Here is a 71,347-nt window from a genome sequence, read left to right on the forward strand (position 1 = left end):
AATGCAGTCTCTGTATTATAAGAAAGATTCTGTCCATGACTATATAAGAAAAGTCCAGCCAAAAGCCACTCCATCATCTCCTCCACCTAGGATTTTCTCAACTTCTCTCAGTCATTCTTCACTTGCACAGCTTTCATCACACCTGCATATTTCCTCTTATCCGTCTCTCTCCTCCCTCGACTCCCGGAGGATCAGCATTTGCAAGGTTTCCATCGTCCCACAGAAGGGTTAAAATCACAGTCTCTGCTCATCTCGAACTCCCACACCGGGCACTCTTCCCTTGTCGCCCCCCTTCTCTTCCTCGGCCAGGCCGGTGCTATCAAGTTTCAAGATAGCACTGGCACCTCTCTCTTTCTCTCTCTCCCTCTTGAGAAAGGGGGGCTGCCCACTGCCTCTCCGAGTTCTTCCACCCTTCATCTCTGCGGGGAACCCACTCCCATCCAAGCCATCGCCTCCCGTCGCCGCCCAAGGCTCCGGCCCACCTCCCTCGGCCTCGTGGCCTCCCCTCCCCCACCCAGCCCGAAGCCGGGCAGGGGAGGTCTGACCTTCTCCACCGACCGGAACCAAGAGAACGTTCCCCTGGGAGCTCCTCGCTTTTAACCCCTGTGTTCTCAGAGGCGTATCCATATCCTCAATGGTCAAACCAGGTGCCAATATCCACATCTGGGCACCTATTGGTTTGACCACCACCACCTCCCAAAAACTCACTTCCTCTCAAACCATGACAATCATACAGCTACCTAAGAAATCTGACAGGCTTCATAAAATCAGCCTCAAGCTAATTAGTAATGTTTTTCAAATGACTGTTGATATTATTGCTGTACCTCATCCAGAGACCATCACCCTGTGTGTTCATGAGACATGGCAAAGTGTCATAGCCACAAATCCGCAACTTTCTGAAATATTAATGTATTTCTGTCCTTTTATCTCCTCTGTACTCCTCTATTCCCAGTTTGTAATCCTGTTTTGTCTTATGGATTTAGTTAATGTTAACTTAATTTATGTAACTAAAGAGAAAGAAAACACATGGCAAAACTTCCTACATTCATGACTTGACATTATACATTCATGATAATGAAGTGGCACATACAACTATGAAGAAAGTGCTGGATTCTGCAGTCTTACTGTATCTCATGATACTTGACTTCGTTTCCCTTTAGTCTTGAACTGCTGAAATTAATTAATGAAAGGGCAATTTGGGAGGTGAAATACTTGATTAAGAATAACAGAACAATCATACAAAAGTAGAACAATCCCATAGAACCCCAAAAACCCCCAACAGTATTTTATATACAAAAACAGACCACACACACATACTAACATGTGCATTGTTGTTAACCTTTATGGTATAGTTAGTAAGTAGGGATGTAGTAAGGGAAAAATCTAATAATGTTCTTCTTTCAGGTTTAAACTTTGTTAAAGTATTAAACACACTTATCACTTAGCAAGTAATATTGATGTTTTTGTGGTAGGCTTGAGTCTAATATTCTGACCCAGACTGGCCTCATTGTGTTAGACACTACAGGCAAACAGTAAGAAACCTGTCCTACCACATAGATCGTGTAACCTAAATAATAAATACAACTAAATGCTAATGGGAGGCGAGGGAGTAGGCAGATGGTTGTCTTTATTTTACAAAAGGGGAACCAAGTCAGCAATTAGTTCAGAGAGATACCACAGATCCACAAGGGGCCCTGCAACAGAAAGATAATCCCAAACCAGGCTTCCTGTATCAAAGTCCAGAGCATTCACCAGGTCAGAATTCTTCCAGCAGCAAGAGCTGTGGGAGCAAAAGAGAAAGTATACCTAGGCATTAGTTGGAGAGGTTGACAGAATTGTGAGTCATTAGGTAGAAAGAGGAAATGGGAAGCTGGAGGATAGGATTATGGAGAAGCTAAAAGCAAAGCTTTTAATCTATGAACCTTCCCTTTACAGATAGTTGAGGTATGAGTACCGAAATATGATGTTTATTTTAGGTTTATTCCCAGTAGGAGACTTCATAAAAATGTGTGGATCATTTTTTTTTTTTCAGTTTTATTTCATCAGCTGTTGGAAAGTCTGTGCTGTCTCTTAGTTTCTGAAGATCAAAGTGTAGGCAGTGAAAAAATAATATAATCTGCCACTTTGGAATAATTTGCTACAGCAGGCATTCCTGGTGCAAATCAGAGTACAAATCAGATGGTGAATCAGTGATCTCAAAAGAGGATTACTTTGGATTAGTTGTCCAGTGAAGCAGGCACTTTGTACAATGCACCAGACAGCTCCAACATCAGCCAATTCATTGCTTTTTGTTTAGGTTTTTTTTTTTTTTTTAAAGGAACATTAGTTTACCAGTGGATTCTCATACACTAATTAACAGTATGTTGACAGTGGTTTTGTCTAGAAGACAGGTTATGTGACAATACCACAAAGCAAACTTAATCACCAGATCTTCAGGAGAGGGAGGAGGCTTGGTAGGAAGCAGCTCAAGCTGCATTTTCGTTGACAGCAGGTGCAGGTTTGAACACTGGTCTAAGGTTCTGTCTTGAGTGTCCATTTCAGCTTAGAGCTTGATTTGTGACACAGGGAGGCGACAATTCTGTCTGGCCATGGTTCAGTTCTTCTGCTACTCTAGTTTAAGAATGTGATGTTTTAGTGATGCTTGAATTATAGAATTATAGAATGGCCTCGGTTGGAAGGGACCTTAAAGATCATCTGGTTCCAAACCCCTGCCAAGGGCAGGGACACCTTACTCTAGATCAGGTTGCTCAGAGCTCCATTCAACCTGCCCTTGAACATTCCAAGGGATAGGGCATCCCCAGCTTCTCTGGGCAACCTGTGTGCCCCACCACCTCATAGTGCCCCACCATCCTCATAGTAAATAATTTCATTCTAATCTCATCTAAACCTACTCTGTCTCAGTTTGAAGCCATTCCCTCTTGTCCTGTCACTCCAGACCCTTGCACATAGTCTTTCTCCGTCTTTCTTGTGGGCTCCCTTCAGGCACTGTAAGGCCCCAATTAGCTCACCCCAAAGCCTTCTCTGTTCCAGGCTGAACAATCCAAATTCTCTCAGCTTTTCCTCCTAGCAGAGCTGCTCCATCCCCCTGATCACCTTGGTGCCTCCTCTGGCCTGGCTCCAGCAGGTCCCTGTCCTTCCTGAGCTGGGACCCCAGAGCTGGATGCAGCCCTGCAGGTGGGGTCTCAGCAGAGGGGGCAGAGAGGTAGAATCCTCTCCCTGCCCTGCTGCCCACCGGGCTTTGGATGAGCCCAGCACACAGGGGGCTCTGGGCTCCCAATGGCCAGGGCATGGCCAGCCTCCCACCCACCAGCACCCCCAAGTCCTCCCAGGGCTGCTCTTGAAGAAAATCTGCCATTTTACTGTTAATACACATGGCTAAATTATTCTGCTTTTCAATTTCATAGGACTGGTATATGTAACAAGGTGAATATATACACCACTTATGCATTTACAAACACAATGCCCCATTTCTGCAGGTTAATGTTTAACTCCATCATGCTGTAGCTGTGAGTTCATTATTGTACATAATCAACCATTTTGCTGCCTCCCTGTTTATCTGGGTTCTGGTCATTTATTAATAAAGATAAAGCCATTATTGGCTGCATTTCCCATGTGACCAAGTTGGCTTGTTGGCTTAAGAAGCACCATCTATCCAGAACAGTCTCTGGGGTGGCTGTAAAGGGCTTGGAAGAGAAGTGAAGGACAAGGACTCACTTCGACATCATGCACTAAAAGGAGGGAAATTGTTCATATTCTGGGTGTGAAATGGTATCTGTATGCATGGAAAGCAGTCTTTGATGAAAAGCTCAAATTTTCTGGACAATATAAAACCCCTGTGGAAGAAAAGCAGAAGTAGCCAACTCTTAGTGTGATGGCAGAAAAAAACCCCACATGCTAAAGCTTGAGATCCAGGCAGCTTTTCTTAGGGTTTTATGAAAGCAAGCCCAGATCCAGCAGCACTATTTTCTCCTGTATTCAGACAGTAACAGCTCCAGACCATAGTCCTAGCTCTGCCCCCACCCCTTGACACACTGGGGAGAAGTGTGAGCTAAAATTTCAGGAGTCACTGGTGAGCAGTGACTTTGCACCACTGTGTCTGTGTTCAGATCAAGCCTGAACAAGTGCTGGGAAGCTTGGTGTCTGCTCCAGACAAAGGTCAGCACATTGCTTTTGATTTGGTGCCAGACTGGTTGTTCTGCTAGAGGTTTCCTTCCCTGTATCATCACCTTACTCTCTCTTCTGGACTCTGCAGCAGGCTGGAAGTAAGCCAGAAGAAGAAAATATTGCAATTACTCTTGAATCTTCTATTGAAATGGATGAAAATGTTGTTTCCCTGGTGCCCACTGTCCTAGGTGAGACACCAGTTTCAGCAAAGAACAAAGTACTATAAAAAGTGACAGGGAGACTTAGACCTCTAAACTGCTGGGATGGAATGAGGTCAAGTTTGGCACAGTGCATTACATCAGCTGGAGGAATCCTCCTTTAAAAAACAGCCCTTGCCAGCCATGCCAGATACATGTTCTAGCCTGCCTGAGTAAAACCACCATTGAAAGCCTCTTTGTCCACCAGGGCTGTGACAAGGATGTTCAGGTGTGTTTCTGCAAGAAGCAGTATAAATGCCTACTGTCTTTTATGTATATTTGTAATACAGCTCTGTGTGCTCTCAGTCATCTACAGCGTACTGCTCCTGGAGCACACCAATAATCCTCTGCCATAAAGCAAACATCGGAACCTGTCCTTTATATAAAGAAATACTTCAAACATATGGAAATTCAGGCTTGCAAGAATTGTTAGGACTATGAGACAGGACACAAGTTTCTTGGTTGGTTTAGGAGTGTTCTAAGTCCACCTGTGTGGACCATTGTTATTTAACAGGAATGGCAAGCTTTAGAAGGATAACAAATAAGACTGAATGAGTTTTCCTCATGTGGCAGACTGGAAACCTGTCTATGAGTTCATGACAGAGACAGAATCAACACCAGATTCTTATCAAATATATTTGTTTGTCTTCAAATTCTTTCAAAACATGACAAAATGCTAAAGGCTCTTTAATCTTGGCATGTGCAACTATTTCTTATGAAATAAAAAGTTTTCTTATGAAATACAAAGTTTTCTTATGAAATCTTCCTGTCCCTACACATCATTCCAAGTTGCCTAAGTGCCAGTATAAACCTGACCCTGACCTTAAGCTTAACCAAGTATCTAAGCAAATGTTTCATTTTTATCTATAAACAGTTCTACTGAAGTCACAGGTCTGAAATTCTGCATGAGATTTTCCAAGTCACGTGTTAATTCATGATACAGAAAGCAAAAATCCAATCTACATACACATATTATATGTACATATATGTACATACATATGGATCTACCTGTACAAAAGACAATTATGTATACAGCAGCCTACTAGCAATCAGATGAATTTTTGAGCATTACCCAGATGTTTTCGACTCCAGGCTCCCCTGACTTCCTTCGATGTGTATGCCAAAAGGTACAAATAGGTCATTGGAATTGGAAGGCAATTCATTGAAATCCATTGTTCCCACAATATGGTGAATGGCAAACCTGTGCTGAATACACACAAATGCCTAATAAGGAGACAGCCATAGTATGACTGTCTGTGTGACATCTGATTTTTTTCCGGTGTACAAATGTAAGTGACCTGTTGTTGACAGACGTGAATATTATATGCATGTAAAGAAACAACACAGTCTCTGCCTTAGCTTTTGACTTGGAGACTGAAGGATTCCTTGGTATCATGCATTTTTCATTTTGTAGAAGTTTGTTTTCTTTTCATTTAGGACACATTCCCCCCAAAATGTGCCTAATGACATTATGTGAAAGGACAGGAAGGCATATTGCCTTCTAATTTATTGCTAGCTGCACTAACACTATCCATATTAAACATAAATCTTCTACTGTTGTGAACTGTACTTGGAGAAATCAGCAGCAAATTATACAAGCTATGACTATTCTGCCTCTTTTCATTCTCAGAGCATTAACTTGCTTGTTATGTTTCCACATTGGAAGAGGCAAGTGAATTTAGAGTGATAGCTGCTCAGCAGTCAGTGCTATGCACAGAAATTGGATTTGAATGTAAGCATATCTGCTGCTCCAAGTTCTCTCCTGGGACTAAAATGGCAGACAGATTATATTTGGCTGTGATAAGAAATTGTTCCTGTAAAAATAATAATAACAATAAAATCATTAAAGCCTGAGGTAGATTCTGTTTCCTGAGCTCCTGGATGTGTTTGGACACGTATGAAACACTCATAAATGCCAATACATGGAAATTTTCAGACATCACAGCTTTAGATACAGTTTCCAGCTCACCCTCTGTACTGTCTTGTCTTATCCTAGGTATGTTCAGCTCTGTGCAAGCAGGACAATGTCCTACTCCGTTTGCTCCAGTGCTGTCGCTAATCCTGGTACAGCTTGGGGTGGGTTCATCAGGAAAGGGAGGGACAGGACCGAGCTGCTCGACCTGCTTGGAATGGAAGGGAAGGGAAACTGCACCGACTGAAATGTACCACCAGAGAGAGCTTTTGTCTCGCTGACTTTATCAGGGACACTGCACATGGCTGCACTGCAGCTCTCGGCTCGCAATGGAAGGTTTTGTAACTAAATGTTGAATTATTAGGTGGAGAGTAAGAATCGAAATTCACAGCATTGATACCATTTTAACTGCACACTTGATCCTTTTAAGCAATCAGTACAGCTGATAGAACTGCTGTCAGCCAGGAGAAAGCTGCTACAAGATGAATGTCTCCTATCGACGAGGCCCTGGTCTGACACTGGTTCCTCTGATTTTGGCTGGTACAATCTAGAGAGCGTGGGGTACTCTGAGAGTGATGGGAGTGCCCCTCAAATTGAGTGGGGACCTGTGCTGTACATCTCTCCTTTGCCATGAAATCATAGATTCATAGCATTACAGAATCACATAGGTAGGAAAACAGCTCCAAGACCATCAAATCCAACATTTGACCAATCAAGATCAGGCATAATCCTGCTCTTGGAATATCACTTTTGATTTCCATAGCTGACACATTACGCAGTTGCAAAATATTTGTCACATGTATGCGATCACACATTTATTGAGCTTTGAAATACTCTTTCTGATTGCTGTGGAATTCTTAGGTGGAGAAAAACAGCTTCCATGAAACGGATCCAACTTCACTCAAAGTTTTGTTTCGTGTTTCAGTTGCTGTGTGGTAGAGCTTAGAATGTATTTTATCTGGCATTGTTTGTGGCAAAATACCAGCATTGGCTTAGAACAAAATCAGGTAGGGCAAAGCTCTGAAGCTGTTTCTGGGAAGTGTCAGGACATGTTTTCAGGTTTCCTGGCTTCTTTCCTGAGCATTCAGTGTTGCAAGGAGGATACCAGGCAAAACAGATGATAACTGGGATCCAGCATCTCCACCAGCCTTGTGAGGAAGGTTTGAGAGGAAGCACCCCTCTCTCTGCTCTCCCCACCTCCACTTCTCCACTTTTATTGCAGAAGTGTGTTTGCAGTTTTAAAGGTGAACAATACCATCATCATGTGAGCCTCCTGAGACCTGTGTGAAAGCACATGGAAACTTTCACTGAGGCAACCACGTCCTTCGTTCTCACAGGAAGATGATTGTTATCATTCAGATCCTTCACTTTACTGGGCCACACCGCTCCTTCCCACATTAAAACTCCAGGAACTGCTGGCAAACAGGCATGTTCAGGCCTGTAAAGAAGCAGTTCTCACTGCAGGTAGAATAATTGCAGCTGGCTCTGCTCGACCTAGGAATTTCTCAGTGTCTTAAATGCTCTTCATTGCAATGTCTCAGTGTACTCTCTCTTTCTCTCTCTCTCTCTCTCTCTCTCTCTCTCTCTCTCTCTCTCTATATATATATATATATATATATATATATATATATATATATAATTTTATTTTATTTTATTTGGAAAGAGATCAAACAGCATGTTAAATAGCCACCAAAGCAACATATACCTTCTAAGTGAGCCAGACACATGACCAAGCGCCACACAATCTAATTGTATGTAGACATGAATAGCAAGAAGCCCTGGAGAAAAAGACCATACCACAGGTCACGTGGATTATTCTGGCATGTTATGTCAAGCCAACTTAATTATAGATTGCCTTTAATGCCCATGTTCCAGGCTTTTATTGTGTGTGTGTGTGTGTGTGTGTGTGTGATTCAACAAATAAGAACACTTACAGCCTAAAACTTTCATGAAGTCCTAGAAAAGCTAAGCTATGCTATTCATGTTAACTTGGGATTCATACAGACAAGGTTCCAAACTTTGGTGGTTCTGGCTAGGAATGTATCTTAGTACAGAAGCAGGCTCTAGTTTATTTGTGTGCTCAAAAAAAACATTGTGGCAGTAGATGTATTCCAATGTAGCTTTCAAAAAATTATTCTAACAAAAATGGACCTTTTAAATTTATTCCACCTTAATTTTCACTCCAGAGTGAGGTCTTTATTTGTGATCATTGCACTAGCTGCTTGCTGAGAATCATGAGGTATTCCAGGACTAATGAGGACAGTCGCATTGCTGCACTACCATCGATTGACCAGGTATATAGTCAGAGCTGATCATATTAAAAATTTATCAGCTCCAAGTGAGATTTTAGAGTTGCTAGAGTTTGAGACTGTGCTTGAAAGGAAAGGCAAAAAGTTGTCATAAACAATACAGGATTTGACCCTGCAAGACTTTGTGACCTTTGGTAATATGTGAAACTCTCCTCTTAGCCACCTTCATCATTCAGAGTTAACGATAATAAAATAAAGCTTTGGACAGGCTGGACTGATGGGCTGAGCCCAGTGGTCTGAGGCTCCACAAGGCCAAGTGCTGGGTCCTGCCCTTGGGTCATAGCAGTGCTACAGGCTGGGGCAGAATGGCTGGAAACCTGCCACAGGGAAAGGGACCTGGGGGTGCTGGCTGACAGCAGCTGAACATGAGCCAGCTGTGCCCAGGTGGCCAAGAAGGCCAATGGCTCCTGTGCTGGATCAGCAGTAGTGTGGCAGCGGGACCAGGGCAGTGATTGTCCCCTGTGCTGGGCACTGCTGAGGTCACACCTCAATCCTGTGTTCAGTTTTGGGCTTCTCACTGCAAGAAGGACATTGAGGAGCTGGAGTGTGTCCAGAGAAGGGCAATGGAGCTGGGGGAGGGTCTGGAGCACAAGTCTGATGAGAAGCATCTGAGGGATCTGGGGGTGTTTGATCTGGAGGAAAGGAGGCTCAGGGGGAACACTATCACTCTCTAAAACTGCCTGAAAGGAGGGTACAGCCAGGTGGGGTCAGGCTCTTCTCCCAGGTAACAAGTGACAGGACAAGAGGAAATGGCCTTAGGCTGCACCAGGGGAAGTCTAGATTGTACATTAGGAAAATTTCTTTCTTTAAAGGCATCAAAACAGACTGCCCAGGGAATTGGTGCAGTCACCATCTCTGGAGATATTTAAAAGTTGTATAAATGTGGCTCTGAGAGTCATGATTTAGTAATGTGCTTGGCAGTGCTGGGTTAATGGTTGGACTTGATGATCTCAAAGGTGTAGGAAAGACATTTTTGTGCTGTTCTTGTGAGCCAGTGAAGGCTTCCTGAATATAAGGAAAGCCTGGTATCTTTCTCAAGGAAGATAGCCAAGGCTATCACTATGACAATGTGAAGAAAGAAAGTTAAAAGATATGGATTTTAGTTGGCTCACAGAGTGATGTGACTCCTTTTCACCTATTGAGAGTTTTGTTTCTTCTTCACGACCAATGGGCAGTGTATGTGTTTCTTAAGCAAATGTAAATATCCTGTAAAACTATAAAGGCAACATGTTGCTTTAATAAATAGCCTTATACAGCCTTCTGATCTGAGTCTTGGTGCTTGCGCCGTGTCGTGCTCTATAGCCACACAAAGGTCTTCTCCATCTAAAATGATTCTGTAATTCTGATTTTAAATCTTTAAACTGAGTGCCTGGCTGTGTCTGTGGATGCAGTTTGGCTCTTTTGCAGCTGCTCTATAGCCGATTCCTGCCCAGGAAGAGTAAGGTATGATACTGGAGCTGGGCATTGCCTGGAGCAGGGGCCCTCCCTCTGCCCAGCAGGGTGAGTTCCCAGGACCAGCCCTGCCATGGCCTGTGAAGCAGCGTCAACTCAACCACTTCTCAGACCACAGTGTGAATCAGCTCAGGGAATGGATTTGGGTGAAAATAAGCCAGCAAAACACAGTGCACAGGGACCTGTATCCTGCCCACCTGTGAAAGCAGAGGAGGCTGCATAAGGAAGGGAATGTGGAGAAACTTGGGAAGGCACAAAGCCAGTGAGAGCACCCTGACCCTCTGGTTACAATGTGCCTCAGTATGAATGAGATTATGGCTCTTTTCCACAAAGGGTGGGCAAGGGTGTGGGTGTGAGCTGGCAGCACAAACCTCCTCAGCCTACCTTATGCCAACCAGCTGCACCAATACACCCACTCATCGTTGTCCTGCCTGGCCTTCATCCCTGCCCAGCTGTGGGTGCTCCTCGTGAGCCAGGCAGAGCCAGCAAAGGCTTCAGCTGGGTTTGTGCCTCTTTAAGGACAAGCTCCTGGAAAGGTCTGGAAAAGTCCAGGGCTGGCTCAGTGGTTGCAGAGGAGAGCCAGAGCACTCTGGTGCTGAGGGAGGGGAGATGGGGCAGTGGGGATGCCTTTGCTTGGCTCAGCTGGCTGGGAAAACACTGCACCAGCACAAGGCAGCCCACTTCAAAAGGTGCTGCACCTGGAGGCTCCTGGTTGTCCAGAGAGCAGGTATCAGTGGAGTTCCATCTCTGCTGACTGAAGGCCTCTGGACTTGGACAAAAACAGTAGAATGGCCTGCTCCCATGAGACTGTCAGCATCCCACCTGCTCCACTCCTCCAGGGAAAGGCTGAGGTACTGCTGAGTAGGAAGAGCCAGCAGGTCTAAGGTAGCCCTACTCTTGGAGACTGCAGGGCACTGTTTTGTAGCTGAGTGCATCTGGGTTGTGCAGCTGCCTTTATGGCTGGGCAGCTTCGGCAGCACAAGCAGGAGGAAAAGCCAGGGTCCAGCACTTGCCTTTCTGTCAAGTTATGAGTGGGCCTGGGGTCTTCAAAGAGAATGCTTTGGAGCACACAAGGCACAATGATTAGCACAACTATTATGATGACTAAAATGTATAGACCCATTTTTAAAAGCTTTTTCACCCATGATGTTAAATTCCATCCATCAAACAGGCCATCTAACCAAGTTCCTTCATCAACTCTAATCTTTGACACACCTTCCTTGAGTTGTTGTATGCTTTTGTAAATAGACTCTGAGTGATCAAATAGATGAATACAATGCATTCCTTCAAAATCTTTGCATCCATGTCCATGTGCTAATAAGAGAAAATCAATTGCAGCCCCGTTTTGCAAAGTTGCATGTCTAACACTGCTGACATCTGCTAGCATACCACTCAACGTAAGGGAGGTAGAATTAGCTCCTCGCTCAGCCAACACCCTAGTCTATCTAACTGTTTTAGTGCCACTGCTGAACTAAGTTGTGGTAAAAAAAGAGATGCTGGGAACCTTTTTCTAAAACTCCAAGGTTCAAAATCATCTTTGTAGTCTGGCTTATATTGATTGATATTTTACCTCTGTGTTTCATAGACATTTTATCATTGGGTGTAGCCAAATAAGTTTCCCGATGCTACATGGTCCACAAATGCAAATGAAAAACATTCATGGTAATTGAAAAGAGATATCATTAAATGTAGACTGAACTAAAGAAGTATGATTACACCAAAAGGTCTGATTTTATATGTAGCGTGATAAGGAGAAACATCTTTAACTAAAGCTTGATTTTCCCCTGTATAATTAAATTTGGCACAAAAGGCCATTTTTACAGAGCCAAGGATCTCCAGTTCTTGAGGTTCCAGAGATGCCTTGGGAAGGTGAAGAACCCACCAATCCTATGCATCTACTGGGGACCAAAGATCCCATGTGGATGATCCTGTTAATGAACCTTGCATGGCCTTGCATGTACCTGAATTGGCCAAGCATCCACTAGCACGCCAACCAGACACTCTCTACCACTTCCTGAAAGGTGTTTGTAGCAGGTGGGGGTTGCTCTCTTTTACCGGGCAGCAACTGACAGAACCAGAGGACACAGTCTCAGGCTACGTCAAGGGAAATATAGGTTGTATATTAGGAAAAAGTTTTTTACAGAAAGGGTGATAAAGTACTGGAAATGTCTGCCCGGGGAGGTGGTGGAGTCACCACCCCTGGATGTGTAAGAAAAGACTGGATGTGGCACTCGGTGCCATGGTTTAGTTGGGGTGTTGGGGCATGGGTTGGACTCAATCATCTTTAAGGTCTCTTCCAACCTAGTGATTCTGTGATTCTATGAATCTGCCAGGCCTAACCATACTTACATTTTGAGCACTGCCTACCATACCATAGGGGCTTCACCCACTTGGCCTGCTTGATGGCAGCACACGTCTCACAGTGTGAGATGTGTTTCTCATAACCTGAGAAATACTGTCCATGGTTAAATCCACCCCTCGGCCTCATGCCCACTTATAGGTGGCATCTCTGCCCTGGTGACCTGAGGCATTGTCCTAGGGTGACGCTATGATCCTTGTATCCCCTGTCATTGTTCTGTTTATGCTGGATATTATGTTCTGTACCTTCAAGACTGGCTTTGAAGAGTGAAGCTTTGTTTTGTTTTGTTATCAGTCTGCTCACTCCCCCAACAGCCGGCAGGACACAGACGGGGCAGTACATGGTGCAGCTTTGGCTTTTTGCTCCTGCTTTTGCTTTGCTCTTGCTCCTGCTTTGCTCTTGCTTTTGCTTCTACTTGTTAGTTTAACTAGGCAGTCCAAATTTTCCCTGGACTGCTTTTCTCTCCCTTTCTTGGAACCACTCTAACCTGCTCCGGACTGGGACCCGGGAAACACCAAGAGTTTGCACCTTGTGGCCTGCAGCAGCCATCCCCAGCACTGGATGGATTGATAACAGAGCGACCACTCCCAAGAGAGACTTTGTGAATTTGTCTTTTTTTTTCAGAGTGGTGAAAGAGTGTTGTCATCCAATTTTGTTCATTTTGTGTGCTGGGGGGGGGTGCTTTGCCTGTTAAATAAGCAGGTTCTTTCCACTTCTCTCTGAGGAATCCTTCCCGAGCCGGCTGTGGGGAGGGACTGTGTGGGTTTGCTTTCTGGAGGGGCCCCCTTTTGGAGGTTTTCTCCCAAATTTACCCTAAACCAGGACAGGCATCATGGGCCCATCAAGCTAGTAACAACTCCCCCTTATGTTGCCTATCTAAGTCTATCTTTGACACCTCTATCTTTGCAGCCTGGTTGACCTGCTTATTGTTTTGGTGTTTTTCATCAGCTCTACTCTTGGGGACATGGGCAACTACATGGCAAACTCTCACAGATAGCTTCTCTACCCAAGTGGCAATGTCTTTGTGCAGATTACGGAGGCTTTCATATGGCAGGGACTAGGTGGTAATCTCAACCTCTGAATCCTCTGTGTGTTGTGAGGGCCCTCCTTTCTTACCCTTATTATCTGGGTGCTTTGATTTCATCTTAGACTTCCTTGATTCCACAGGGGCGACTGCTACTGGCTGTGACTGCCCTTGTGGTTCAGCTGGAACCTGGACGGTTGTAATGTCTGTGGGTTCAGTGGCTGCACCATCAGGCTCCCCCTCTTCGAGGCAGGGGGAGAGTTTTCCACCAGCTGGGGAGATGTACTCCTTCAGCATCTGGCCCATCTCACATATTTCCTTTGCCTGAACTCCCACCCAGTCTGGGTGGCTCATTTCTGAGGTGGGCTGCGGAGAAGTGTCAGGCACTATGGCAGCCTCCCTAGTTTCTGGGGCAGTGTCAGGCTTTGGGTCAGCATCCCTACTCTCTGGGGCAGGTATCAGGGTGGTTATCCAAGTCAATCTTCCCTTATGTCTGAATGCTAAACAGAACAGGCATATCAGCAACACCAACCACTGTATAATATCATTAGCATTTAGAGAAGCTTTGAACCCTTCAAAAAATGGTGGGGTAGACCCAAACAGCTGGCTGAGCGGTTGGGAGAAAATTTCCCCTGGTGTAATTTCCTCACAGTGGGTACCATTATTAAAGCAACTCCAAAAACATACAGTTAGCGTGTGGTAGCTTTAAATCCATGTGCCCACTGTCCAGAGGAAATTAAAAATCCATAAATTCCTCACATATTAACCCATAAAACAAACCGGATAGCAGCCACGGTAGCCTTAGTTATAGAACCCATGTTTAGATAAGGGCCTGCAAATGGCAAAATGTAGCCACAACCACGTGCCACCCAAACCAGGGTAAGCTAAACCACATGGTGACACCCAACAAGGTTGCTATACCCAGCACACAAAAAAATTAGGTCACTCAAGAACTGTTATTCTTATTTCACCCTTTTTCTCTCGATGCCCGTGGGCTGCATGGTTGGGTGCCAAAATCTGTCTTGGTTTACAAGACAGGTGTCTGCTAGGCAAGGCAGAAAAACCTCCCTTGGAATGGAAAATGTAAACCCCCTCCCTCCAAATTATTATAATTTTGAAATCAAGGGGCTCTCAGGCAAAGATATGGAAAAGGAATAATTTACTAATATGTGTAACAGGGCAAGTGAACAGCCACAGCTGCAGCACTGACAGCAAACAGCCCGGAGCCCAGTCCCGGCAGCGGCACTTTTCCCTTCGGTGCAGTTTTGCTTGCAGCCGGCAGGGGCGCTGGCGCAGGTTCCCATCTTGGATTAGCATCTTCTCTAACTGGCTTGGCTAAGAGTGGCTCTTTAGCTGGATCAAAATATTTTTCTTTTATTGCTTTGCATCTCACTGCTGCCCAGTTCGTTACAGAGTACTGTTGATCTTTTTCGGTGGATCTCCTGACTTGGGCAGAGGCAGGGGGTGTTCTGAATCGGGGGAAGATACGTCTCTTTCCCAGTCTGAGTCTGCTGGGCTTGAGATTGATGAATCTGATTCTTCCTCAGAAACAAAACAATCATCGTCTCCCCCTCTGTCCATAACAGTCCAGTGGTTGCCTTCTTCAATATCATATTTACTCGCTTCATCCTGGCTCTCTCTCCTCTCGAGTTTCTGTACAGAGACCACACTCTCTGCAGGGAATTTGTACCTGCAGTCCACTGCAACATGAAGCAAAATTCCCAGTCATACAGGAGCCACTGGGCACGCTGCCCCACCTGAGATGGCACTCGTGGCCAGGAGGGCACTGTATTGCATCCCCAGGGAGAAGGGACATGGGGCAGGACGGGCTCCAGAGCTGAGATCTCAATGGGTCAGCCTTGGCCATTAACTCTGACCGACTTTCGTTCCCCTCCCTGGAACCCCACTCTAAATCCCAGCCTCCCCACTTTGGCATCTCTCCTCCACACAAACAGTTCCTTCTCTGGAGGGGGGAAAAATGAGGTAGGATATGGTGTCTTCCCTCCAGGAAAGGCTGAGCAAGAGTATGACATACTTCCCATTTCCTCTCCCAGGATTTCTGCTTACGTAAAGGTTTTCCACGGGGATTTGAAGAACTTGAGTCTAGGTACCCAGCTAGGAAAACTGCTTCAAGGCAGCATCACCAGAGCAGCCACCGGCACCCTGCCCTTCACACCCAGGACCTTCTTTGCTCTGAACCCAGGCTCTGGCAAGGATTTACATCTGGAAGATTCCCATCAGGAAGCTTTCCTTTCCACAGGCTGCTGTGGGAAAGCTGCTGGCACCTTGCAAAGATGCTGATGTGGGGTGGGGGAAGTCACTTTGTGGAGAGGGAGCTGCAGACAGCAGACCAAACTCCCTGAGAGGTCAGGGGCACCAAGCAGGGGCAGTCACTTTTCCCAGCACCAGCAGAGGGTCTTACCCTGCAGGAAACAATGGATGAAGAAGATCCTCTCTGGCAGCAGCTGCTCCAGCACAGACTCCCCCTCCTTGCTCCCATGGCTGGAAGAGTGCGGGGTTTGCATTAACTCCTTCTGGAGGGATTAGACTGTTATAGGCAGTAACCAATGAGGCCAAATTGATAATGGAGAAGGCCAAATTAAATTAAAAGAAAAATACTTTATTTTGCGAATCTAAATACAATCTCCGACAGCCACAATCAAAAGGGACAGCGTCGAGCCCGGGTCTCAGCACTGGGTGAACTTCGTTCCGACCTCTATCGCATCGGAACCCCCAATGTTCACAAAATCCAACTGGTGAGCCTAGGTTATATACTATTTTTCTTGCCTGGAGCAAAGTTCCTCTTATTCTTTTCTTTCCTTCAAATATTCAAGCAGTCTCTTTTCTCTGTCCGGTGTTGGAAGAAGCCTGTCTCCGGGTGGACAAAACCATCTCCGGGAAAAGATGAATGTTAAATTTCAAGTTATGGGAACTAGGCATTGGGATGCAAGTTCTGGGTTATCTTGATCTTGAGTTGTTATTAGCCATTGATGGCTTGGGTGTTCCAAAATCACCCAATGCTTCCGCAGTGGCTAGTCCCTTCACTTGCTAATTTGGAACTCTATTCAGTGACCACTGATTTCACAATGCAGTGAGGCAATCTTTTCTCCAGCTCCTGCATGTGATTTCTAAACCTTGGTACTATTTCTGACAGGCATCTTACAAATATGATTTCATTTCATGAATTTACTCTAATATTTATCACAAGACCAACGCTGAGTTTTGTGCAGCAGGGTTTGCTGAGCCAGGGGCTGGCTCTGGGGCGCTGCTCTGCCTGCTGCCCCCACACCAGGGCCAGCAGAGCCAGGACCAACCGTGCAATGCATGGGAGCGGAATCCCCCGGAATCCTCCAGCTGGGAGAGCAGCTGGAGCCAGGCAGCCAACAACCCCCCAGCACTGCTTCCTATTCTGCCCGCCAGCCCTGGCATCCAGCATAGCACAGGGAGCTTGTGGTGGCCCCACTGGCCAAGAAGCAACACAGGGGCCAGTCCATGCACAGAGCCTCAGGCTTTTCTTGCTGGATTTTGGGGAAGCTGAAGCTCCCTCATGCACTTATTTGTGACTACACTCTTCCCGAGCAGCCACCAGTTCATGGAATATCCTGAGTTGGAGGGACTCACAAGGGTCATTGAACCCAAATGCAGCTCAGAAATGGCATGCCCAAAACCCAGACCAATCATGCTTGACCATGTTATAGGTAAAATGCCAATTAAGCCAAATCAATAATTTGCGAAAGCCAAATTATTATAATAATAAAAAAGACAGAATTTATTTCACATTTGGATTACAATTTGTGTCAGCCATGAATCAAAAGGGCAGAGCCAAGCCCGGGACTTAGCTCTGGGTGAACGCAGACCTGACCCCCTCACGCATCAGGTTGGTGAGTTCACAAATTCTGCGTGGCTCAGTCCAGGTTTTATACTCTTTTTCTCGCCCCTTTTTCTTTTGTCCTTTTCTCAGTCTGATGAGCTTTCGATGTTTCTCCAGTGTAGGATAAGTCTCTCAGATGAACAAACAGTCCAGGCTCCGGAGCTTCGGGAATATTCATGTTGTCCTCTTGTTTCTCATTCAGCAAGTGCAGAAACCTGTCTCTCTCGGACAAAAGCCGCGCCGCAATACACAAACCGCATCCGGGAATACATATGTGTTGAATAGCGTTTACAGGAATCAAGTTTTTACATGCTAGTGAGATTCCCAGAACTGGCTATTCATGCTATGTTGATTATCATAAAATATGCTATCTCTAGTTATCGGTAGCCACGATGGGCCGCTGATGTCCCGTTCCATGATTTAGTTAAGAGCTCCAGGGCTGCGGAGTCTTTCCCCTTCATTTGTTAATTTAGTGTGTGTCTGTAGATACTGCATTTAAAATGAAGCATGAGGTAATCCGTTTCCCAATTCCTGCAGATGTTGCTTTGTAAGCTCAGTAGTCCCACCATGAAGCTTGGAGAATGGAGTTCCACTTCTGTATCGGGACATGAGCCACTCTTTTAATTTCGGCTGCCACGCCTCTAATTGTTTCCCCATAGTCATCTATCTTGATGCAGCATTCAGACTCATTAAATTTTCCACAAACGCCTCCTTCTTCTGCTAGTAGGTAGTCCAAAGCTATCCTGTTCTGGTATACAAAGGCCCTCATCTGCGTATGTTGTTTGGACAATAATTCCAGGGCATCTGCTGTGTGGTTGGAGACTATTTCTACTACTGCTTGCAACCTGATTAACCTGTTTAACAGATATATAGGAGTTCAATATCCCGAGCTTCCATCCTGCACCCAAGTGACTGATCCATAATATTCTATGATCCTCTCGGCAGGCCATTCATCTCCTCCCCATCTCTGGTCCCCTCCTGTAACAGGGAATTTATTCCTTATATCCCTCTTATTTCTATTCAGAGTTTCAAATAAAGGAACCCCTAATGAATTACTCTCTGACCTGGGCAAGGTAAAGAACACTGGCCTGATTATACCTAATGTGCAAGATCCCTTCCACCTTTGAGGTAGCTCACTATAGGCCTTCCTCCCATATATCCAGTAAAGCCCATCTGGGCTTTCCACTTTATTCTTGTATACCCTGGATCGTTCCAATATTCTCTTAATTCAGTCAGTGATTGGTAAGGGTTAATTCCAGAGCCTTTATTTCAACAAAGTTCGATTCGCTCATTCCATTTGCAGTTGTTTTCTCTGATCTGACTCCAATACCCAGCTGGTGGTTCTGGCTGCCAAATTTTACTTTTGTCATTGGAGTTAACTGCTAGGGTGGAGACACAAGGGGTATACCCCACCACTTCAGTGTACTCCCAACCCTCCTGGCTAATACAAAAGGTTCCGATTACTCGTTCATCCAACAACCAGCCCTCAGGCCGTTGAATAGTTTTCGATATCCGAGTGTATTCCCGTTTTAAGATTTGTTCTGGAATTAAGCTCTCACCTTTCCATGGCCATGTTTCAGCAGATTTTAGCCCCCCACAAATTCAACAGTTAGTTACTCCTAGTTTGGTAGCTATTTCTTGCATCAAGTCAATGAATAAATTTTTGTCTGAAGCAGGAAAGCCCATATTACTATATTGCTTCTCTAATTGATCGTATTGCTCACTCAGAGTTTTTAGCCTTTCTTGCTCTACTCTTTTCTTTCTTAATTCTGATTCTTGCCACTTAAGCTCTAAAGCCACCTGCCGCATTTTATTTTCAGGATCCAACCCTTCTTTATTTTTCGAAAAACAGAAAACCCTATCGTACTGTAAATATCTTCTATTATCATTTTCCCTTAAGAGATCTAAGATAACTGGTTCATTATGTGATATCTTACTTTCATCTTTCAAATTCCTGCCCACCCAAAAAGTTTTATCCCCTATTGTACACATTTCCAACTTGTTATTATCATAGCAAAGCTTGTAAACTTGCAGGTACACCACAAATACCGATTCCTTCTTACCCCCAACCTACACTGTACGGTTACATAGATTACATGTAGGAACTGACATTTTTCCAACATCGCTCCTTTGTTGTCGGTGGGCGAGAGGACCTGACAGTTTGTACTTGGTGATCACCATATCTGTGTCACAATTAATTTTCTGTTCTGTTTTACACATCCCATATTGAGGGCCATTTATGAGACAGTACCTGCTTATTTCCTCCTTTTTCACAGCCATACGGTGTTGCTAATGTGGGAGCTTCTGTCTGCCTCCTCGAGGCAGCTTGTAAACATGTTTCGCATTTAGAACCTTCCCCTTTTGTTGTGGTGTGTCATTTTTATTGCAGATTATGTAAAGTTGGTATGTTCTGTTCACCCCTGTTCACTCCTGTTATATGGTTCTGCCCTGGTTCTCCCCTCCCCATCAGTTCATGCCAATCCCCTTATCTCCACCCCAATTGTCCTTATTTGTGCTAATTCATTACTGTAACCCCTCCCCAGACCACTATCCATCACTCGGCGGCCCCTCCCGCTGCTCCAGAATCTTCTGCTGTTCCCGTCGAGTGATTGGATTAGGAGCCGAGGTCCCGCCCCCAGTTCAAATGCATTTGTTACCCCAACTGTCACTCCTTTGTAGCCCCCCACCCCCCTGTTTCCCGATTGGAGCTGGGTCCAGTTACACCCCTGTTCTCCTCCCCCTTTATAACCCCGTGTAACCGGCTGCCCGGGGTCCCCGGTTGGGTGGTTCCCCTGGTGTTCAATAAAACTGGATTTTCGCCCCAAGATGGAGACCCTCTTTTCTTCACTTTGCCACAGCTGCCTCTAAATATTCCAGCTAGGCGCTCTCTGGACACCGCAGTGCATCCGGAGAGTGCCCCCCGGTGCTGGCTGTGTCGGAGCTAGCCGCTGTTGATCCTGCTCCCCCAGCCAGGAGCAGAGGGACACAGTGCAGCACCCTTTGATATTGAGGCTGTTCCCCTGCGGGCATACCTGCCGCAAAACATATGATTATGCTCAGGCTGAGGAGGGTTACCCGGATTCGTATTCCTCTGCCTGGACTAGCGCCCACTGGATTGCCACCAGCGGCGTGGCAGACCATCTTCTCGGCAGCAGGTATAGTTTCCTGGGGCCCCCTGCCTGTACCGATTCTAAAACCTCTGTTTGCAGGCATCCCACTCAAGTATTTTAATTGTAGTTGACCAGCAAAATACTTCAACTTGTTTTCAGCACTCAATAGCTAAAATCTGGGTTTTCAAATTTAATTTGCCCCTTATCCTGTTTTGATACCAATGATATCGCTCCTCAGAATCCAATTCAATACCCCCCGCCCATGTGGTGATCACCAAGAAGCAACGCTCAGTTTCTGCTCAGTCCTAAGACACCTTTTACACAATCCTTTTGGACAATCCCCATTTATACAATGTGTAACCCACACCCCGTTACAATATTCGCATTTGAAGTGTACAAAAGGATAACATGCGCATCTGGCGAGACCGCAACTTATATTGTCCCCCTATGTCATTTACTTGGTCGGCGTAACCTTAATGTGACGTCCCCAGGGGAAGAGACAACCTTCCACTCGGGAGTTTCCTCCTGAAGCTTGACCTTCTTCACCCGTGAAGTGTGGGCCCACCCTTTCTCTGCCATGTGGATTGCAGTATCTGTTGTTAAAAGGACAAGAAATGGACCTTCCCAGTGAGAAGAGAGAGAGATTTCTCTCCATGACTTTACCAGGACCTTGTCCCCCGGCTGTATCTTACATATTGCGAAACCCAGAGGCGTGTTTTGCATAATGATTCCCTGTTTTCTTAATTCCTGGAGGTTTTTACTTATTGCTAGAAGGTAGAGTTGAACTTGTTCATCATCCTCCTTTGGGTGTCCTACAGGCATACCATGTTCATAAGGCATTCCATACATTAGCTCAAAGGGAGATAGCCCAGTCTCAGCATGAGGCATCGTTCTGATATTTAGCAGCGCTAACGGAAGGCATTTTAGCCATGACATTTTAGTTTCCAACATTAGTTTGGATAACTGTGCTTTTAAAGTTTGATTCATTCTTTCCACTTGCCCTGAGCTCTGGGGGTGCCATGGTGTGTGATATTCTCACTGTATCCCCAAAGCTTCTGCCAATTGTTTAATAATTCTTGAGGTAAAATGTGTCTCTTGATCTGAATCAGTATAATTTACTAGACCGTATCGAATATGATTTCCTCAAGCAGGTTCTCGGAAACCGTCTGGGCTGAGACCTCACCTTATCAAGCAATGGCCAGGCGTCTTTAGAGAGCATGTGCCACCAGGATCCCTCCTAATCCGAGCTGGAGCACAGACCCAGGAGATTAACCAGGTCTGACTAAATATATCTGCGGTACAAGCAGCTCCTTCCTCCCCACCCACTGCAGGCAGATCCCCGCTCCAGGCAGGCTCTCCTTACCCCACCCAGGAAGTAATTATGGGGAGCTGTGTACACATATCTAACAGCTCCCAGTGAGCCTCCCACCAGAAGGGTTTGAAAGCAATGCATGGCAGCCTCACACCCTCTCAGTTTGTTTTGCCAGCTCCTAAACCTCCTCATCCCACCTCTGATGCCCACTATGGCCTGGAGATTTTAGTTGCCCCTTGCTCCCAAGGAACAAACACAATGCCTGAAGGAGGCATTCCTCCCACCTCTGCCCAGCTACCTCAGGTCCCAGGACAGAGCACATAAGCTCCATCCTGACCACACTATATTCAGCAGCAGCCTGACATCCCCAGGCAACAGAAGCACTTCATGAGGCAGAAACTGTCATTCTTTACATTGCTTTCCAGATACAAGGTTTCCCCAGGATCCCCAGGGTGCCACTCAGGAAAACTTGCTGGGCTGTTCCCTCACCAGAGCGGCATCAACAGAAATGAATAATCACCTGCGCAGCTGCAGGAGCCCCCTGTGCCACTGGCAGCAGCACTCAGGTCTTTTCTACAATGCCAGGAGCAAGCCCAGATGTTAAGTGCCAGATGTGGTAACAAGTCTCAAATGACAGGAACTCTGACCAAAACACTCCCTGGGCAGCTCTGTGGGACCCATCAGCTCTGCAGGCAGACCCCAGCTGTGCAGTGCCATAGAGGGGATGGAGATCTCAGCATCTCATAGGCCAGAGGAGGAATAAATACCCCAAGACCCCCACTCCCACCCTGCCCAAGACAGGAACCCCTTAACTCCTGGGGGCTGAGGCCATGGCTCCAGAGACAGCACAGACCCAGCTGCATGGCTTGAAATGTGTACACAGCTCCCCATACTCACATTTTGTGGATAATTCTGATGAAGACACTACAGTCCTGGAGTGGGACAGATCATTGAGGGTATCAGCATAAACCTTTGTGCTGCTCACCTAGAAATGGGGTGGGACAGTCAGAAGGCAGAAACCAAGACAAAACTGTGCTGTGCCACTCACCACCTCCAGTCCTGGCAGGGGACAGCAAGACTGGTCTGGGGGAGAAAGTAAATCTATCCCTTCAAACTACCCCTGCCCAGGGAATGGATGAACATGATCCCCACAGTTCCACATCTGGGAGTCTGCCACGGGTCCCATTTATCACACTGCTGGAGCGTCTCTTCTCTGGAGAGGCTGAGAGACCTGGGGGTGTTCAGCCTGGAGAAAAGAAGGCTCCAGGGAGACCTCAGAGCCCCTGGCAATGCCTAAAGGGGCTCCAAAAGAGCTAAAGAGGGACTTTGGACAAAGGCCAGGAGTGACAGGACAAGAGGGAATGGCTTCCCATTAACAGAGAGCAGGGTTGGATGGGATATTGGGAAGAAATTCTTCCCTGTGACGGTTGTCCACAGAAGCCGTGGCAGCCCTATCCCTTGAAATGTTCAAGGCTAGGCTGGATGTGGTTTGGAGGAAGCTGGTCTAGTGGGAGGTCTCCCTGCCTCCCTTCCCATGGCAGGTCATTCCAGTTGAATGAGCTTAAAAGTCCCTTCTAACCCAAACCATTCTATGAGTTTTCACTTGGACACACCAGTGCTTTGTGAGACAGATAAAACAACCCCTTTGCAGAACAGCTGCTGCCTGCTTCAGGCTCAGCTCCATCTCCCAGGCAGTTTCCATGACCAGACCAAGCCATTCCAGCATTTCTGGTTGCTCAACAGGAAGGGTGAGCAAGGCTTCTCCTGCAAACACCCACCTGCCCAGGAACAGTAGGAACTTGGCTACCCTAGGAGCTGCCCCTTGTTGTGGTGTGTTGTTTGGTTTTATGTATTGTTCATGTTCACCATGGTATGTTCTGTATTCCCCCTGCTGTTTTGGTTCTACCCTGGTTCTCCCTTCCTGCCCAGAGACCTGTCAATCCCCCTCTCTCCTCCCCTGTTATTGTCCATTTTTTGGAAAGTCACTCCCTTGTTCCCTCCCTGGCTCCCTGTCCATCGGGGACCTCGGCAGCCTCTCCCTTTCTTCTGGAACCGTCTGTCCTTGCCATCAAGTGATTGGTTCAGGAGTCGGGGTCCCTCCTCCCGGTTGACCACATTGGTCTGTCCCCACGTCAGTCTCTCCCTTTTCCACACCCCCTTCCTTCCCAATTGGCTCTCCGCTCCAGGTCTCCTCCCCCTTTATAAACCCCTGCACTCCTTGTCTCTGGGTTTCGCTCGGCTGGCTCTCCTGAAGTTAATAAAATCTGGGCTGGGCCCCTGGACGGAGTTGCTCTCTTTATTTTCTTGCTGCCGCTGCCGATTGCCGTTCCAGCTAGGCAACCTCTGGATACCTTTGCGTTTCTGGAGAGTACCCGCTGGTGCTGGCTGTGTCAGTGCTGGCTGTGTCGGAGCTAGCTGCTGCCGATCCTGCTCCTCTGGCTAGGTGCAGAGGGACACAGCGCAGCACCCCAGCCACAATCCCTCCCATGACAAGCCCCAGCATCGTGCCTCAAAGCTCCCAGCACTGGCAGCAGACCCTATGCAGTGAACTCTGCCACAGGAGGGGGAACTTTTCCTAATCAAGGAGAGCAGCAACTCCTGTGCCCTGAAGAGACATCATGGTCAGCCTATCAGAACCCTGCCTAGACCTAAAAACAACAAAAAAGGTAAAGTATAGTAACTATGTTGCTAAATTACTTAGGCCCAGCATCAGGCATTTGTACCCACCAAGGAAGGATGTGTCCCTGCATCTGGCCAGCTGTGCAGGAGCAGCCAGCATCCTGCTGGTTCCCCACAGGCTCAGAGTGGGGAGCAATGCTGAGCAGCAGCCAGGTCCACTCCCACAGATTAGGATCCTGACAAGGGATCAGTGGAAAACTGCTGCTTGAGCTCCTCATTCTCCTGCTGTGCCTTTCTCCCTTCCTTGCCTCCAAATGTCACTAACATTTCTTGCGCATCAAGGCAGTGACTAAGCCATTGAAGCGCTGCCGGTTCCTCTTCCCACTGCTGCTAGTGAAAGAACCACCTGCTGGGGGCACAGGGAGCTCGTAGGGCATGGCTGCATTGGGTGGGAGCAGGGATGAGCTGCCCTGATGAGATCTGGCATCACTGCCAGGTCCCCTTCACAGCGACCTTTGCCTCCATGCTGGCTGCCCCCAGTGCCACTTGGTAGCCTTCCAGGGGAGGGGACTGCTGGGAGCCAAAAAGTGACCCAGATAAGGAGGGGGCTCCTCACCCTGTATTGCACCCATACCATGACTACAGGGCTCCCACTGCTGTCAGCCCAAGTGGGAAGCATGGGATCCTCAGCAGGACAGGTCCTCCCTCCAATTTGGCTAAAACCCAGCTCCTTGTCCCACGGCTGGGTCAATCAGCAACTACTGTCCCTCCCCCCAGTGGCACAGCCAAGACCTCTCCCTAAAAATCCACCCAAAGGCACTGGGCAAAGCACTCGAGCAGCACTGGACACAGACCATCGGAGAAAACCGTGTCCCACCAGCGTCGAGCTGGGTTTCACCAGAACCAGTCTGCAAACACACTGGTGCCTGGTGTGAGATCTGGACGGGCAGGGCTACCCGCTCCTGCCGCGGTCACGGCGTGGCTTATCACTGGTGACACTGGCCACCCTGAGCGTCTGAGACAACGCCACGACACGCCGTGAGGACGTGCCATTCGTGATGGCAGGCGGGAAGTGGTTGGGGAGCCCGCCAGCGGCCGTGAGCGCCTTCCAGCCGCATCCCCGCAGAGAGCAGCTGCAGGGGGGCGGTGGGGACCGGGGAGCGAGCCCCGGCGGTGGCGGCGGCAGCGGCGGCATTGTCCTTCCCCTCCTTCCCCTGCGCCGCTCGGGTCACAACACGGCGTTACGCAAGCCCGCGCTCCGGAGCTCCCGGCGTGCCAACGCGCCGGGGGACGCGCCCGCGGGCCCCGGGCTGTCCCGGGCCAGGGGTCCGGCTGCGGGAAGCACCCGGGCGGGGTGAGCGACCCACGGCAGACCCCGCGCACGGACGGGCCCGCAGCTGGCGCGGGGCAGAGGGGGAGCAGCCGCCGACCCGAGCGCCCGGATGTTGGCGAGCCCGGCGCGGCCACCCGCGGCCCGGGACCCGCACCTCGGGGGCTGCCGAGGGGCCGGGCCGGGAGCCGTACGCTGCGGCGAGGCGGCGGAGCTGGGGTTAATCCGCCATGAGCGCGGCAAGCCGGGCAGGGCCGGGAGCCAGCGGCGAGGCACAAAAGAAAAAAAGTTAAGCTTTTCTGCAGCTGGGCTGGCAGGAGGGGCTTCCCCTTCCTGGCTCTGCGCCACCCCGCGTCACCGCGCCGGGGCCGCGCTCGTTAAAGGCGCACGGCACAGAAACCTCCGGCGCCGCGCCGTGAGGAGGGGAATCGTCCGCCCCTGGACGCGCTCACTGCCGTCACCCTGCACAGGTCCCGAGTGACGAAGTGCTGGTGGGGCTGGCACAGACCTGCTCCCGGCCCCAGCACAGCTCAGGGAAGCCGGGCTCGGCAGAGAATGGCCCCCGATGCTACGTCTCCCCCTAACCTGACTGGAGTCACATCCAGCTGACCCCCGAAAAACTACCCCCAATACGCACACACCCCGCGGCCACGGATTCAACGGGAACCGGACCCTAAGGGTCGCCAGCTAGACCAGGGAGGAGTCGGACGAGGAAGGGACGCTCACCCCTCGCTGCTGCTCCGGAGACTCTCGGAAGTCATCTCCACAGCGCCTGGGCTGCCTGAGGAGGCTCAGGACCGCAGGATAGGGCTGCCCCGAGCACGGCACAGGAAGGGCACAAGGAGAAGATTTTTTCAAACTTGCGCTGGGATAGTAAAAGAACCCGCGAAGAACGCGGCCGTCAAATGCCGCTGGCGAAGGCTCCGAACTTGCCAAGCCCCGGGAAACTAAGAACCACACGCCCGTCCTTAGGGAAGGGGACCCGCCGAGGGAACCACCGGAGCCCGCCTCGTGTCAGCTTTACCCGTACCGTGGCTGGGGAATCGTGTCTGTCTTCATCTCCTGAATCGTTGCCGAGGCTCCAGTTCTAGCCGGGCTCCGGTCCCGGGCTGTTATTCGAACGGCCGCGCCGGCCCGTCCCCGCCGCCTCCCGTCGGGCAGCGCCGGGCCGGGGCGGGCCGGGGGCGGGCTGGCACACGCGGTGGGCTGTAGGGGGCACGCTCTGCCTGCCGCCGGGACACACTGCGCGTTCTGCTCCCAGAGCAGGAGAGCTAATGTGTACGTCTCAAACACAGATATTTGGATGGCTGCTGAGTCTAGCCAGGACTGTTGGTAATAAACAACTATAGGGCGGCACTGGAAAAACATCCTTGTTGTAGTTCCTGCACTGTAGGAGGTGAGCATTGAATGAGATTAAAATCAAGTGTGTAATTTACTAATAAAACTTTCTGATTATTTGCAAAGCCTCTGACTTTTGACATTGCTTTCAACCATGAGCATTTATGAATCTTAGGTACTTCCTTCCCTTTAGCTAGATCATCATACCTTCTCTGTCCCCTTGTCCTCTTGGCCCTGTGGATCACGATCAAAGAGGTGACAAGGGACAGACAGATGTGTGTACTCCCCCACCAGGGCATGGCTCCCCCATCGTGTCTATGCTGTGTCTGACAGAGAACAGTGGAGACAGGCACTGGATGAATGTGGCTTTATCTACTGCGGCAAAATATAATAATAATTTAAAAAACCAACCAACCAAACAAAAACAACTAAAATAAAGGTCTAAACATGTAAAAAGGAGAAGGGATGGTGCTGGAGCCACCAGGCCCCATGCAGAGCATCACATCTGCCTGGCTCCAGCCCACCTGTCCTGCTGACCTGGCATATGGTGCTGACCTACATCAAGGCCTCCTTGCACCGGCTGTTCCCTTTGTGCTTGTCCCTGTGCAAGGCAGCATCCAGCTGACACAGCCTACTCCCCACAAACACCCTCCCACTCACCCATAAGGAGGAGAAAGCCTCAAGCAATGCAGGTGGGCTCAACGTGCCAATGATTGGCACCTTGGCATTTAGTAGGAAACAGGGTATCTGTCCAAGTTCTGTGGCAGGAGCATGGGGAGGGAAGGGATACAAAATAAAAAAAAATCAGGAAAAAACCAAAAACAACCCAAAGTGCTGAAGCAGCAGTGCTGGGGGCAGGTTCAGGGGATGCCAAACTATACAACCAGTTCTTCTTTGGCGTCGACACGGATCTGTGAGAGTGCGCTGAAGGCATAGGCAGCTATCCGGGACACCTGCAGGCACGAAGACATGGCTGTGTCACTGGTGGCTACTGAAACTCCTGGTTATCCCAAAGAAACTGCTGCAGGAGGTTAGCCTCCAGCCCTAATGAGTCCCTAAGCCTGTCCTGAGCTTTGCTCCCACCTCTAACAAGGCCTTAAACCTGACCTAGGCTTTGCCCTCAGCTCTAACAAGTCAGGGCTCTGGGCATTACTGCTCCTCCAGAACGAGGATGTGTCTCTGGGGAGCATCACAAGGGCTCAGGGCGCAGCCCAGCCCTGCTCACCTGCTGCAGGTCTGCAAAGGGGACAGGGTCGCTGGCGAGCACTTGGTGCGGTTGGTTAGTCAGAGATGGCAGCAGCGGGAGCTTCTTCCAGTGTGTCAGGTTGTTGCTGAGCATGGCCAGGCGTGTGCTGTAAGGGGAGAGCAGCGAACATCAGTACCATGCCAAGACATGGGGACATCCAGAAGATGGGTGCTGCACCCCCAGGCACCCGGCACCCCCAGGGGGAGAAAGGGAGAACAGTAGTGCTGCACTCCCAGCATCCAGCCCTCTTCACTTCCTGCAGCTGGAGGATGAGGGAGCTTCCAGCTCTCCTAATGCCACTGGCTGGGCTACGGGGTGTACCCAGGAGCTGCATCAAAGCCGGATACCATAGCTCTGAGGGAGGCTAATCAGCCCAAGCTCTGGCAGTGCCATCAGCCTACGCCTTAGCAAGCCTTTAGTGATATTCAGCTCAGTGATTATCAGCTCATGAGTGATTTCAGCTCTTGAGGCTTGCTAGGCTCAGCTGGGGCACGCAGCAGGCACTCGGAAGACCAGGAAAGAGAGGAGAGCGCTGTGTGAGGTTCCAAGACGATGTCTTTATTGGTCTTCTTCGTAGCTCTTCCACGGAGTGTCTCGAAGGGTCTCAGGGACAGCGTCTCCGATGAGCCGGGCAGAAACAGGGATTTATATAGGGCAAGGGAGGATTGAGAATTGTCCAATGGTAAGGTTTAAAGGAAAGTGACCTATAGCCTTACAGAGAGATAAGCCAGGGTCCGAAAGCGGGAGAGAGGGGCTCCTATTGTTCAGTCATCCTGACTCAGCATTCTGCCTCTGAACGCCAAGGCAGGTTTGCAGGGACAGTGCCTGCTACACTCTCCCACACAGGCACCTTTCAAGCAGAAGCAGTCACATCCAGCCCACTACCATCTGCCCTAAGGGTGGGTGGACACAGGAGCCCTTTGTCCTGGGCTCTGCTGCCTGCACTGCCATCAACCTTCCCTGAGCAGGCTGCACCCTGCTCTCTGAGATGAGGCAGCCCTTCTACCTGCCGAGTTCACTCCCCCAGGCCACAACCCCTGGGACCTGCCCACGGGCACACACAGGTGTGAAGGACTGCGGGCACTCCAGGGGAGAAGTGCAGGTCCCACCTGTACTGCCTGGCTCTGTCCATGTGCTCATGCTGTTCCATGCCCTGGGAATCCGCTGCCAACACGTCGATGATGTTGCTGCAGAGACACGAGACAGTGGCTCGCACTGGAGGCTCATTGCTCCTCCTGAGCTTCCTCCCCATCTCAGAGCATCCTCTGACCAGGGCAGACAAAATCCAGCACCCGCCAGCACCCCAAAACAAACATCTCAAGGCCAAACTCGCTTGGCAGAAATCCTGAGAGCCCTTGTACCAGGCTCACAGAGGACCTGGGCAGTTGCCCAGGGCCCTGCTGCAGCCCCACTGTGTACACCCCGCAGCAAAGCAGTGCTCAGAGCTGCTGTGGCCCTGCAACATACACCAGTGGCCACTAGCTCTCCAGTGTCAGGCAGGGGAGCAGAGGAGCCTACGAGCATCCCAAAGCCCTCCCAGCCAGGCTGGACACAGCCCTCTCCCCACACTGCCCATGTGCATTTGAGGAAAAGCCTCCTCAGAAGGGGATACAGGGCTGCTGCCCCTCCAGCCACCCTCTCCACATCCCCATGGACTCACTTTCTTACCCAAACCCTGCCCCTACTTCAGCCCAGCAGCTGAGGGGTTACCTCACATCTGGGGTCTTCTCTCTGTGTCCCCATGGGGCTCAAAGCTGAGGGAGGGGCTGTCTGAGGGCAGAGGGACATGGGGGGCTCTGCCACAGCTCCTCCCTTCCCCTCAGCACGCACGGCTGATCACCGAGACCCACAGCCAGGCAGCCCCCAGCTGCATGTCACACCCAGGGGCACCGCTGGTCCCCGAGGCATGCTGCCTGCCCCACGGGCATGGCCTGAGGCTTACATGGCTGTTTTGGTGAGGATGGAGGACAGCATGGCCTGCTCATCGGTGCGTGCTGACGGGAGGTTGTGGTAGCTCTGCTCCGCTCCGTTCAGTACCTAGTTGGGCAGGCTGGCTGCTGGCTCCAGCAGCTGCTTTGTCTCTTCCTCCTGAGTGAAAGGCAAGAGGAAAATCAGCCCTGGCTCCCCCACACCAGCAGCACTAACCCCAGGGGATGAGGCAAGTCTCACCCTTCCCTCACCTGAAAGGAGGGCTCCCTATGCATCCCAGAGTAACCCAGAGCAACCTCAGCTCTGCCAGGCACCTCTTTGCCCAATTATTTTGCTTTTTCTCAGCTGAAGCCCCTCCAGCCACAAAGGCAGCAAGTGGCTGAAATCAAACAGCCCATTTGGAGTGGCCAATCCTGCAGAGAGGAGTCTGCAAGCCAGCATCAACCTGCATGAAACCCTGCAGCTAATGAGGACCTACTGTGCCCCACCCCTGACTGGGCACCACAGAGAGCCCAACCTGGCATAGCAGGGGGCTCACCTGAGCCAGGTAAACCCCACCTGCCAGAGCCCAGGGACCGTGCAGAGTGGGGGGTTCCCAGAGTCACTTCTAGGGAGGAGACAGACAACAGAGCCTGGGGATGTGGGAGTGACAAGGTCCCACCTATGAGGAAGGAGTGGATGTTCCTAGAGGATTACCTCTCATTCTTCTGCCTCAGTTCCTCCATTTCTTTGGGCTCCAGCTGGTCTTCAGCTTGCTTCTCATTGAGCTTTACCAAGTGATCAATCTGCTGCTGCATCATGGTGATCTGAGCATCTGGGGAAGGGGGCAAGAAGGGGCCCATCACCAGGTTTTCATGTCACCTGAAGCCCCCACAATGACATTTCCGCACAGAAGCCCTCTGCAGCAGGAGATCAAAGAGCCAGGCTACCAGTGCTGCTGCTCAGCATAGGTGTTGCTTCAGTCATAGCTTTTGTTGCCCAGGATATATAAGGGAATACAAGATGGAAGAAGGAACCTGGAGTCTCACTTGCAGTCTGGCAGGATGGACCATGCATGAGCAGAGTTGTGGTGGGGTCAAGACAGAAAAGTCAGAGAAACAAGGGGAGATCTCTACTCCACGGACCTGCACCCCAGGACATCCTGCTAGTGACAGACCCTTCTCCATGGTGAGCTTGTGATTCTCCACCACTTCCACCTCCAGCTCTTCCCGTTTCTTTCTCTCAAAAGCCAGCTGCCCCTTCAGCCACCACAGCTGAAACTGGGAGTCTGCATGAGGTCCATCACGGGCAAAGACAGAGTGCTGGGCAGGCTCCAGGGACACACACACACCAGCTGGATTATCCTGAGCCAGCCCAGGCCCCATGCCACCAGACTCACTCGGCTACCCCTATCTCTGGGACAACTTCTCCTGTGGCCTCTTGTCCCATTGCTGGGCACCACGGAGCAGAGCCTGGTCCCTGCTCTGATCCCGCCCTGCAGATACTGACAGACATTTATGAGGTCCTCGCTCAGTCATCTCCCCTTGAGGCTGAACAGCCCCAGCTCCTTCAGCCTTTCCCCGTAAGAGAGATGCTCCAGTCCCCTCACCATCTCTGTAACCTCTACAGGACCCACTCCAGGAACTCCCTGTCTCTCTTGTTCTGAGGAGCTCAGAACTGGACAGCACTCCAGATGTGCCTCACCAGGGCTGAGGAGAGGAGCAGGATCACCTCCTTTGACTTGCTGGCAATGCTGTTCCCAATGCATCCCAGGATCCCATTGGCCTCCTTGGGCCACAGGGCACTGCTGGCTCAGGGACAGCTTGTTCTCTACCAGGACCCCAAGGCCCTTCTCCATAGAGCTGCCCCAGCAAGTCAGCCACCAGCCTGTGCTGGTGCAATACTGAGAGTCAAGTCTGACTATGATTTTCAATAAGCATCTGGATTAAATTGGTTTGGCTAATGCAAAAAGGAATTTTTCAGGCCCCTTACACAGACATTGAAAGGCTGGAGAGTGTCTACAGAAGGGTAAAAGAGCTGGAGAAGGGTCAAGAAGACAAGTCTGGTGAGGAATGGCTGAGGGAGCTGGGGGTGCTCAGCCTGGACCAAAGGACGCTTAGGGGGGATCTTCTTGCTCTCTACAAGGCTCTGACAGGAGGGTGGGCCTAGGTGGGGGTTGGGCTCTTCTCCCATGCAAGAAGTGATGGGGCAAGAGAAAATGATCTCAGGTTTTGCCAGGGAGGTCTAGGATGGTTCCCTCAGCCTTTCCTCATAAGAGAGATGCTCCATCCCTTCATCATCTCTGTAACCTTTGCTGGAGCTGCTCCAGGAGCTCCATATCTCTTTTGGACTGAGGAGCACAGGACTGGACACAGCACTCTAGATGTGCCTCACCAGGGCTGAGCAGAGGGGCAGGATTATTCCCTGACCTGCTGGCAGTGCTCTTTCTAATGCATCCCTGGATCCCCATTGGCCTCCTTGGCCACAAAGACTGCTGGCTCAGGGATAGTCTGTTTTCCACCAGGACCCTGAGGTCCTTCTCAGAGATGCTTCTCTCACCTGACCCTACCTTGGTACTGAATCAACAAGGTTTACCAACAGACTTGCACGTGGAGATTAACCCATCTTCTGACAACTAGAATCAGGGATTTTCTACTGCCCACTTACTCATAGGCCCATTTACATACACAAGCAATAATGTTACTGATTTTTCCCCTCCTGAACCATAAAATACTCAGACAAGCTCAAGTCCCCTACTCATGCAATTGTGGAGGGGCTTTGGAACAGCTGGAGGATATGGAAGAAAACAATAAAAAATAATAAAACCAAAAATAAAACCAACCTGTCCTATGAAACCCAGTCATCACTACACACAGGCCAATCAATACACCTACTCTATACTTTGGCTTATTTCTCAGCCTGAGTTTAAAATCAAACCTAAACCTTTCTTCATGCTAGTCATGCCTTCAGCTCAGCTATAAGTGACTCCATTTTCACTTCAAGAGCTAAAAGCACATAGACTTTTAACTTTTTTGTGTGTATGCCTGTATCTTCCACTCATCCCATCCTCCCCCAGATTTTTTTCAGCTACTCAAATGCAGCCCTGCAGTATTTTTGGCAGAGACTAAGATTTCTTGTCATGGTAGACTGATGTAAGTTTAAAAAGTACAAAGGCTGTTCTGATTTATTATGCATCATTACTACTCACATTTCAGAATTAAAACACTTTATCAGTCTGATCCAACTTTGTAAAGAAATCATAACAAGGCAGTGTAGTGTTACAAATTTATTGAGTTTCGTCAAAGTAGTTTTTCAGCATTGAAAATTTCACACATATAAAACAACTTCTATGCATTAAAACCAAAGTATGGATTCTTTTTTTAATTTAAAGCAAGTGCTGTGCTTTTTAAACATCTCATGAACCAAATTCTTCAGTTATAAAGCTGATAAAAATAATTGATACACCACTAGAGTTTTTTCTTCAACATGTGAAATTCATCTCTTTGGGAAATAATACTTTTTAAAATTGTATCATGAAAGATACAGACCTGAAAAAGGATAAACAATCATACACAAGGCATAAACATTAGACAGAGTAACTCAGACATTTTATAAAGAGATCTGGAAAAGTACCTAAAATAGCGATATTTATTTAGTATAAAATTTCAATAATAAAATATTGCTCATAATAAATAAGAAAACATGAGTTTTATTAATACTGTTTTCCCCTTAAAGCTCTCTTGGATGTAACAGGATCAGACCTGATCAAAAGTCAAATTTTAATTTTGTCCTCTGTATGAAGGAGGCAGGTTTACAGGCTTCAGATCATTCTTTGCTAGAAACAATTTTATTATAAACAAAACACAGAATTCATTTCAAGGCTCACGCGTAGTTATGGGAAAAAATAATAATCCCCAAATGTGAATAAACCTCATTACAGCAGATTTTAATACCCAAAATATTTGACCTTTTTGTTAAACTCAAAGTGGAATAAGACTTCCCGTGGATTATGAGTACAAAGAGAAAGCTGCCCAAGTTTTCTCAAAAGCTTCTAAATATGGGTGCAGCTGTACTTAATGGTTATCAATGCTGTTAGGGACAGTTTGCTCTAGGGGGATGGAAGTTGTTTCCCCTTATATGGGGACGTTGGATTTCATCCCTGCTTTTCCCATCTGCAGACAGGGCAGTTTGGAGCAGTTCTTCAGCAGCTGCTCGATGGCGATGTGGCGCACATTGAGCTCGGAGGCCAGGGAGTCCTTCTCCTGGACCTGCTGTGCCAGCTCCTCAAACACATCTGCAACAACAGCACTGGGTCAATGCACTTGGTCCCTGTACTGACACAGGCTTAGGAAGCAGTGACAAACAACACTGGGGAAGAGGCACAGACATTTAAGAGGGATCATGCAGAGGAACTCTGCTTTTCCTGTTTCCAGCACAGCTTTGTATGCATTGCAAACTGAATAGCATCACTTTGTTTCTAGTTATAGACAACCTGAGCCAAGGTGGATCAGTACAGAACTGAAAACAAAGCTGACTCTGGCCTGTATCAGCAGCAGTGTGGCAGCAGGACATGGGCAGGGATCATCCCCCTGTGCTGGGCACTGGTGAGGCCACACCTCAATCCTGTGTTCAGTTTTGGGCCCCTCACAGCAAGGACATGGAGGTGCTGGAGTGTGTCCAGAGATGGGCAATGGAGTTGGGGAAGGGTCTGGAGCACAAATGTAATGAGAAGCAGCTGAGGAGGCTCAGCCTGGGGCAAAGGAGGCTCAGGGGGGACATTATCATTCTCTACAACCGCCTGACAGGAGGGTGAAGCCAGGTGGGATTGGGCTCTTCTCCCAGGTAACAAGTGACAGGATGACAGGAAATGGCCTTAGTTTGCACCAGGCAAAGTTAGATTGGATATTAGGAAAGATTTTTTTCATGGAAAGTGTTGTCATGCACTGAAACAGGCTGCCCAGGCAAGTGCTGTAGTCACCATCTCTGGAGGGATTTAACAGATATGGAGATGTGGCATTTAGGAACCACTTGGTTTTGTGGGGGACTTAGCAATGCTGGGTTAGTGGTTGCACTTGATGATCTTAAGGGCCATTTTCAACCTTAACAATTCTATGGTTCTAGTCAAATTCTTAAAGAGAATACTGTGCCAATTTGCAGCACCAAAGCAGATTACACAGTGAAAGCACCTAGAATCTCTCTATATTGCACATTTCCATGCAAAACCAGAGACATCCATTAAAAACGTAACTGACAGAAAGGCAGTCAAAATTTCTTTTTTAAAACCTGAGCTTTTTTATGACAAAGCACCACAAACCCAAAACAAAGAGTATTGAAAAATTCTCACCCTGGATTTGCTTGAGCAGTTTTTCATTAAGTTGCTTTAACTCTCCTAGAGTCATTGTAGTCACTGCAACAATAAAATCTGTTATTACTACTACCAAAGTCACATAAGCATCCCTAAGCAGACTCCTATTTTTTCAAGATTTCTCCTATTTGCATCCTAATAATCAACAGATGCATGTCAGTAAGTCAGAGATAACAGTACTTATCAGTGATTTGGGGAAAAATTGAAAATTCTCTTTTTAATGTTGACACAGACAAGGATTTACTTACTCCATTAGAAAATCCTCTCTTCAATGTCAAAAAGGTGGAAAATCAAGCCCTGAAAACAGTAGCATCCAGGGTCAGAACTGCTTGGCATATTTAAATACTATACCCTCCTCTGACTGCAAAACATTATTTCCCCAGTGTAACCCATGAAAGCACAACTGTTTAATTGTGGACAATTAAAAGGGGAAAATTCTAAGCTAAGTCCTGCTATGTTTCCTAGCCTGCAAGAAGCAGCTTCCTGGCAGAATTTTCAGCATGTGGCTCCCTGTTTTGGTTATCAAGGTTTGTGCTTTATGCATACAGGAATAACTTGCACAGTTTCCACTGACTATCTCAGTGACAAATGATGAAGGACAATTCTGCCTTGATATGAAGACCAGCGTATACAAATAGGCTTCCTTCTGTGCTCCTGGTGAGAACTATAAGATCCTCTGTATCATTCAAAAGCCCTTCTGAATCTCAGGTTGTGTGCATTGATCACCCTCGCAGAAAATACACATTAAGCCTCAGAGGAGGGAACTGTGAAAGTGTTCTTCGCTGCCCTTGATCCACAGCAGGGGAGCACGGGTCTGCTTCCTAGGATTCCCTCAACCCTGCAGTGGACACACATGGTGCCGTGGCTGCTGCTGAGATGCCCTTGTCACCACGGTGAAAAGTGACAATCTGAACACCACAGGGGATACTGGGCACTGGCACAAGCTTTAAGAGCTTGCAATTGTAAAACACTGTTTTTAAACTCCAGCAAAGCTGTTTCTGCTGCAGCTTAGCAAAGCTCCCGTTGCATACTTGAAAAAATGATGCTGCAGCTTTTTTCCAGAGATTTCTCTGTGCAAAAGGTTTCTACATGGCAAATTTAAATTCCTGAATTCTGAAAAAGATGGGTTTTAGCTACCCACTGGATTATTTGATTATCCTAAGCCTTCCCTTTCAAACTTTCTCACAGTTGGCAGTTGTGGGATGTTAAACTGCTGACAGTACTGCCAAACCAAAGAAACTGGCAATAGCTAAGACTTGGTACTCAAGACATAATCCCAGCTAAGAATAAAACAGATTCACCTTTCTCCTCCATCAGTCAGGTAAAGTGGTGCTCCTTCCTACCTTCAGCTATCAATAAACCTGAAAAGTTCCTTCTCACACTTCACCACCCTTTAAGCACCATAAAAACCCTGACCAAATTTAATATAGTAATTAACAGCTAAACATGTCAAGATTTTCCCCCCCTTTTATACCCAGTGGTAGGATGATACTTCCCCATTCTTCAGTATTTTCATTAACATTTTGTCATCTGGCAAACAGACTGGTTCACATGTTTCATATGAGTGTTTTGGGACAGGACTGTTCCACGGCACATTATTCTGATACAGAAGGGAAAGGAAGAAGGAACAGAGCACTGAATTTAAATAGTAAAATATTATTCTATCCACAGCTGGGGCAAACTCTGAAAAAAATACTGGCCAAGCTATGCACATTTCCATTATTACTGTTTTTTAGTACACAGCCATGTTGTTAAGACTGAAAGTATTACAGTAAGAAGGTACCTAATTCTGGCAGTCTAAGTTTACATCTAACATACAAACTTAATCATAGAGCCTCCAAATGAATGTCTTTTAAAGGTAAATACTGCAAAACGCAAGCAAAAATGCCTCAAAGCTGCATTATGTAGTCAGAAGAAAAAAACTGTTAGTGTGCTCAGTGCAGATTTACATTCCCATCCTGAAATCAAAGACTGGAGATAAATTCCAAGTCACTAACTTAAGTTAGACAACCCCATAAACCAGGTCAAGCTTCCATAATTCCTCTGTTATATGCTGATTTATGTAATCCAAATTCATGACTCCAGTGGACAGGTGGTCAAACAGCCCAGTGAATCTGTTTTGATTTATGGCTGTGAAGCTACTAATTCACTACAAATGCAACATGACACATCATGCAGCAGTTAAGTAAAATCCTTTCATAAAGAACGAGAAATGACTCAGCTTCGCAAGGACAGTTGTCAGTTTGTTAAAAAAAAAAGGGAGGCTAAAGAAGCCAATTCCAACTTTTTACAGTACCTCTTTCTCTGACTTCTGACATCCTGATTCCATAATTACCTTGTTTTTCACCACCTGTTTTTACCTGGCATATTTTATCAGTGCTTTTGTTTTCTTTCCCAGGTCTTTTGAACTTTAGAAACCCTCTCCAATTACTTTCCTCATCTACAAATGTAAGAGTGGACATACACCAGTTCAGGACCAAGTACTGCCTAAAAAGCAGGATGATAACAGCACATACCTCTAGGAATCTATTCCTAACACATTTCAAGCAGCCTGATTGCAGAGACACTAAAATATCCTAGCTTTTTCTAAAGATTTCTTCTAGTGACCTTCTTAACAGGGAAACTAATTTTCTGTTATTTTATCACTACAGTCATCAAAAGATAGTTCAGGTCTTCTGCTACAGCCTTTAAGAGGACATGGTGGCAGAAGGGCCTTCCCAGTTTCTTATGCTCAACAAACATAAGGAAAAAAACAAATCCAGTAAAATGCACTGGAAAGGCTGCCACTATTATTTCACAAGTTTGTTCTGCTACATGACCTCTAATTTCCCCTGCTGTTTAGGGCAGGTCTCTGTGAAATGGAATTCAGGGCACTGTGCAAGTTCAATAAGAGAGAGATTTGCAGGGCTGTGCAACTCCCAGGAATGACATACTGAAATTATTTTTTTTGCATGAATTAGACACGTCCTGTATCACACTGGGCTACAGCTAAGAGAAAAAAAAACAACAACAAAAAAACCAAAACAAGAAACACCAGCCAAACCACCCTATTTGCTCAGCCACGTAGCTCTTTTTTTCCCCACAGATTTTACATGCTGGACTTCAGGATGAGAACTAATACCCTGTGGAGACATGAAGTGGTCAATAGGTATTTGAAAGAACGCCCTAGCTTGCTAGGATGTGTGTAAATGGATGCATACTCACGTTCCTCCCTGCTGTGTTGAGGATGTCTCCTATGAACACTGCCAAGTGAATCACCTTCAGCTTTTTCAGCTTTCTGGACCTGGCTGCGGTTGGACCACAAAACGCTGCTGCAGCAGAAGGTAGCACCGAGTCTGAAATCAGTGGATTCTCTTGGTTCCAGCAGAGTCTGTGAGCAGCTTGAGATGCCTCCAGGTTTCCCATCTATCCATTTTGCAGAGTATCTAGGTACTGGGGAGTCAAACTGTGGGAGTAATTTTCTATCAGTCTGATGTCTGAAGCTAAAAAGCTGGTGTTGGGATGGTTTTGAGCTTTCAGAATCAGAGTCTAAATCCTTGTTTTGTGCGTATTGTATGATCCAGTTAATTTTTTTGCTCAATATATTTTTTACTTCTGCATAAGGACTTTTAGAGAGCTTTGATCGTGGACAGTCCTGATTTGCTATTAAGTGGAATTTTTCAAAGCAGTCTCTGTGCCCCCTTAAAGATCTTGTATGTAGAAGATCTGACTTTGGTACTCCTGTAAAGACACAACAGAAAGAAGTTCACTTACTGCTAATTTTTTCAATATCTTTACTCACAAGCAACCAAGAAAACAAAAACTTCAGTGATGCTCTCCTACTAAGAGTCTTATCACTGAAGCAAACAAGGGTACCTCACAGTCCAAAATTTGTGAAGTTTCCCTCAGGCTTGAGTCCTTACCATGCAAAGTATTTTGCACACCATAATCTCTGGAGCAGTACTTCAGCGTGTGCCTCTTGCACAGTGACAGAGATGAAGCAAACTGACAACTCCACACATGCTGCATCCCCCCTACACACAAGTGTATAAGCTGCAGAAGTAAAATAAACCCAACTGTGTACAAGCAAGTTCTACAGAACGATCCTGAAGAGCAGTCTGACAGCACTCATGCAAGCTCCCATCTTCTATGCATAATGTTATGAGCCGTCTGCTCAAATATTGCAGGGTGCAGGCTTGTCTCATTCAAGTGGTCAAACGTAACTCAGATTTCAGTCATAGTTTATTATTTTGCACTGGTACAAGCCTGCAGCCTAGCTAGGGAAGCAAGCTCCAATACTGTCAATGCTTGCCAACAATTAACTGTCCTGAAATTCATTTGAGGTGTGCTAGTTTTGGCTGGGATAGAGTTAATTTTTATCACAGTGTAGTATGGGGCTGTGTTTTGGACTTGTGCTGCAGTGCTTTCATTATCACTGAGCAGGGCTTACACACAGTCAAGGCCCTTTCTGCCTCTCTCACCACCCTGACAGTGAGTGGGCATGCAAGGAGCTGGGAAAGGACACAGGTGGAACAGGTAATCCCAACTGACCCAAGGGATATTCCACACCATATGGCATGATGCTCAGTGTATAAAGCTGGGGGAAGAAGGTGGAAGTGAGGACTGTTTGGAGTGATGGTGTTTGTCATCCCAAGTCACTGTTATGCATGACAGAGCCCTGCTCTCCTGGGGATGGCGGAACATCTGCCCAACCACCAGAAGCAGTGAATGAATTCCTTATTTTGCTTTGCTTGTACAGGCAGCTTTTGCTCTCCCTTTGAAACTGTCTTTGTCTCAACCCACAAGCTGAAATTCTCTCCCCATCCCACTGGGGTTAAACCATGACATCACACAAGATGGATGTTTATTCTCCTCTTTGCTCATCCTCCCTCAAAGACTGTTCAAATAGCTACAGCAGGTAACTCAAACCTCTAAGTAACTGCTAGTGATTGACAGGTTAAAAAGGAACACAATCTGTGAAGATCTGCTGTTGGTGACTGAACACAGATGGTATGAGAAATGACTATTCCAGAAAGTTAATAGTGCCCCAGTACAAAATTACTTTCTGCAACTTCAGTGGATATTTATTTTTCTTCATGTACGCAGTAGATTCAGAATCCAAGTCCAGAAAAATAAACAGTTTGTCATTTATCTCAGTATCCCATATATTACTCGGGAGGGTCTTAACACAATGAAAACCAATTCTGCCTAACAAATTTATCACTGCAAATAACAATAATACTGTTACAAACAACAATAAACCTGTGAACCAGAGGTTGAAAGTGCTTAATGCTGAAGTATTTAAAACAACAAACAATGTAACTGGATCACTGAATCTAGACAACATGAAACAACCTGCAGCAATCCTATCTTTTAGCCATTAGAAGTGACTAAAATAAAATAAAAACCATGAAATGCAACAGGTAACAAAATCTGGTAACAGAGATATTTACAGACTATTAGAACAAAGCTACATGTTACAACAAGTTTCAGTTCTAGTTGATGTATCCTCTTAAATTCTTGTGGTAAAGTGTAATCTCCCCAAACCTACCATTAAAAATTACACACTATTTTTGTTAAGTTACTGAATGCCACAAAATCCCACACTATTCTCAAAATTAATCTGAAAAGGTAAAATTTTTGACATGAAACTGAAAACAAATCCAAGCACTTCATTTTGATTATCTCACTTGCTGGTATCTGCTGTTTGAAGTTGGGGAGTTCAAACATCTAGAGTAGCCATTACAAATTGTTGATTTTCCACTCTTTGGGCAGCACTGAAACTTAAGTGCATTATTTTCTGGCTGAGTTTCTGAGAGTGCACACAATTTATGGGGCAAAATGTCTAAAAATTGGAAAATAAAAGAAAGCAGCAGTGGAATTAATTTTGTTCTTAGCACCAGGGGAAAAAGGTAAAGTCATGAAAACAGATGTTCCTTCTGTTCACGAAGTAACTATTAGAAGAAACAAATCTCACATACTAACCAGAGGCAACTTTTAAGAAGGAGGTTCTGGAGTAAAGTACACTCTTTACTCCGGAAGTAAGAGTAAGGGGGACCCTTACTCTGTGCCCCCTTTCAGTGGGCAGTCAAGATTCTCACTCCACACCTCAAAATACTTTTCAACCTCTTTCAGCAAACAAATAACTCAACAACTTTTCTTAAACTCTGCATGATCTGCTGCCTACCTGCAATGCTATTTTACCTCTCTCTCTTTATGGAGAATTAAAAACCCCCAACAAACACTTCTATTGAAAACAAGAAAGACAAGTCATTTGTTTTCATGACTTATCAGCACCATTTAAATAGAGCAAGCCTGCTTAAGGTTTCCATCATGCTACTTGAGTTAAGTCTTTAGGCCATCAAGGGAAAGCAAACACTGTCAAGTCAAATTATAAGGCAAATATGTTCACGACACTGCAAACCCTAGAAAACTAGAGTGATTTATTAAATGTTACTTCCTTTACCCAAGTGATTCTTCAACATTCTACTTTGCTGCTGCTCATAGTGCTTTCTTTTACTTACAGAAAATAATCAATGGGATGAAAAACATATTTTGTACAATTTTCCATACAATAATGCTCAAGAATCCACCTAACAAACACACCTGCACAGCAAATGACAGAATACTGATGGTATCACTTAAAAAAAGAAACTCCTTTGAGGCTGCTTCATTATTTCAATGAGAATAAGTTACTTGTCCAGTAGGAGAGGAGAGTGAGACCCCACAAAATAGCCAACACACAAATTGTCACACAAAGAAAGAACAAGAGCAGCATGATCTCATGAAGCCCCAGCTGAATTATGTCCAAGTCTTAAGCTCAAGGTTATTCAAGTCTTTCCTTCTGATGAATTTATCTTTTAAGATTCTCCCCCATTCTAAAGGCATGCTGCTCGAAGAGATCTGTTTTATCTGACCTCAGTAACAGAGTGCCTGAAATGAGCAATTATTACAGAAGAAAAAAAAAAATCCATGCTATTTCAAGAGTTTAAGCTTTGCTATTTATATGCCACATATTAGCCACAATGTCCCTCTTTCTGAGCACAGGGCAGGTTACTGCGAAACATTTCCAGTATACAAGATCAGAATTTACATCCTACCCCTTCTCTTATTCCACTGCAAAACCCTCAAAGGGGTCCTATCTAAGGAATCTTGAATAAAGTAAGGAACTGAAAATGTGCAAATCCAAACCAGTTTTGCAGACAACTACCAACAGACCTGCTTCATGTTTCACATAACTGGCTTGGATTTTTACTGTAACAACCGCACATAAAACCAAAACAACCATCAATCTCTCTTTTGTTCTAAGGTGACAATTAGTCCTTTCCTATGCAGAGAACATCAGCCATAACCTTCTGGAAGAGCTGAGCAGGAACAGCAGCTGCTGTGCCAGCACAAACTAACAACCAAACACCAGAATTACAGCAAGTTAGGGTATGGCTCTTTGGAACAAATCCTTCTGTAGAGGGCAACATCATCAGCCTTATGAGGCAGAAAATATGTCCATTTCTTTTTGGGAAGATTTCATACTCCACTCAGACTACTTCATATTTTTCCCTTCATCACAACTGCAGAAAAGGCTACAATCTGGTGAGCTGGCATGGACCAAGTGATATATAAAGATGATTCAGTTTTATTGCTTTATTCAACACTATACACCAAAAGATGAATAAAGCATGGCAGGATTTCTGTACAAAACATGAAGCAATACTGTAATTTTGATAAGCAGCTATTGTGAGTTTTGGGGACTTTCCCAGGGTTTCAGTTCTGTCTCCACATTTCTGTTTGCTAGTATCAACCTCAATCTTTCTTACTTTTTGTCTGGTTCTTCAAGTCTGCAATCATGAAACCATCAACTTCTCCACCCTGCTCCCCCATTTGCAGGTATGTGTATTTGCTCCTTGTCTTACTTTCCAAGAACAGGATTGCAGACTCTGTCCAAGTACGCCCTAAGCTTCTTATTTACTTTTTCAGAGAAGGGAAAAAGCCCTCAAAAAGCAACAGAAATACCCCACCCAACAACCACCCAGAGAAGAAAAGTTTGATCTGCAGGGGAAAAAAAAATCCCACAAAACTCACTAATATCTAGAAGACCATATCTAACAAACTTAAGACAGCACAGATGCTATTAGGAAACAAGCTCATGCCAGAGATCATTCCTCAAGTGCACATGATTCGCAGGCTGATGCCAAACCTCCAGACAAATCATAAAACAACATAACTGCTTACAATCCATTATTTGTTTCTGATTCTATTAACTCATATGTCCTAGATGAAATATGAACGTATCACTTCACTCAACAATATCTTTGTATATTGACTTGAAGAACAGGACTTCCTACATAAGTGCCTAATGCTTAGGCAAAAAAAAAAAAACCAAAAAACAACCTTAACCCAAACCCTGACTTTCAATTTATAAGCTATGCAAGGCAGCCAGTCAACATGACTCCCTAATCTACTCCTACAAAGTAATTTTGTAAATGCATGACTAGCAATCAGGCAGTTTAATACACATTTTTGTAACTTCTATTTATTCATAACTGTAAAGTAGCTGAGAGCAGGGAGAGTATTTACAAGACAACCATGTGAGCAATCACATCTCAACAAATTCTACCCCATTTTAAGGCATTTATACTTGAAAGTAAAGGAGTTTCCATCATTAAAGTTTTTTGCTTTCTGGCTTTTTTGAGAGTAAGAAACCTACAAAGACTATTTCTGCCTTTGCAACTGATTCACTGAGAACTATGTATAACTCTTCTTCATTATAAAGACACAAAACTAAAAGTGAAATGTTTGCTCATGTTTATATAAAGCTGGCTAGAAGAGTTGTCCTATTTGGAGATTATAATAGTAATCAACAAGTCCAATTCAAAAGGAATGTTCTCGAATACCAAGATTATTCCACATCCCTTCACAAACGTTTCCATGAAAAAAAAATAAATCAGTGATCATTGGCCTGCTTATCTTTAAGAGTGGGTTTTTTTCATTTGTTTGCTATTCTCTTAAAAAAAAAAAACCCAAAAAAACAACCAAACTTCTTATTTGGTCTTTCAGATCCATCAGTTGGAAATAACGTTAAAGAAAGCCTACAATGCCTTCTTAGCATTTTCTAATGTACTGCTGTAAACTAATTGTTTTTGCAATAGTGAATAGCAGCTGAAGTAAAAAATCCCCCTGAATCTAAGATGAACTAAAACTAACAGGAATACTTGTAAACACATGAATAGTCAGTGATAAGTTTGTACTACGCCATTAGTTATTTAAAGCATCTTTAAAGAATTTACAAGTACTTATGGGTAACATTTACACCTGACCATCTCTTCTGCCTCCAGTTTGAGTTAGCTGTGGAGACCTGCCTTCACAGCCAGTGAAGTAATGGTTCTCTGGCACAATTCACCTCACCTGAAACAGTGAACTCCAAAGGGATTTGTGACAGACATCTCTGCTCTTCTCCTTTAATCCTAGAGTAAGCAAGAACCCTTGCCTGTGGCTGCCCATTTTCAGAGCCCTGATCTTCACTGTGTTCCCAGATGTTCCAGCTGCTGCTCCCCTCAGCTGTCCACCTCAGGAGCACTCTGTAAACAGGAATGTTCAGCCAGCTCATGGAACAGCTCCCGGACATCTGCGAGTGTCCACCAGGAACACAAAGGTCAGATGAGCTCCAGTGTGGTTTACCTCGTGTGCAGGGCTAAGACCTGCATCAGACAGAGAGGCTTCACAAGACATTCAATGTTCATGTCTATCTATTTTAAGCCACTGCTGCACAGGCTGCTTACCAAGTGCTGAAAGAGGGAGGTTCCCAGAAAAGCAGACCCCAAGACCTGTCCAAAATGCATGAGACAAAAGCAGCCCATGATAACCTAAAACAGTAAGTTATCCACATGTCCAAATGACAAAAACCTGATACTCTTCAGCTGTACAATTCTGCCAACATTGAAAATCAGGATCATTAGAGATGTGTATCTCTAGTACATCTGCCTGACAAGATGCAAAGCCAACTGCTATTTTTAAGGGTTTACATGCAATCACATTTGAGAGTTAAATCTTATGATTTATTAGACTGGCTAAAAGGAAAATGCCACTGCCATTCATTAACTTCTAAAACCAGACACTTTGCAAATACTAGATATTATCTTGTTCATAAATTAAAGTTCTCTCCTCGCTTTCATATGATAATGCCAGTACTTTCCATACATCAAGTGTGCACACAAATCACCTCCCATTTCATTCCTATCAGCTCATTTGTGTTTTAGCACAGAGCAAAGATATCAGACAGAACAGAGATCCAGCTGGCCCCTTAAATATATTTTCAAAAATCATGCTCCTTATAAACTACTTTACTAAGAAGAATTTGCTACTGTATTAAACAAAGCAATGCACTCTGATGAAAACTTCACTACTGAAAATATTATGCCACATGCTTTGTAAGAAAAATCAGTTAAATAGACCTAGAAAAGAGTGGAAGTCATAAGCTGGTATTTCTGCAGTTTGGATGATGCCAGGTAACATAAATACTCAATTATCTTGTTTGCATGGATAAACCTCCCAAATTTGCACGTTAAGAATGCAAAAATGTTTTTATTGAACCAGCTTCACAGCTTGGCATTGCTCAGTGGTACTCGTACAGCACAGCATTCAGAGTAAGAACATCATCTCCAATCATGTTCAGACTTGAATTTGTAGTTAAGAGTTTTAGTGGAAACTGCAGCTAATTTCACGTGTCCATTCAACTTTGCAGAAATGAGTCATACCCTTGGTCTGCAAATGCTACCTTGAAACAAGTACTCATCTGTCTAGTCTAAAGGGCAACGATGGAAATTTTTAGCTTTTATTGCCAGAATAATCTATTTTACTGTTTATCATTTCATTAACATTAAAAAAATAAGGATGTGTAATATTCTGGAACAGAATTAAATAAAACAGTGATTTCCACTTGTTTCATCTATACCTTACAACACATTTTATTTCAGTGAGATACTCTTCTGTAGGGTGTAAAAAGGAAAAAACTCAGAAATTCGAATACTTACACATTTGCAGCAACTAAACCCACCTCCTCCTTTTTTTTTTTTTTTTTATGAACACAGAATGAGATTATACAAGATTTTATAGACCTTAACAGGAAAAAAGCTATGTGGTAAGACAGATTTATTTATAACATCCTTGTCTCAGCCTGGAGACTCAGATGCACTAACCTGATGCTGAAATTGCCTCAAAAGCTGAGTCTATCAGCACTTTAAAGGACGATAGAAACCTAACTACTTCAACATAAATCAGGGGAATGGATGCCCAGTACTTACAATGTCTCTCATATTACAGGACCTGGGATGGGAACTGTCATTTGCTATTCAGCTGGTTAGCTCTTAACAGAAATGGAAGTGAGCCAATTTGCTTGTCAGCCAGCATTTTCCAAGATGTTATTGTAGTTAGCAGCACTGGACAAGCAAAAGAGTAAAAAATCATCTCAAAGAATCATATTTTCCACTTCTATTACCATTTGTCTCCATTACAACTCTTGAATGTGAGGAAATGCAGTTTTTTTAAATAATTCTGCATTAAGAAATACTAGCATAAATCCAGTTAAAGACAGATACACTATGTAAAGTAATGTAAAGGTAAGTCATAATAGTTACAGACTTCCAAGTTTGATTGTTCAAACAAAAACATTCAAGTATTAACATCTTGAAGCTGGGATTTCCACAGGTGTCCAGAGGATCCCAGAACGCAGCTGCCTTGTGCAATGTCTTCCCAAGGGAAGAAACCTGAACACCTCTAAGCAGAACCACAGGCAGGACCCTCTGGCTGATGCTGTGTGAGGGGCAAGACACGGGATACACAGAGCCAAAGACTGGCTTGGGCTGGAAGGAACCTTAAAGATCATCTCATTCCAGCCCCCTGCCGTGGACAGGGACACCTTCCACTAGACCAGGTTGCTCAGAGCTCCATCTCACCTGTCCTTAAAACACTTCTAGGGATGGAACATCCACAACTTGGAAATGCTACAACTGGAGTTTCAAAACACCATATTCAGGCAGAGGATTTTGTTTTGTTGATGTATACATTTACAGACAGTTTTTATACATACACAAGCACGTATTTTTCATTTTTCATGCATTTCTCCCCACCCTTGAGATATCACTGCAGATTTCTTGTTAGTACTGTATCTCTGCTAGCAGAGTTCAGTTAATTTTTTCATATTCTAATGAAATTAAAAAGAAGAACTTTGTTTCCACTAACATACAGCACGTGATTTCCTGGCTTCTGCAAACCAGTCACAGATGAATTTAAAACATTTCCTGTTTCAATCCACTGATTACTACTGTGACACCTACTCAGAAAAGCAAACAATGCACCATCTCTGATGCTCGCTTCATCTGCACAAGGCAAACAAAGCCCAACATTAAAGTCCAGCAGATCCTGCCCACCAGGATATTCTAAACCCCATGTACAACTTTAAAAACACTGTCCACAATCAGCTTCATTTTTCAAAATGTTTAGTATTTCACACGTAAGTACTTTGCATATTTTAAATTTTAAGAAGCACATTAATATTCTGTTGTGTTATATCATCTGACTATGAACCTTCAGACACAAAAGCTAGTTTGGCAACAGAAGTATTTAGGTGTAGCTTAGTAGACTCAGCTTCCCTGAGTGTGACTCCTCAAACTAAGTGAGCCGGGTGAGCCAGTGCAACAGGAAAAAAATTACTGCCCTTTCCAGAGACAAGACTGTTCTCACCCCTTTTAGACTGAAGACCAGAACTACTAAACTCTGTTGAGCATGTTGCTCTTTCCTTGTTCAAGAAAGACAGATGACATTTAACAGGGTTAAGTTTAAACCTGCATATTTGCTTTAGTTATTCCAATGCCTACGTTCTCTTTTCTTCTCCTCTTGCTATCACTTTCAGTAAGCTTCAGAGAAATAGATCCTATAATCTGTATGTATCACTCCTGAATAAATTCTGGGACAGACACCACAGCTGATCTCCCAGTTACACTCAAACCAGCAGTTTCTGTGAATTAACTGAACTTAGTAAGAAGCATAATCACAGTTAATTAGTAAGAAGCATTATCACACATAATCACTAAAATACTAAAAATCTATTATTAGAAAAATCATGATGGAGACCTGTATCTGATAAAAAAAACAAAGGTTTTATGGCACAGTAACTGACTTCCTTATACAGAAATTCAACAGTTATTTAACCATGACAGACCACAGATTAAGCTTTCTGTATAGCAGTATTCTCTGTAAAGGACTATAAAAGAAACATAATTTTCCCCTCCAGTTATGTAACAATACCAAGATACTGTCCAAGCATAATAAAGGTTACAAACACTCCAATCTCAGGAAAGTAAGGGCTGAGTGATGTCATAACACTAATCCAGACATGAGTCATTATTAGAGACAGGGAGGGTCTCCAAGTCCTCCATTTCTAATTCCTCTTCTTACTGACCCAAGCCAATCAACAGCACCACCATCGAGACACAGGCAGACCTGTACAGCTGCTGAACAGATGCCAGGAGCTGTAAAGATTCACCACCACTAGATTACATTTTAATTAAGTGCAGCTAAATAAATTATATTTCTGTAGCATCTTGTTCACAGTTCCTTGAGAAAGTCTGTTTCAAGGGTTCAGCTGCATCAGTTCCCTGCACATGGATTTGCCATGTCCAGGTTTAAGCAGTCACATGCTGCTGGCATGAGGGGAAACAGAATTGTCCTCAGCAGTTTTGTTAATACGATGCCCTGCTAAAAAAAGAAAGCTGGGAAGCCTACTTCTAGAATTTTATACCTAGACTCACAAATCAGAAGTATATTTAGGTCAGAAAAGACCTTCAAGATCATTGAGTCCAACTGCAAATCTAAGATTGCCAAGCCCACTGCTAGCCCTTCCATATCCATCTGTAATGCTCCTTTCTATCCCAACCCAGCTCCTGGTGCAGACTGCTCAGTCAGGAAAGATGGAAGAGGTGCCATAGATTCCAATTAAGTCAGACAGCACTTAACACATGGAAGTTAACACGGTGCTGCAAACAGTGGGAGTACTCAAGCATCCTGCAAGATGCTGAGCTGTGACTAATAGCCTGCCTGCTCTCCAACAGCAGCTATTTCCTGCTTCTCTGAGGGAGCAGTTCCACATGCACATCAACACCAAAAATGAGCAAGCCTGTCTTAGCTGTTGCATGAGTAACTTTTTAGAATTGCCTACTTCACTTCCTGAAATACTTAATGTATGTATGGGTTTTAATTGCTGAGTTTTAAATATGATGCTACATAAAAAGACAAACTATCAACAAGATCGACACTCATTTGTAAGTGTGGGATAACACATTTACAAGAGTTGATGCAACTTGCAGCTGATTCTGTTCAACAAGTTTTAATGCATCTGAACTCCACTAAAACATAACCAGGAGGTCAGTATGAAAACATACAGCATAACATCGTGCTTTAGTGAATTACCCAGTTCATGCTGTACCCAGAGCTGCCAAAAGACTCGAGACACATAAAAATCAGTCTTTGTCACAAAAAAAACCCCCAAAAACCAGGAATGTAGAGATATGTCAAAAGTAGGAAAAGTGTGACCATAGGAATGGTAAAGAGCTGACTCATGCAGTAGTTCAGCTAAAAAGCCTTATAATGACTCTACATAAAAGTCACTGACACAGCCTCTGCCACCTTTAAGGCTCCCCTCCGTATGAGCAGTAACAGTACATCTTTTCAAAGTGGCACACAAAAGACAGACTATCAGAAATTGAGGCATTTTGATGTTAACATGATCAAAGATATGTATACTTTTATTATGCAAAATAAAAGAATTGCAATGGCCTATGTAACTTCAGGGAAGCTTTTATCACTATTCTATTCCATGCAGCCTCCTTTTAAAATTAACTGGAAATTTAGAAGATTATGTAAAGGTTTGCACAGATTAAGTCTTTCCTACCATCAAGGCTATTTAGAGCGAAAAATCCCAAACCTATTCCACTTAAAACACATGATCACTTTGTAAAGTCACAGCCATAACAAGCAGCTTTGACAAATCCACAGCTTATCTCAAACAACAGAGCACAGAAACCATCCAGCAATTTTTTAATGTGTTCTATCACTTTCAACACTTTCAAAACAAAACTAGACTAGTAGTGTAATGGAAGCACTTAATTCCCATTGTGTTGGTATGCTTTTAAAGCCTAGAGAGAGAAACATCCTCTCTCCATATTGAGAAGCTTAGACAGCTGCTCTTAAGTTTTAACAAAAACTGCAAGTACACAGGCATGTCTCTTCTAAACAAAAGCAAAAAACATGGCAATTACTTCTGAAGTATCAAAGTAGAGGTCAGATGGATATACACTGCCTCTACTAGCAACAAAAGTCTGTTATCAAGAAATGATGACAGAAATGGTGGGACTAATCACATAACACTGTTGAGATTCTCATATTCAGTTGCCTCACAACAACATAAATTATTCTGAGTGGTCATATCTACATAAAATTGGCAAAGACCACTCCATGTAAGGGGAAGAAGTTACTTTGTTGCTCCAAAGACAAGCAATTTGACTTAAAAAGGGATGAAGATAATCTACTGCTCAGTCACGCATGAAGACAAGCAACAAGATGGGGAAATTCTTTATCAAAACAGGTTTAAAATTTTAAAAATACTATTCTGGAGGCCTAAATGGTTCTACAATATTAGTCTTTTAAAAGATGTCAAGAATTCCTACTTTACAATCTGCTGAGTTTAGGAAGCTTTGATAATGAACCCTGTTTTATCACATTACACTTACCAATATTTTATGAAAGTGAAAAGAAATTTTGAAATTTATTTCATAATTTCAAAAAGAAATTATGAAAACAAAAATTGTTCCCCTGAGCAGATCTAGTGAAAGCAAAGTGATCTGTTCCCAAAAACCCCAAATACTATGCTATAAAATGCGCAATTTAAGCTTGCTTTATACATAGATCCCCTCTAATTATTGAGCAAACCCGCTGAATAAAGGCAGAACGTGATTCAGATCCCAAGTCCAACATCAGAGGTCTAATGCCAGGAGATGGAATAAACACCAGGGCATTTCAGAGGCTCTGGAAAGAGGGCTCACCTTCAAGTCTGGAGGGGCAGCACCCACCTTTACCAGAAACGAGCTAGAAAACAAACTGATTTAAAACTTGTATCTACAGACAGACCTTTCCAAACCCGCATCCCGATGGAAGCTTTCGAGGAGCCGGCTGTGCGCTCAGCCCCCGGCCGGGCTGGCCAGGGAAGGCTCCTGCTCCCAGCCTTACCTTCGATGTTCAGCTCGAAACAGACGTGGCAGAAGGAGAGCGTTTCCTTCTCGGTGCCCAGCTTGCAGACGCTGCAGATGTTGTCATCGTCCAAGTCAATGCTCACGAACTGCTCCTCGTTCATAGTGCCCTGGGGAGGGGGACGGCGGCGACAAGGGACGGGAGGGTTACTGCGGGAGCCTCCCGGGCGCAGGCCCGCGCCGCCGAGGGGGAGGGCCCCGCAACGGGGGCGGGAGCGTCCCGGCAAAGTTTTCCCTTTAGAGAAACTGAGGCCAGGCCGCACAGCGGGGCCGCACGGACCGAGACTTCCCCTTCCCTCGCCCGAAGGCTACCCCGTCCCATCCCGTCCTGCTCCCCACCAACTCCATCACCAGCTCCATCATCTCTGCCCCCTCCCTCCGTGCGCCAGCGGCGAGGACGCCCCGCCACAGTCCGTACCGCGATATCCCCATCTCTGCGATATGCCCGTCTCTGCCCTACCCCCTACCGCTAATCCTACCCCGATCCCGAACCTCAGCCTCAGCCCCAGCCCCGACCCCGACCCTGACCCTGACCCTGACCCTGACCCCGACCCCGACCCCGACCCCGACCCCGACCCCGACCCCGACCCCGACCCCCAGCCCCGTCCCGTCTCACCGCCGCCCGCCCCGGCCGCGCTCCGCTTTGTCCGCCCTCCCGCGCCGCCGCCGCCGCCGCCGGAGCTCTCGGCACCGGGCACCGCCCGCCGCTTCGGGCCGCCACCACGGCCCGGCGGCACGGGGGGAACCAGGGGGCTCGGACGGCGCCCCGCCGCACCCGGGCGGCTGGAGTCGCCTCGGAGCTGGGCAGCGAAGCGCGAGGGGCCAGGAGCTCCGGTTTCCCCGAGCCTCTGGGCGGGCGGGGCGGCGCAGGGCGGCCGCGCTCCCCCCGCAGCAGTTGGTGCGCGCCGCGCGGGCGGGCGGGCGGGCGGAGCTCCTGTCGCGACTGGGGCGGCCCGGCGTGACTCACCCGGAGCGCGCCTGCCCCCGCGACACTGATGCTGAGCGCGCCCCGCAGCCGGGGCCACTAGGTTTCGTTAGAGGTGGGGGCTGAAAACAAAAAAAGGTACAGTGATGGAATATCGATTCCGATCAGAAACCGATATTAAAAGCCGGCCAGGGTTCTGCTGGTATGGTTGGAAGCGACCACAGAGGGTCATTGGACCAACCTCCCTGCCCAAGCAGGGTCATCCCAGAGCACATGGCACAGGATTGCGTCCAGATGCTTCTGGAATATCTCCAGTGAGGGAGACTCCACACCCTCTCGGGACAACCTGTTTCAGCATGTGTTCACTTGCGCAGTAAAGCTCTTCCTCAAGTTTAGATGGAACTTCCTGAGCACCAGTTTTTGCCTGTTCTCTTTTTTTTCTGTTGGTTGGCAACACCGGGAAGAGGTCAATCCTTTTGTCTGGGTAATTTCCACAATTGACAGAAGTTACGTACAGCACATTTCCTACATGTCAAAGTGGAATTATTTATGGGAGAGCTAAGTAATCTTCCAGAGGCTCCTGTGTTGAAACATATCTCTGCAGTTTTGATTGTTTCTTTCATTGTGTTTTCTTGGGGTGTTTTCTTTGATTTTATCAAAAAAAGACATGTATGTGATGCCATCCAGAGGTATCTGGACAAGCTCAAGAAGTGGCCCATGGGAAACTCGTGATGTTTGACAAGATGAAGTCCAAGCTGCTGCAACTGGGTCCAGGCAACCCCAGTACCAATGCAGGCTGGGGATGAACAGATCCACAGCAGCCCTGGGAGAAGGACTTGGGGGTGCTGAGGGTGGCCATGCTCTGGCCATTGGGAGCCCAGAGCCCCCCGTGTGCTGGGCTCATCCAAAGCCCCATGGGCAGCAGGGCAGGGAGGGGATTCTGCCCCTCTGCCCCCTCTGCTGAGACCCCACCTGCAGGGCTGCATCCAGCTCTGGGGTCCCAGCTCAGGAAGGACAGGGACCTGCTGGAGCCAGGCCAGAGGAGGCACCAAGGTGATCAGGGGGATGGAGCAGCTCTGCTGTGAGGAAAGACTGAGAGAATTTGGATTGGTCAGCCTGGGAAAGAGAAGACTTTGGGATGACCTAGTTGCAGTTTTCTCAAAGGGAGCTCACAGGAAAGATGGAGAGAGACTCTTTACAAGGGTCTGGAGTGCCAGGATAAGGGGGAATGGCTTCAAACTGACCAAGAGTAGGTTTAGATTAGATAATAGGAAAAATTCTTTGCTGTGAGAGTGGTGCGGCACTGGAACAGGTTTCCTGGAGTAGTTGTGGATGCCCCATCCCTGGAATGTTCAAGGCCAGTTTGAACTGAGGTTTGAGCAATCTGGTCTAGTGTGAGGTGTCCCTGCATGGCTGGAACTAGAATATCATTAAGGTCCCTTCCAAGCCAGGCCATTCTATGCTTCTATGATTTCCTGAAAAAAAAAGAAGTCCTGCACTGTGCTGGGGTTCCATCCTTTACTGCTCTTAGGCGGCAAGTTGACTTTAGATTTGCTTCTGTTGGTGGATGATGGAGCCTGTTTCATCACAGAGCTTGCTGGAATCTTCCTCAAATTGTTTCTGCCACAAGCTGAGAACTGGATCTGGGAGAAAGGATGCATTTCCTTCTCTCCTCATCATCTGCTTTTTTGATGAAGGGTAGCAAAGAAGCGGCACCTTGGCTTCATTGGAGAAGAAAAATTAAGACAGAAAAAGGCACATCAACCTGGGGTAGAAGATTAAGATACAGACAGGGAGACTGGACAAATGATGGTGGAGCTTTATAAAATCTATAATTATTGAAGTATTTTCCCCTCCAGAATCTGATGTCTATTGAGTCTCAACAGCTCATTGCCACAGTGCAGCAGCAGCTGCTGTGAAATCCAAGGGCAAAATAGTCATGAATCTTGTTAATAAATGACATGTGGGAGACAGTATGGCTCTTGGTGACTGAGCTGCTTTTCTTGTCAAATATTGCTCTAAAATATAGGGGTCATTGCAGTAAAAATAGTGAAGGAGAACTAATGTTTCAGGCACAAATTTCTGAAAAAGGCTAGCAAACACCAAGATGAAGATTGTGAAATCGTAGCTGCTGCCCGTGGTGTGGTTTATATTTATTCATACACATTTGTATTTCCTCCCTTGGTTTATCAGTGCATGTGATTCTAGCTAACAGTTTACTTACACTGGAAAATTATTTTAGTAGGAAACAAATCTGTTCTGTCTTTCTATGTTTCTTTTTCCCTACTGAGTTTGCATTTTCTTAACAGGCAGGCTTTGGCAGTGATTGTGTTTCAATAATTCCCACTGCTTCACCTTCCCCCAGCTGCTTGGTCATGTTCCCACACTGTTTTCTCTTGGTGTTTCTGTGTTTGTGAGGTGACACAAGGGACTGGATCGCTGGTTTAAAGGAAGAGAGTTAATTCTGCCTCAGGCTGATTCACTGTGGTTCACAGTGCAGCCCTACAACGACTGGGGGAAGGCTGCTGAAGGGGTAATGCCTAGATGACAGAGTACTCTGGACACTGAATCATAAAATCATGGCTTGAGCTCCATCATGGGTCTGCCCTCCAAATACCAAAATTTTGGAAAGGAAAGCTTGTGGCAGTGTTTTATAGACATACTGAGTTCCAGTTTTGTGAGCAAAGATTTAGGAGTTCTAAAGCTAAATGGCAGTTTTACTGAAAAATACAGTGTTAAACAGGAATCCAGGGGGAGGTGGGGCAAAATACTGCAGAGGAGATTCACAGTGGAGACCACGAATAATATTGACACTGCCCAAATGAAAGTATCTGTGTAGGTTTGCATATTAAAGGAGACTCAAGAAATGAGAAAAGTTTGTCAAAAATCTGAATATTAAACTCAGACTAGGTGAAGTAGGTCTGCCTCTCTGAAAACTAAGAAGTAACGTATTGAAATCAGCCTGACTTCTTTGTCTGCCCTCTCTGCTTTCTCCCTTCTGCTCTCCCCTGGGCTTGGGGATATTTTTCCCCTCGGTAGGTCAGGTGACTGTGGCTTTTCCAGGCACTCTGGCAGATCTTCATGTTCCTAAGACATTTCTTTCTGCAATTAATAAACACATGCATTTTCTCCAATTCATCTGGTTTGTTTGGTTTTTTTTTTTTTTTTTTCTTTTTGTATTCTGGTGGATTTTTTTTCTACTTTCTTTTACTTGTTGCTGTCCATTTTTTTTACAGATCTTTTGTTCTTGTGTTCTCTGACCTTTCCTAGTTTTATCTTTCACTCCTGGAAGATAAGTATAGACAGGAATGATTTGCTGTACCCCCCACTCATCTATTTTGTGACCTGTTATACCTTCTTATTCTCCCAGTCCTCTTTCAACTTTATTCAGTGTGCAACCTTTACTATAATGCCCTATTTAAAATCTTTATTGACTGGTCTTTGCCCCCTTAGTGAGTGGCATAAAACCTAATTGAAAAGGGGTAGTCCCACATTCCCTATCCCTGCCGTTTCCTTTGTGTTGGATCTGGTGAACCCATGGCTGCTGCAAGGTGAAATGAGTCACTGAGGTGATACAAAAGAGAAGAAAACAAAATTAAAGAGAAAAATCAAAGCCTTTTTTCACCAGCTCATTGAAATATCTCTATGTTCAGCTATATCAGTGCTAGATGTGGTGTAAGGGTTTTTGGGGTGGGAAGGCAACTAACCTTTCAGCAGCTTGAAATTTCATCAGACTTGATGTAACCACTAGTTTTATCTCTTGCTCCTGGTCCTTCTGTTCCTTCATCCACTCCCTTTGCTTCATCTTCCCTCCAGGCCCTGATCTCATAATCCTCTTTTTTTGGCAGCAGTGATGGCTGAAGTATTTATTCACTGCTTCTACCCATTTTCCACCCTGGTTTTTTTAGGGTTTTTGAGGGATATGTGCTGAAAAGTAACCAGCATCTGTCAGATTCCTGTCCAGTTTCCTGCATTACTGTCCAGACCCTCAAGAGAGTGATAGTAGAGTCAGTTTAAGCTAACTGCCTGAATACCTGGGTAAAGACACCCATAGAAAGACCAGAGACTTTCTTCTGCCTTTTTCTAGTTTTCTTCCCCTTGTGACTGTTTTTCTCCTATCCCTTTCCTCCATGTCCCTCTGGTTCTGCCATATGAAACCACACTGTTTCTCCACTCCTCTTTCTGTAAAACACCCCTGTGTGTGCTTAAGCACACCACCAGACTTTATCTCTTATCTCTTCTTTTTCTTCTCGAGCTCACTGAACTGCATGCCTTCATTAAGGTCTCCTCCTGTGCAAGTTTAGTTCTGTTCATTAATCAGTGGAAGAAGATTCAGGGCTGTTCAGAATGCTAAGTAAACTCAGCAAAGGAAAATTTCAAAAGCTTACCATAATACCACTGGTCTGATTCACAGATGTCATCTCAGCAAAGCAGTGAGAAAAGGATGGGTTACTCATTGGTTTTTGGCTTCATGGTTGGCCTCTGAAATTAAATACCAAGCTAGTGTGGAAAAGTATTTCTTGGAAAGTCATGCCCTGTATTTTTGAGGTTAGAAAAACAAATCTGCGACTCATCTAATAGGCCACAAAATGAAGGAAGCTGAACCAACCTAAAATTACATGAAAGTCACAGCAAACAAGGGTGGAGCAACAATTTGTGTCTTATAAACAAAGGCTTGTAGCAGGTTGCTGGCTACAGTGGATCAGAGATGTGGTAGATGAGTGTTCAAACAAGTCATGAATGAGAGACAGAGGGGGAGGAGGGACTTCTATGCCTTCACACTCTGGTAAAAGGCTTTCTAGTAACTAGTTTATCCTGATTTACTAGTCAGATGAATACACACAAGATTTCCTAATCCTAACAAGATCTCATTGATTAATTGTAATGATGAAATAGCACTCAATTTCTAAATGGTGTTTATGCATTCCTTATTCATCCATAGATTCAGATATCCTTTACAATGCCCCTTGCCCCTTTAATGATCAACAGTGCTCTTTAAAGCTCTTTTGCCTTTTTTTTCCAAAGTTAATGGAATGCATTGTCCACTGCCACAGCCTTGTTTATGTCACAGCCTCATTTTCCTTCTTGATTATCACAACAATTCACAAAGTTGTGGATGTCTGCAAGTCACAGAAAGTGCTGTCCCAAGCTGAGCATGCCTTCCTCCTGGCCAGATCTCAGCCCTCCAATTCCATCTGAATCTCCCGTGGCCTCTCAGTGTCATCTGACAATTCAAGTCATTCCATCACTTCCAAAATCAAGATTTCATATTGGCTTTTGTGTTTTGTCCAGTGTGCCTTTTAATTCTTGGCTATTTCTCTGAAAGCAGCTGATTCTTGTTAATCATCTTTTAATCAGGATCTGTAATACATCCCCTGAAGTCCTCATGGCTGTGAGCCTGTCTCTAGGTCTCTTATCCATGAGTTTGGCATTGGCTCATATCTGCAGTGATTCACAGCTCTTTCCCTCTATTGTTGGCCTGTCTTTTCATGCCCAGTTAAAATCAGTACCTTTTCCCCACCTCCTTGAGGGCAGCTACGACAGCTTATTATACTTGGCACAGTACATTCAGGTTCTGTTTTTTTGCTGTCACAAACCTCTCTTTCTCCATCTTTGTGCTGTAAATGCCTCATTGCCCTTCCAGCCATTTAGGTCTTCAAATTGAATAGAATGATGCCTTAAGTTGTAGCTTTCATATTTTCTAGATTCTGCACTGCTTTAGTATATAACTCTGAACTTCATATGGAGTGTTAGCAAGTTCTCTTCACAGTCTAGTTAGACAAAACAATCCTTTTCCAGCTCGACAACCAAGGACACTGTTGCAGCTTCAGGCCCAAAAAGTTTAAAAACCAGCAAATTCAGGAGAGCAGTTTGGGAGGATGGGACTTCATAACCTGAAACTGCAATTGGACAATTAACCCCAATGTGCAAATGGATCAAAACTTACAAAAGTGTGAAAACATGTGACCTCTCATCCATCTTGGGTATAGCTTTGGCCAGGCTCTTGTACTGCCCAAGGTGTATTCTTTGAAGGCCTTTTAATAAATACCTCCTTTATTCCTTTAACACTGTCTAGCCTCTCAAGGCATCAGATCTTGCAGTCTCTGTAGAGCTATACATACATGAACAACGTGCCCATAATTTTATTTCTTCCTACATGTTAATTAAGAGATTCAGCCTTGTTGACTGTCCCAGTGTCCCTGTCACTTTACATCTCAGCTCTTACCAACTTCTCTGTGTGTCTCCTGCGACTTCTACTGTGTTCTCCGAAAGCTCATTCGGAATTGCACTGTGAGGATTACCTTCCTTGCTGACATAATGTCTATATCTCTCTTTTGGCTTTCTGGTTCATCAGCATGAAAGGCGAGCTCATTGTCCACTTCAAAGTTTCTGAACAATTGACTCTGCAATGGCTCAGCATTATTGTCACATTTAGCCCAGCTCTCTGTCAGTAACACTTGTCCTCACTGTCTCATTAGTTGTTTCTCACACAACCACCTCTGGCCTTTTTACAAAGTACCTCCTCCTTTGCTGGAAGTTCCTCACAAACTTCAAAGGAATTAGTTCATGCTGTTGTCTCACCCAAGACTTATTTCTGCATCGTTACCCAGAGCTGGATGTGTAAAATGCAGTCATTGTGCTCTGTACCTCCCATTGTCTTTGCCAGTTTTACTTCTATTTTTGCAACCTACAAATTCTAGTCTTCTTTTTATTATGAATACTAATGCAGTTCCTAACAAGCCTTGCAGCCACCTAACTGTGGTCTTCTGAAAATCATCTAAGGTAGTCTGCTAGTCTCATTTTGCTTGAGTAGAAGTTTTGTGAAAGTTTTGGCTAATTGGTAAATACTATTACATGAGAAATTTTGGGAAGAACCAAAGTGCCACTAAGCTGCTTAAATGTGAGAGCCACGGAGTAGCACAAAAAGCCCTGATTTTTGATGAGGAGAATCTTTGTAATAATATTTTGTAACAACATCAAAACAGCATTATGAAACCTCCATATACACGTACAGTATGATGAAAGTTCTGTGGTCTTTAATGGCTTTCCACATGTTGAAATGTCAACATGTAAAGGACACAATAAGGTAGTTACCTGTCTGAAAGAGCAGCAAGATGTGTATCACTACCTATATACAGATTAAGGAGTGGCTTGTGAAGCATGTTGGTGTTTCAGTATCTTGGCAAATGCTCTATACTTTCCTAGAGAACTGGCAGCATCAGCCATGCTATTGAAATACTGAGTGTGCTGTCCTCTTACTAGAGTCTTCTGTAGCAGCAAATGCAAGGAAAACAGCATCCTCATACTACTGTCCTCACAATTTCTTTCTAATCCTAAACTAAACTGTTCTTTAACAGGATATCAGAAGGAGCTGATCTGTTACATAGTTCCTTCCCCTATTCATTTCCCAGAGCAAAATTTCAATAGATTAAAAAAAAAAAAAGAAAAATCAGATGCCTATATAAAATTGTACAAACTATGACAAACTAAAAACCTTTAGTGAAGGTTGTCAAAAATGAGTACCACCTTCTCTTTCAATTATGTTGTTTGAATTAGTTCTTCTCTATCCTCTGTATTTTGGGGATAATGATCCTCCAAGGATTCCTCTATGATGGTAAGGCTTGCCTCAAGAAACACATACCCGCTTGAAGTGTGTGAATTTTTCACTACAATGCCAGCTCCAGTTACTGCTGCAACACAATCATCCTCTTTGGAAACTCATTTAACCAGTGACACTGCTGCTACTTATGCCTCTTGTTTCTGTCACTGTTTATGTATTTATGCACACACACACATTTAAGGAAATGAGTTGATAGGACATCAGAGGGGATGTACTTGCAGAAGCAAGCAGCAGTAGGAATTTGCACTTGTGTGGATGGTGAACCCATCATAATACTCTGGCCACTGAGTTTCCCTGTTGCAAATGGTTTTCCTGTGTATTTATGTGGAGACAGCTTCACTGTAAGCATGGATGTTGTCTTCCCTGTGTGCAGGTTACTGGCTTAGCCCTGCCTTCCAGTTCTGGTGGGTGTGTTTGGGTGTATTTGCCTGGACTGTACATCCAGAAACTGCCCACATCAGCAAAAGGAAGAGTTAGTGCCATACCAGGGTGTTAAAAGAGACCATTACTAATCCAGCCTAGATTCCTAAGCACTGGAGAAAATGAAAAATGAGGCAGAATGTAGGCTGTCAATTTTAGAATCACCTGGGCATGACACACTGCAATATTTGCAATCACACACTCAGCTGAGGCTGGCTGAGGCAGGAAGGTACCTCAGGAGATTGCCTGGTCCAGCCCCTTCTCAGAGCAGATCAGCCAGAGCAGGTTGCTCAGGGCTGTGTCTGCCTGGATTTTCAATACCTTCAAGGTTGCAGACTGCTTGGCCTCTGGGCACCTTGTGCCAGTGTCCAACCACCCTCACAGTAAAAAGGTTTTCCTCATGTTTCAGTGAAATTTCCCACATTTCACTTAGTACCCATTGCCTCTTGTCTTGTTCCTATGATACCATTATGAACAGCCTGGCTCCCTCCTCTTCAATCCCTTCATTAGGTCTTTTTTACACACTGAAGAGATCCCTCTGAGCCTTCTCTGCTCCAGGCTGGCCACTCTCAGCTCTCTGTGTCTCCCTGTGGGACAAATGCCTTCAGTCACTGAGGCACTCACAGGCTGTCTGCAGTGACACTACACCTCTGTTGCACTGGAGAGCCCAGTGCCTGACCCAGCCCTCCAGGGCGTTGATATTCTCACCAGGGCTGAGGAAAGGGAAAGGATTACCTTCCATGACCTGCTGGCAACACTGCTTAATCCTGCTCAGGAAGCTGTTTGCCTTCTGTACAGCAAGGGCACTTTTCTGGATTATGTCTCACTTGCCCACCAGAGACCTCAGCTCCTTTTCTGCAAAGCTGTTTTCCAGCTGGATGGTTCCTGCTTGTCCTGGTGCATGGGGTTATTCCTCCTGGAGTTCAGGACTTTGCAATTCTGTGTCAAACTTTGAACACCAGCTCATTTCTCCAGCCTGTCAAGGACCATCTGAAGGGCAGCACACCCCTCCCAGTTTCATGCCAATAGCAGACTGGCTGAAGTGACACTGTCCCATCATCCAGGTGGCTGTTGAAGATGTTAAACAGTCTTGGCTCTGCATCAGCCCCTGGGCTGCACCTTTAGGGACTGGCTTCCAGCTGAACTAACAGCTGCTGATCACAACTTTTTGGGCCCAGTTGCATCAGTTTTCAGTCCACCTCATGTACTTTTATCTAGTCCATATACCACCAGTTTCTCTACAAGGATATTATCAGATACCGTGTTGAAAGCCTTGTTAAAGTCAAGATAAAGAACACCACTGCTTGTACCTCATCTTCTCAACTACTTATTTATGGAGGAAGGCTTTCAGGTCATGAGGCATGATTCTCCTTTCATGAATCCTTGCTGGTCCTAGTCACTTTCTTGTAATTCATGTGTTTGGAAATGATTTCCAGGATTATAGGTCTCATCCTCTTCCCAGATATCAAGGCAAGGCTGACCAGCCTGTATCTCTCCTTCTTGAAGATAGGGGTGACATTTGCTTTGTTCCAGTCCTCAGAAACCTCTCCTGATTGCCATGGCCTTTCAAAGATGATGGAGAGTGGCCTCACAGTGACATTGTCCAGTTCCATCAGCAGTTGTGCATGGGTCCCATCAGGCATCAGGGCTTTGGGTATGTCCAGGTTGTTTATATACTCCCTAAATGATTCTTCCCAAATGAGGGTTAAGCTCTTGCTGCTGCAGACTTTTCCACTAGGTCCCAGGTCTCATGGGCCTGTGATTTCTGCAGGCTGGTTTTCACTCATAGTCAAAGGCATTCCCTACCCTGGCCTTTTCCATGTCCTATGTCACCAGATCCCTTGTCCTGTTAAGTAGTGAGCTCACATTTTTCCTGTAGAAGTCTTGTTGCCCTTCACATCCCTCACTAGACTCAACAACCTGTTGTTTGTTGGGTTTCCTGACCCTATCACTGGACATACCAGATTCCTGACTATCTTAGTTCCATTTATCAGCCTCTGGAAAATGCAGGTGGTGCTCCATGCAGCTGCCCAACACACATGTTGTCTGCAATAAACTTAATGAGAAGCAAAGGCTGTGTTTAGCTGTGTCTTTTTACTTAACTAAAATTAAAATGACATGTCACTCTATGTGCCGGCCGAGCCTTAATCTCCAAAGAGTGCCAGTTAGTATTAGGCTCACTATTGACAGTGGCCTAGTTTCCATTGATGGAGTCATTAAAAGTTTTAATCTGCAAAGTCAGGAAAAAGTGGTGGCTGATAGTCCTGATCTGAAATAAGGGGCAATGAAAAAAAGCTCAAACCCAACCTGTTTTGTTAATCCATCCATGTACATGAAAACAGCACAGCAGGACTGGGGAACTAATCCCATTTCAAATCAGATGCCTGCTGTTTCTATTTAATGAGCATTATGTCTGTTTCTTTTTTTACCCCAAAATATCTTAATTCATATAACAGCATTCTGCTTTAAAAAAAAAAATTATATTTTTATCAATTCTGTCAAGATATTTGCTTCTATAGCTGGACCAAAGATGGATTGCTAACTACCATCTTTACTGCCAAAGCACACGCTGAACTTCATTCATATGGAAATACCCAGAAAATGGAATTGGCACAGGGGCCTGTGAGCATTAGTATTAATGAAATTTCCAACAGATTTGTACCTTTTGAGAAAACTCTGGTGTGTGGGAAGAGATAAAGTTATGGGAGATTGTCTTTGAGCTGAGACATTAAAAACATCTTTCTCTTCACATACATTTAGTACTCAATAAATATTTTATACCCTCACACTGTACTATTTCCTGTGTAGATGCTCTGTCAAGATGTCTTCACCCTACATGCCCACTTTCATTACATTTACAAAAAAAAAAGGGATTTTTGTCTCATTCCCAAATAAGCCTAAAATTGGAGAAAGATCTAAAACCTATTAGAGAGGTTAAGGAGGAGCATTTTTCATTTCCCTCTACCAAAGGCCATTTCAGCAGAATGAGTGAGTGTGTCATGTACTATTTTATTTCAGCAATGTTTATATCCCTTGATAGCAATGCTTGCACAGAGTCCAGGATAATGAAGAAATAATGATACGATTCTATGGATTATCAATATTAGCTTGATATTATTCTAATAGCTATATAGTGATATTAGGGGAAATGAAAGTATATTTATGTAAATTTTTGTAAAGTGTAGATATCAGCCATTATCCTAGTACTGTTTATTCTCTCAGCATCTACTATATTAATTTTTTGTCTGTTTCATAATTCCTGGGGGGAAAAAAATCCTCATTCCCCACAATATCTTTATCTTGGATGATGTCTAGAAATTTGTTAAAATAATACAGAACATGTTAAAGTGGGTAGAGACTTAATTAAAAATCCATATACATGTACACATATATGTACACATATACATACACATACACATACACATCTACATATACATCTACATCTACAGGTGTCTATGGAAGGGAATACTTTCAGTAATAATTTGTTCAATTCTCTTCAGCCTAGACATCCTCATCATCCTCTCTTGATTTATTTGTTTAGTTTTCAAGCCAGGACAGCCTATTCATGTATACAAGCAGCCTAAAGAATTCCCTCAATAGCAAAATACTCGCAGTAGCATATTTGCAAAATACCTGATGTCATGAATAGGAGGCTTGCAACATTAAAAATCAGGTAAATAAGGCCAGTGCATTCAGTCACTTCACCACACAATTGTCAGCTGACCAATTTTTATATTTTTCAAGCATTTCAGACTTTGCATCTTGAGATCAGTGACTTGCATAAAGGTATTTATCATCATCCCAAATATTTGCTAATTTTCCATGTAGTTTGAATGATTCTTCCTTCTTCTGTGCAGCAGCTTAAAGGGCAAAATGTTTTCTTGTGTGGGTGAAACAAAAGCTTAGCAATTCTTCCTTTTTGCTATGATACTTGTCATAACATTGAGAAAAGAACACAAGTTTGCAAACAATGGGCTGTCATGGTTATCAGATGCCTTAGAAGTGGCTGGAACTACAGGAGATTTCCACCTGTAAATGTAAGCCAGGTATAAAGTCATATTTCAGTAAAGAAGAGCTACACTCCATGGAGCAGAGAAGTGAGGGGACAGACACACCACAGCGGCAGCACGGCAGTGCTGACCTACTTGAGCAGGCTGTGCAGTAACCAGCATGCAGCTCTGGCTCTGTTTCAGCAAAACAGTGTGTGACATCCCAAACTGGAATTTAATTTGAAACATTAAATGACTAGACATATCTTTTGGCAATGCACTTATTAACTTTTGACTTTATCTCCAGCCCACAAGGCCTCCTTTTACATCACATTGATGCAATGCCCACTAATTGAAAGTCAATTTTCTGCCAGCCAAGGACACAGCCAAGGCTACAAAAAGCAGATACAAATATGTGCTGAGGCAAGATATTATAATTTTTTCTTCCTCTGACTCCCTCTGACTCTACCTGCCATCTCTCTTTGCCAGTCTTTCTCTCTCCCATCTGCCCACACATAAAAAACCCTTAAAGCACAGTTTCATTGGGAAGGAAAAAAGTGGAATGAAGTATTCTGGCCATAAGGAATGGTCTTGCTATGAGAAACTGCTAGAAATTTATTCCTTAGGATGTTTCTTGGCAAAGTGGACTAGTGAACAGGTGTATTAAATAAAACTGCTACTTGTTTTTTGAAGGAAAAGGTAACAACTGTGTTGAAATCTTGAGCAAAGTCTGAATGAAACTTCTCTTGCTTTTCAGTGCAGTTTTGCTTAGATCCTGTTTATATTCAGAAGACATACAGGATTTAGAACTAACATTTTACAAGTCTGCCAAATGTTCTGTCAGCTTTTAATATTTTGGTTAGTGTTTTTAAAAAAAGTGGTTCACTCATTCTCTGTCCTTTCTGTTATATTTATCAAAAGCACATTTCTGTATCAGCTATAAAAATCCTAGCAGAGAAAGATTGTTGACTTAGAGGTTTTCTGGATCATAAGCATTTAGAAATCTCTTTTGTAAGTAGAATTAAATTATTGCTGAGTGTGGGAGATGCCAAGGTAGCATGTTTCTCTTTTGAATTGCAGCAGGTTTTGCACATAGCATGATCCTGAATGCAGCTGCTTCTGACTGCTCACATTGGGAAAAGCACCCAAGAGACGTTAATGCCAAAATCTAGAGGGAGCTGCCTGGCTGAATAGAGGCAGAAGCAAGCAAAATGATTGGAACATGGTTGGAAGGACAGCTGGAAGAAAGTGCAAATCATAGTCTGCTATTGGGAAGCGCCTTCTCTCATGAGTATCCCAAATTTTGGTGCTACCATGTAGTTATACAGCTCACTCACATGAAACTTCATTAATTCAACGAAAGGATTCCCAGTCATTTCAGTGGGTTTGGGCTCAAAGGGTAGTTGTCCATTCAGTTGTTGTCCTTCTCAGTTTTCCATAAGTTCTCTCACTTGGATGTGTGGAATCTTCCTGTTTCTTGCTGCAAATCAGTTGGATACTCAACCAATGTGCTAATGTAGAAAACTTGGCCAAATCCAGAAAGTTGAAAATTGTACAAAATACAATGAATAGTGATATCCAAAGCTGCTTTATAGCTTTAGCAGACACAAATGTGATTGACATGTTTTCTAAGTTATGGAAAGCTCCAGACCCTCTTCCACACCCAGTAGTGTCATTCTGGCACGTCTTTACATTTAAGAGCATGAGTGAGGCTTGAGGGTATTTTGTGTTTCATCCCTTTCTCATCTCATAACTATGTTTTACTCTTTACTGTCTTTAGGCTTGTTACATAACACCTGATGCTGAAGTTCAGCAAGTGAAGTGTTAACTAATCCAAGGGAGCCTGCCTGACTTGCATGCTGATGTAAATGAAGCTGTGAATTGTGTCATATTAGCCTCATTTGCTTCCCATATGCTTACTCTCATTTTCCCCTCAGAAGCTGCAACTTCACTTTTTGTCTTCATTTGTATGCCCAAAATGCAGCAAGCTTAATTACCAATTATAACCTTGCTCATTTAAAGGCTAAATCAACTGGAAACAATGCTAAAAAGTGTTTCCCTTGAGGAGAACTGAAGGCTTTGTGTTAATTTACTTCACATATTTTGATTCGTATAAAGCGCTGTGTAACTTACAAGTTAATCTCCCCAAATGATGTTAATTTTAAAATGAAACGACCCATGCCCACTCGTGGGATGACAGCCTGAGGAACCTGCCTTGTCTTCCTCCTTCAACTCTGACCTGCCCTGCAAAATTATCTCTCCCTGGGAAGCTCTCAGTGGAGCACCAGAGCACTCAGGTCTGCCAGAAGCCTTTTCTTTATGGCCACCTTTTCCTGCTTTATTTTTTAACTGCCTGGCTTGGGCTATTTTCTTGACTTTGGAAGTCCCTTGAGAGTTTCTTCTAAATGCAGTTACTTCCATTGTAGGAAATGAGAACTCCATAAACTTCCAGGTAGGTTTCATGGGACCCATGGAACGTGTAATAGCTGTTTGGGTTGATATACTAGTGATTGCCACATAGCATCCCTCCAATCAATACTGCAAAACTCTCAGACACTCTTTAGCTCCTGAGTGAATTTACAGTTCCTAGGGACAATCTCCATTGCTGCAATAAAGACCAGTGGAACTGGAAGAAAAGAAAACTAGATTTGGAAAGCTGCCATAATTATTTATGGAATAATTGTATGCTATAATTCATCAACTATTTGGAGCGTGCTGCCCTCTGTTTATGGCAGATGTAAGACATGTTTTTCAGCTGTTCTTTTTGTTTGGCAAAGCAAAAACCATAAGGTATTGAAAACTGTGTGCTTTTTAAATAAAAATTACAGAAAATAAAGCAGGTATTTGGAACTGGTCATGAGCTCAGTGCACTTACACTGCCTGTAGCTCAAGCTTCAGCAGAACCTAAGCCTGTAATGGTTGTTGTGTGCCCCACAGTTGTTGGCAACCTGTGTTTTCCATGCAGAACCACTAGTACCCATCCCTTATCTTCTTTTGAAATTAAAAAACTTGCGACCCTGCTTCCATCCTGGGAAAAAAGTACACAAAGCATTCACAGCCCCCTCAACTTTTTTAGCTTCTGACTTAGCAGAAAAGTCTTCTTTCATACACCTAGAAATGACTAAACACAACCTTATAATAAGACTAAAATATTACACTGTGTTTAATATTCACCTTGGTTTGTCCCTCTTTGGTTATGTGACCTAGAAGTGGTTTATGGACCACTGCTCTGATTGTGATGGATAAATAAAAAATAGTTTTGTCATTTTTCCAGACAGAATTGTGATTTTTCCCTATGCATCTCTTTTCCTATTAATTATACTGTCCTTTCTCTAAAAGTATGGAGGTAGGCTTTTGTTCTGTTCAGCTTGTAGCAGGAAGGCCTGAAGGGATGGATATGATTGTTCTGTTTTAGAACACTGACCAAATGAATGGGATGGAAAAAGCTCTGAAGAATGGTGGGGATATAGAAACAAATGTGTATAAGCTGGCACAGTTCATCTTGAAACCTAGCAAAATGATCTTGTAATCAGGAAAAGTAAGGTTCTTGAAGCAATGTGATGAGAAATCTAGACAGCTTTCATATGGGAATTTCTAAAGTTTCATAGTTAAATTTATATCTGTAAGAGCATCGTGTTGGACTAAGTGACTGAAATTTTCCATTCTTGTCTAATTCTGAGGTCCTTTGTCTTCAATATCATCATGGAAGGACATGGACCAGTTGAAGCCAGTCCAGAGGAGGCCACCAACTTGATCAGAGGGCTGGAGCAGCTCTGCTATGAGGAAAGGCTGAGAGAACTGGGTGGGATTGTTCAGCCTGGGAAAGAGAAGGCTTTGGGGTGACCTAATTGTGGCCTTCCAGTACCTGAAGGGAGCTCACAGGAAGGATGGAGAAAGACTCTTTACAAGGGCCTGGAGTGACAGGGCAATGGAGAATGGCTTCAAACTGACAGAAAGTAGCTTTAGATTAGAGAATAGGAAGAAGTTCTTCCCTCTGAGGGTGGTGAGGCCCTGGCACAGGTTTCCCAGAGAAGCTGTGAATGCCCCATCCCTGGAAGAGTACAAGGCCAGGTTGGATGGGGCTCTGAGCAACCTGGGATAGGGGAAGATGTCCCTGCCCATGGCAGGGGGCTGGAATGAGCTGATCTTTGAGGTCCCTTTCAGCTCAGGCCATTCTGTGATTCTATGATCACGGTGTACACATACAAAACACACAAATGCACATCGAGCTACAGTACAGCAATAAAAACCCTTTCACCAGTTTTTCACATTTCAGCTTCCCTTTTTTCATGCCACCTGTAGTTTTTATTTAATTCCCCATTCCTGGGGTGTAAATGATATTTTTTTTTCTTTTAGCTAAAGGGCAGGCTTACAAATCCCTGTTAACAGCAGGAGTGCACTGTACTGAAAAACTGGCAGGCAAGAAAAAAGATTTGGAACTGCTGAAGGTACCTAGATGGGGATTTTCCCACAAAGATGTAGATAGTGACTTTAAATGTTGGTTTTGAGGGAATTTCCTCCCAGGCAGTTACCAAGGGAGCTTACTCATGGGAAGAGCTGGTGCTTTTGGAAGCGCTGTGCCAGAAATTCACATTTGTGCACCTCTTATATTACGCTGGAGATGATGGTGTGGCTCACTAGTCATCTTCTGGCCTTATATTTTTTAGCATGTATCCATGCCATGAAAGTTCTGCACAGAGTGTTTCAATATGGTTCAAAATAACATATTACAGGGGTTTTACAGCAACAATGGCATTTCTGTCACCCATGCCCCACTCTGCAGTGGATGGATCATCTTAATGTCTAGTGATTCCTATAAGCTTTTTGCTTCACAGTACTCAGCACCTTGTGTGAGGATTAAATTCTGAGAGCACAGCAGGTGTGTCCCTAAGTTTAGCTGCTCTATTTATAGTATTTTCCTGTAAGCATAACACTACAATTGTCACTCACACTGTCTTCCTCCAGTTCTGCGTGGCACCAGGTTAGAGAGGTAATAAACATCCTATTATGAATATGGCCTTCTTGGAGAAATTAAAATTAATTGCCTAAGTGCCATCACATGTAGTTAAATAGAAAAAGCTTATTATGAAGGGAATTTAAAATAAATTCTGAGCTGAATTTTAATACAGTATTTAATTTTATTTGTTAATTTTTACTTTACAGTGATAAATTTACATCAAATTACCTGTGAAAATGATATATTATAAATTTGTATATGTACAAATTCATATAGACATATTTTATGCACAACAGAGGGAACAAAAATAAGAGCACTGGAGAAGTGATTATTGCATTTCAAAATCAGTCATTAACTTCCCCTTAACTGCCCTGTAATTTGTAGCATAAGTTGCAAGAGAACACAGACCAGTGCAAATATTTATTTTGTTCTGGAACTGTTCTGAAGTGCAGACTGTAGTAAATAATTTTGGGGCAAAGAACTACAGCAAGAGACAAGAACGTCTAAATCTTATTTCAATTAATGTTTTACATATGGGAAATGTTAACAGTGGTGTGGTTAGTGGTAGTTATTTGCCAAAGAAATTCTTGTGGAGCCCCGGAAGCAACTTTGTTGTTGTGCACTTTGCTTTAGCTCTGCAGCAGACACAGGTGATGGAGGGAAAGTCAGCAGAAAACAGCAGAGGTCAAAACAGGAAATCATCTGTGCAGAGACCATGTCCTTGCTCTTTGAGGAACCTTTACAACACCTCAGCAGTGAGAAAAAAACATCAGTAAAACTGGAAATGGCTTTGTTTTTTCAAATCATTTGCTGCTTAAGGAGAGTGATAGTCTATGGGGTTTAAGTAAGGTGACATTTTGAAGACTTTCTTCACAGCAGAGGTGTAGAAATGTAATCTGCTGGTTTAGATAAAAACATAGATTTTGGAGCACCACTTTATAAGAGGGAATTAAGATTGCAACTAATTTTACTGCAGCTAAATTAAAGAAAATGCAAGGCTCTGTCTTAAAACAGAAGCTCACTCATTTTTTTTCCCTGGTGGTGACATACATTTACATTTCCACAGATAATGAACTAGATTTTTCAGCAAACCAGCCCCAAAGAAGACTCATTCCCAAACCTCAAGTGTTATTTTTCTTTCCTTCTACTCCATGTAGAGCTCGAGCTAAGCTCTTCTTAATGTCTTACAAGGATCACCATTTCTTGAAAGCAAATGTGGTTTTCATTGTCTTCTTTAAACAGAAAAGATCTTATTACTACCTGTCATGACTTCTTTGCTGCAGTTGCCATTACTGCTTTTAATTGGTAATTCACCAGTTTTAGAGATGAGGTTTTCAAGTCCATAAAACTGCAGGGAGCTCACTCTTAGTCTAAATGGATCTTCTGAGGATACAGGAAGACTCAACAATGTTATTCACATCTCACAAAAGGCCATGGAAAGTCATGTCTATTACTTTTAAACATTTTCACAGTCAACTGCTCCTTCCCATAGCTATGTCTGTTTCTTATTAGTCCTTAAATACATTCCAGGTAGGAAATTAAATAAGTGCCAAGGAGACATGCAGCTTTTTTCTGCCAGGGATCTCTCACAGAGCAGTTCCCTTGCCCTCATCTCCCTAAAGTGCTTGTGCTACTGCCTTAGTCT

General features: G+C 44.9%; 2 protein-coding genes across 8 annotated transcripts; both read right to left on the reverse strand.

The window, feature by feature from the left end:
• Positions 1-301: 301 nt before the first annotated feature.
• Positions 302-29,409, reverse strand: LOC119699023. 7 transcript variants are annotated; one of them, XM_038131979.1, is made up of 6 exons: positions 29,353-29,409; positions 28,223-28,349; positions 27,658-27,950; positions 26,690-27,323; positions 15,840-15,919; positions 12,253-15,117 (listed from the first exon to the last, which is right to left on the reverse strand). In XM_038131979.1, the coding sequence occupies exons 4-6, from the start codon at positions 27,061-27,063 to the stop codon at positions 14,825-14,827; spliced, it is 747 nt and encodes a 248-aa protein (XP_037987907.1). In that variant the 5' UTR covers positions 27,064-27,323; positions 27,658-27,950; positions 28,223-28,349; positions 29,353-29,409; the 3' UTR covers positions 12,253-14,824. The 7 variants fall into 7 exon arrangements, 1 of the variants encoding a protein (XP_037987907.1); XR_005256328.1 differs by lacking the exons at positions 12,253-15,117; positions 15,840-15,919; positions 29,353-29,409 and adding exons at positions 15,998-20,991; positions 22,608-22,695 and having other exon boundaries at positions 26,386-27,950; positions 28,223-28,350; XR_005256334.1 differs by lacking the exons at positions 12,253-15,117; positions 15,840-15,919; positions 29,353-29,409 and adding an exon at positions 302-1,780 and having other exon boundaries at positions 26,690-27,950; positions 28,223-28,350.
• Positions 29,410-33,424: 4,015 nt separating this feature from the next.
• Positions 33,425-52,684, reverse strand: C1H21orf91 (chromosome 1 C21orf91 homolog). The gene is made up of 5 exons (XM_038148126.1): positions 52,407-52,684; positions 51,771-51,900; positions 38,721-39,236; positions 35,496-35,558; positions 33,425-34,445 (listed from the first exon to the last, which is right to left on the reverse strand). The coding sequence occupies exons 2-5, from the start codon at positions 51,892-51,894 to the stop codon at positions 34,285-34,287; spliced, it is 864 nt and encodes a 287-aa protein (XP_038004054.1). The 5' UTR covers positions 51,895-51,900; positions 52,407-52,684; the 3' UTR covers positions 33,425-34,284.
• Positions 52,685-71,347: the final 18,663 nt, after the last annotated feature.

This window comes from Motacilla alba, chromosome 1 (assembly GCF_015832195.1).
Source record: "Motacilla alba alba isolate MOTALB_02 chromosome 1, Motacilla_alba_V1.0_pri, whole genome shotgun sequence".
Taxonomy (NCBI): domain Eukaryota; kingdom Metazoa; phylum Chordata; class Aves; order Passeriformes; family Motacillidae; genus Motacilla; species Motacilla alba.

Bases quoted from the DNA above. Each gene is read 5' to 3' on its own strand.
- LOC119699023 (XM_038131979.1), bottom strand. From the start codon at position 27,063: ATGCTCACCTCCTACAGTGCAGGAACTACAACAAGGATGTTTTTCCAG. The intron at 15,920-26,689 runs GTACGGGTAAAG...GCACTCTTCCAG, and splicing joins GACACGATTCCCCAGCCACG to CCATGGGAGCAAGGAGGGGG. The intron at 15,118-15,839 runs GTAAGACCCTCT...TTCATGTTGCAG, and splicing joins CATCCATTGTTTCCTGCAGG to TGGACTGCAGGTACAAATTC.
- C1H21orf91 (XM_038148126.1), bottom strand. From the start codon at position 51,894: ATGAACGAGGAGCAGTTCGTGAGCATTGACTTGGACGATGACAACATC. The intron at 39,237-51,770 runs GTAAGGCTGGGA...GTGTCTTTACAG, and splicing joins TTTCGAGCTGAACATCGAAG to GAGTACCAAAGTCAGATCTT. The intron at 34,446-35,495 runs GTGAGAATTTTT...CTGTTGTTGCAG, and splicing joins ACTGCTCAAGCAAATCCAGG to ATGTGTTTGAGGAGCTGGCA.